We start from the raw sequence: 72,089 nt of genomic DNA, 5'->3' as shown, positions 1-72,089 counted from the left end.
CTCTTAAGAATATGAGATGGAGCATGCAATTTTTAAACATGAGAAAGAGGCACGTGGTTTTCAATGATAAAGACAAGGTATACTACAATATCAAAGGACCTAAAAAGCGTGCCCATGTGCCAGGCTCTATCACTTCAAATGTGGATGATTTCAATATACTCAATTATAGAAGTGACATCTTATCTGGAGTGGATGAGTTCATTGGTTCCGAGAAACAAAATGATTTTAGAAGCGAAGCCTTATCTGGAGTGGATGAATTCTTGCACAGTGAGAAGGGCAAAGGTTTCAATAGCGATGTCTTGTCAAGTGTGGATGAGTTCATGCATATTAACAAACCTGGTGTCAATCAAGCTTGTGGATTTGTGAAAGCCATGCAAGATGTCCCAATGAGTGATGTTCTCTCAGAAGTCGAAGAGTTTCAAGGTTCTCAATACTCTCGTAGAATATTGAATTCATTGAATGGTCCTAAGAGTATGTTAAAAATGAGGATGAGATCACATAGGATTATTCAATATTTAACTTTGATTGTGATATGGACAAGGATGCAACGACCAATCATGGATGCTTGGTTACAAACAAATGTGAGGAGAAGAAGTGCATAAATACAGATAACAACGTGCACGAGGAACGAAAACGGTCATACATATGCATGAAGAGAAAGTGAATCCAGGCAGATCCACAAAAGCAACCAAAGAGGAAGAGAGTAATGAAGGAGGAGAACATGTTAAATGCATTGGGATATCTATGTTGCAAGTGAAGATGTATGCGCTTCATTGATCTTGCAGACATCAGGGAATGTAGAGGACACGTGTGGCAAAGAAGAGGAAGCGAAAGAAATGAATACCTTCTCACAAGTCTCTCTTGCTTTCTTCAGAATGGCAATAAAAGGCTAAGTTCAAGACAAAAGGTAAAACCTCTCGTAAATGGAAAAAGGATTTGTAATAAGGAATATCGCAATATTACTGGATTATCCCATGGTACATATTGGGATTTAGTCACCAAGGCAAAGGGCGGCAACAAATTTAGCATTCATGGTAATAGAGGAAGGTCCAAATCAAGAATCTCAACGGTCAGGGCAGCAGCAATTTTGCAAGACTTCATACATGAAAATGCTTTACCTCAACCCCATATATCTACCAAACTCCCTAACGGTGACACGATCACTGAAATGCACCTTCCAATGGGCTTGACAAAGCTCGAAGTATTTGACTCTATTGCAGAAAAGCAAAGGCAAAGAGGGGATGCTGTAGCTTCTTCTCATACTTTGTATACTCTTTGGAAGAAGAACTTTCGATATGTTAAAATCCCAAGGAGGAAAAAAATGTCAAAGTGCAATGTCTGTGATGATCTAAAGCGAGCGATTGAGAGTGCAACATGTCTAAATCAAAGGGAATTATACAAAAAAAACAAAAAGACCTTATTCGACATTCCAGACAAAAATATGCATTTTGGAAGGAGCAAGCTATTTCGCATCCCGATGACTACATGTGCCTTATTGTAGATGGCATGGATCAGAATACAACAACATTGCCTCGTTTTGTTGCCACTCCACGTTAATTACAAGGAAAGCACTTTCTAAAGACACATCTATGTGGAGTGTTAGTGCATGGAATTAAGTTCTTTGCAGATATATGGATTGATTCCTTGCATCTACATGATAGCAATCAAGTTGTAACATCTATTATGAAGGCAATTCGCAATCTACATGCAGAAAAAGGTCGCCTACCACCGACTTTGAGAATACAAGCTGATAATTGCTGGCAAGAAAATAAGAATGTACTCATGTTTGCATTCTGCTCCATGCTAGTTGCTCATCGAATCTTCAATGAGGTCGAATGTGGATTTTTGTATGTTGGGCATACACATGAGGATATCGATCAGGTTTTTGGATATCGATCAGGTTTTTAGCACAGTGTCAAGGGAGCTTAAATGCAAGGATGTGGAGACAATAGATGACTTGGTAAGAAGATGTGGCAGGCAAGTTGGTGGTCGTAAGGAAAGTACAGTATGTGAGAGGCTCGAAAGAATGTATGATTGGAAGAGCTTCATTCTACCTTTCATACAAACGGGTGGTGATGCATTGACAGGTCATACCAATCCACACTACTTTCATTTTTTTTTAAAAGATGAAAAACCTGTAATGCAATGGCAACAGTATTCTCATGATACAAAATGGGAACCTGAAGAACCTTACAGTTTCTTAACTTCAATTCCCAGCAAGGAAAGGTATCCAACATGGGCTCCTATACAAGAATTCAATGAGAGGTCTAACTGTGAAATAGAAGGATTAAAAGCATTTATTACATACAAAGAGGAAATGCTCCGGAGATATCCTGATTCTAAGCCTACTTGGAGAGAACACACTACCACTGTAATTAACAAGACATGAAATTTAATAAAGGACCTTGAGAGAATGCGAGGCTCAAAGGATGTCAAGGAAGAATGCAATATGTTTTGGCCAAATGTTCATAACGATTTGCGCCCAGCTCCACAGTCTTTGAAAATGAATTTGTATCATTACTCGAGCATTACTCCCATGTCCATATTGTGGACCGAAGAAGAGAGAGTTTATGCCACAAGTAGATATAGAGGTCGATTGTTTTGTTGTGGTTCGGCCATCGGATGATGAATATGAGAATGTGAAGTTTTGGGTTGCAAAAGTAGTTGATGTGCAAAGAGATGACCAAGGGAGAGCTACAACATTTACATCGGTATGGTATGAGCCAAAGGGCAGGAAGGAGAATATGGATAACAACACATTGTATACTAATTGTATAATGAAGGAGTGGGTCCCAAATGATGAAGCGGTCTCTCAAGTTTCGACGGAGACAATCATAGTGTCTTGGCATTCAAGGGCAAAGAAATCAAAGAAGCACATGGGATATGAGGTAGAAGGAAAAATAAAAATACCACAGCAAACTATTTTGCATATACACGAATTTTTAAGGATGCTCGCCATGGAGGAAGTAGAAGGAGACAGCGCAAATGAGGAATGTCCATGATTAAAGCTTTGTATTGAAGTCCATTGAAGGATTTTATTTGGGTACTAGGCAAGAAGCCAATCCAAGACAATTATAATCAGAGTCATCACCTCCTATGTCAAATGAGAGTCAAAATATGCACTGGATGTCACCCAAGGGTCAAGGCTTGCCAAGACAATAGGGAGTTAATGCAGATGGCACTTGGCAAGGGACTATCACATTGAGCAATAAGATAATGGGGAGTCAATGCACCCAAGGGGCAAGGCTTGGCAAGACAACTTGTGGGAGTTAATGCAGATGGCACCTGTATTTTGCACTGGATGTCACCCAAGGGTCAAGGCTTGGCATGACAATAGGGAGTTAATGTAGATGGCACCTGGCAAGGGACTACCGCATTGAGCAATAAGACAATGGGGAGTCAATGCACCCAAGGGGCAAGGCTTGGCAAGATAAGTGGGAGTCAAATTATGCAGATGGCACCTGGCAAGAGACTGTCGTGACATTGAGCAATAAGACAATGGGGAGTCAAATTATGCAGATGGCACGAATTGAGGCTCTTTAAGAGCAACAATTTAAATTGTAAACATATGTTCAATCTATATCATTTTGGATATAAAGACTCTAGCTGAGAACAACGTCTCTCAATGTAATCATATAATAATAGCTATAATTGCTATTATACCTCTTTGGTTCAATACAAAACTTGGGTCTTATGGCATCATGTCTTTTTTCTATTTATTAAAAGTTTTAAAAATTTTGTGCATATTGTGAGTGACAATGTTATCTTCATGAAATATTTAAGTCTCCTTTCATGAATTTATAAATTTATCATGTCAAGGAAAAACGTCAAGGAAAAATATTAAAAATAATTAAATTAACAAATAACTTAGATATAGCTAGAATTTCTAATATAGGATTATTTCAAATTCTTGCATGTTGGTGCAAAAGTATAGATTGAAAAAACAATATTTTTATGTGAATATGATAGTGCCACAAAGTGAACTTTTGATTTGGGAAGAATATTTTCAGAAAGTAAAATTTTGATTTGGGAAGGATATTTTTACAAAGTAAAGTTTTCATTTGGGAAGGATTTTTGGGCTTCGTCCAAAAACAACAGAAAAAGTCCAAAATTAAGAAATAGGTGTTATATATATCTCAAACACTTGAGCACCCATAGGTATCTCAATCAACGTCAATGTGTTAATACTTACCATGGATATGGTCGCATCCCATTCTGTGTACTTTAAGATGTGAGTGATTGTAATTCTACTTACAGGATACATTCATCCTCGACATTAATTGCACATACATTTGATTTTTTTCTCCAACCACATTTCTCTATTGTGGAGATGGAGGAATTCATACTCACTAGAGGTGCTTGTTGAAGATGAAGACAGCCAATAAATAATCATAGCTCAAAATGTTAGTCAAGCCCTTGAAACTTTCACCCAAAATTATGTGTAATGTGTCTATTATCACGTCTATTCTGTTTGAAAATGCTTCTATAGGCATGTCTATAATATAGTACAAATGTGCCTATAAATGCATTTTTAGATGTGCTACCTAGCTTTAAACCTAGATTAACAAACCTTTTCCTCACTTTTCTGACTGCTTCTCCTCTCTGCGCTTGATTTCCTTTCCTCTTGCTTTTCCATCTCCAAGATTAGCTCACCTTCAAGCATATATACCTCATCTCTAATCATATATTCCTCATCTGCAAGGATACTGGAAGAGAAGGGGGTGTAGAAGGAGGCCATAAGAGAAGAAGGAGAAGAAGCTTTTGAGAAGGAGAAGGAGATTTTCATACCTCTATTCAATGTAAGTATCTTGTTAGTTTCTCTTCTCTCTCAACATATGATGCTTCCTGTACTTGTGGTAAGATGTTTTCTATAGATTTGTCCTCTTTTGCATGCAAGAAAGAATGTTTTTGCAAAATTTTGGTTTATTTGGAGGCCGGTCTATTAGTTGTGGCTAGATTTTTGTCAAGATTGGGTGTTGGAGCACATCTAACAGCGCATCAAGTTGTTTCTAAACTGTGTACCCATGTGCCTATAGACGCATTGTTAGCCGCATGTATGGACGTGGTGTTAGCCATGTGTATAGATGCACTGAGACAGTTTGATCTATTTTTTGGCTTTGCTTATGGGAAGAGAGCATGGTATAAGATGAAAAATATCCCTCATGAGGGAAATTAGGGAGGCATGAGGGAAGTATAGGGGTAGAGAATGATTTTTTATGCTTGTGGAAATGGGCATGCATGATGGAAATAAGGGATTGCATGAGGGAAATAGGGGAAGCATGAGGGAAATTGGGATAAAGCATGAGGGCGAGATAGGGAAGGAGGGCAGAAAGTATAGGGGTAGAGCATGATGTATAATCTTGTGGAAAGAGGGCATGATGGAAATAAGGGAATGCATACTTTTCTTCCCATTATTCTCTTCCTCCCTTTTTTTCTTCTCTTCTTTCTTTCTTCTCTTTTCTTATCTGCTCTTCTTATCTTCTTCTCTGCTCTTCTTATCTTCTTCTGTTCTTCTCTTCTCTTCTCTTCTATTCTTCTTTTCTCTTTTCTTCTCCTATTCTCTTCCTTTATTTTCTTCTTTCTCCTCTTCTATTCTTTTATCTTCTTATTCTTTCTCTTATTACTCTTATTCTGTTCTCTTTTCTCTTCTTTTCTCTCTCCTTTTTTTTGTTATTACTCCTAGTCTAAATGCTACTTGTGTATATGCCTTTGTGTCATTGTGTATTTGTAGTTCATCATGTGGCCACGAAGCTCTTGAGGAGGTTTGCCTGATCCTCAAGATGCATTCTTGTAGTAATTATACAACAATTTGGGGCACCCTCCCACTCCACAAGAGTTATATACCTACATGACAAGCAATCAAAACACCTCGCAAGAGTTGAGAGTATAAACTCCAAACCACCCCACACCCACACCACTTGTGGTAACCCATGTGGAATTGAGACAACCGAGCATAAGACAAAGTCGCCAAACTACTCATATGTAGTTAGGAGACCCTTCCAGATCATAGAGCCACCAGCCTACTCCCGTACAATTAGGAGCCCCTTCTAGATCACAGAGCCACATGCCTACTCTCATGCAGTCGGGATCCTCTTCTCCAGAAGTGAGTGCTACCCCGGGAAATGCTCCGTCTACCCTCAGTGCGGTCAGTCAAGGGATGCCTTCCCGCACTTGCATGTAGCCTAGTTGGCGGTGTGCCAACTCTATTTGAAGCCGTCCAGCCATCAGGCCATACATGGCCCCCATCTGGCGTCCAAACCAGGACCTACTGGATAACCAAGCTACTCAGATGCATTCTCCTCATATGGGGGGCTCTTACAAGTAGAGTTAGCTGGTTCCCGCATAGTAGTTACATGAGAGTGGAGCATTGATATCTAACAATGATAAATAAAAATCAAAAGACAAAGTGCTCAGAAGGCATACTCTTTGTCTTCTACGACAAAGTTTGATTCTTCATTTCTTGATGGAGTCTTTCCTTCAGCAAGATTTTCTTTGTTGTTGATGCAGCTCTTCTTCACATGAAATGCTTCATTCTCTTGGGAGTCATTCCTCTCCTCTTCTTGGGCTTGTCTCTTGGGAAGCTGCTATAGAGAAAAACTTTTTAGGTGACAATACTCCATAGTATGATTGGTCACTCTGCAAAAGGCACACATCTTTTTCTTGGTGTTCACCTTGATGAAATATTCACCATTACAGGGCTTTACTCTCATTCTAGGATTCTTTTGGAATGCTTTCCTCTGAGATACATAATCAATGTTGGAGGAACAATATGATGAAGGCATATTGGGAAGGTCTTACCACTAATGTGGTAGTGTCTAGTCCCTTCCATAGCAAATGCCCCAAAACTCTTGGAAAATTAGCCCAGAAATCTGATAACTTCTTGTGGCCTTCTAGTAAAATGTGAGTAGCTTGTTTATGTCCTGCTCTTCCTCATCTACTGATTCCCTCGTCACTCAACTTCCATCCCTATTTTCGATGGATACCAAACACGATCTCTTTGAGTTTGAAACAGACCTAGGATTCCACCCTCGCCCTAACCTAGAGGCCACTGGTCCATCGGACTCCCAACACAGTCCAACTAACACGATCCACATGCTGGCCAAAATACCCATAGAAGACAAGGTGAAGAGACTTCCACTAGGTAGGCCACTCAAGAGGATCCAACTATGGTAGGCACCCCTCCCTCGAGGTCATGAAAGCGCACCCTGGCACCAACAGCAAGCAAATACAAGGTCGTGCACTCCCAAGCATACTCGCCACTTGGAGAAGCATGGCTCTAAGAACTAAATGCTTGCATGATACACTCGTGCTTTGCATACGAGGGCCACGATTACACCCTGCACTACCATACAACAGCACCATACACCGCTCTCTAGGACTCAATAGTCGTGGAGGCACTCAACTTTGTAGGCTTGGGTAGAATAGCCGCCCATCTCCCATGCCACCTGGACATTACACTACTAGCATAATTTCTCAAGGTGTACAATAGTAACACCAATGTTGGGAGGATTACCAGAATTCGAGCGACTGTGTTCGAGCGAGGTGACAGTTTGAGCGAGGCCTTTCATAAAATTGACATTCTAGTGTGATGATTTATGTTCAAAAAGTAGCATGCATTGCTTACTTTTACAGTTGTTGTACTACCCATGATATTGTGAGGAATCAATTGCCTTACATACAAACAACAATTTTTGAAAAATGTTTTGCAATGTTTTTGCAAGGGTCAAGGAAGAAGGAGGGGTTGAAGAAAGGGGTTAGAGTATGTGTTTTTCTTGTGAAATTTCCATTTTCAAGGCAAAAGATAATGGGAGGAGAAGCCTCCCAAGAGGCCACGATATCGCGGCCTCTTGGGAGGCTCCTTCTGCAAATTTTATTTGGGCCATAACTTGGTCAATCAAACTCCAAATATGGTCATGTTTGTAGTCAGAACGATCAAAATGATATGAATGAATCCATTTATCATGTTAGAGTCTAAATTATACAACTTTAAAAAGTTTGTACTTATCTTTGTTTCATCAGAGCTAAACCTTATCAAACTCTTATATTTTCTTAAATTTTTCTCATATAGAGTTCGGGTCCTTGGTTCTCTCCCTCCCTCCCATAGGTATATACATGGTCATGGACATATGAAGGTGATCCATATTTTGTTAGCATCATGGTCATAAGTGATCAATAATTTATTAGCTCCATAGTTTAAACATTTTATTCATGTTATCATTTTGTGTACAAAATGGATCATATCATATGGGTAGCATAAAAATAGATGAGCTACAAATCATGGATGATTTTTTCAAGTTAGTTTCGTTTTGAATCTAAAATTTTATATTGGCATCGAAAGTATGTATGCTCTAATAAAAATAAATGTTGGAAACATTCACAAGGATTTGAAACTTTTATGTAAAAAAAAGTAAAGTTTCACCAATAGGATTTACATTTTTTTCTTCAAAGTTTAAAAGAAAATATATTAAAAGGTACTAAATTCGATTAATATTGTGAAACAAAAGAAAAGGTACTTGAAAAGTTTTGCCAAGATTTTATATTAATATATGAGCAGAGCTTCAAGACGAAGAATAGTCTAGAGGGTGTTAGGAGGAAGTGGAGTAGTGAGGTCTAGGTGGAAGATGAGATTTTGTGTGTGAAGTGCATCAAAGTGCATTTGGAGAGTTTCGGGGATGGTGCATGGTGCAAGTGTGTATGTCGCTAATTGTGTGAACACCTCTGTGTACATCCAAAACTCCTGGTCTCGATCTTCCAATCCTGACTCCTCTGATTGGCTAGTGATGCGCTAGCGTTCGTTCTTTTCTTGGAGGGAGACCATTAGGTTCCTCTCTTGTGCTAGGAGATCTTGTAAAGATCAGATCTGTTGTTCATGGGACTCCTGTGATGGGGCATACTGCTCCTCTGCCTATGCTTGTTGTTCCAGCATTGTGCGTAGGTTCGACTCTACCTTGTCTACCTGGTCCATGAGCATTTGGACCAGGACCAGGGATTCACTAGTGGCAAGGACATCCTTGAGCCTTGTAAGAGTGAGCTTGAGCTCTTCAACTTTGGCCCCCAGTAATCTTCAGCTCTATGTATTGCGGCATGGCCTGTTGCTTGGGCGACGACCATTGTCGATTGTCTTCCATGTGTAGAGAGCTGGGAGACTGGCAAAGAGTTGTGATGCTTGTTCCTGCCTCCTCTGTAAAGTCACGCGAGCAACCTGTGGGAGTTGTGCCATGGCTGTGCATAGAGAGGGTGGTCAGTGTAGCTTGGACTAGTGTATGGAGGCCGATTTCGATTGTCTCATTGCCTTGGAGGTCTTCAATGAGAATGGGCTCTCCTTGAACCTATTTGCCCTTGCCTTGAGGATCCACCCATTCGAGATGCAGTTGTTGATGCATGAACTCATGCAACTGGCGGTCCTCATATTGGGCGAGCAACTGTCCGGTTGTGCAGGAATTGCCAGAGTGACACTGGGAGTTGTCCTTGCTCTCTTGGGCCTTACCTCCATTTCTTCTTGCTTGGTTTGTATTGAGCCGATGGTGGATTTCTCTGCTAGGCCGAAGTTGACTGGTGGATGCTGACTCCTTAAGTAATAGAGGACCAGCACATATAGCATGGATTGCCAATAACGTCCCCGTGGGTGTCGAGATTGCCTCACATTTGGTTGCAAAAGTAGTCAATCTAGTTTGTTTCTTGGAACTCCACCATCCACAGCAAGATATTGGGCACAATGGACTGATGATGGTTCGTGTGCTTAACTTGAGTGAGCCATTGCAAGGCTCTTGCTGGTCGCTCCACTTCGGGCTTGTGGATGGCTGTGAACTAAAGGCTTGTGGATGGCTGTGAACTAGACGTTGCCCTTGCACTTGTGGTAGTCGTAGTGACAGAACATTTTGAGGGCATCGAGAGTTTTCTTCTTCTTTGAGTATTTCTCCCCGACCACTAGCAGGTTGAAGGCAACAAGCACCATGTCTTGATTGTGTCTTGATTGATATGGTAGTGGTGGGGATTGCCTGTTGCATCTCACAAGATGCCAACATTGGAGTAAGTCAAAACATTGAGCGATTGCATTCGAGCGAGCCCAAAGTTCGAGCGATGCTTGTGATGAACTTTTTCTGAACCTATAGTAGCAATAGTTTTTTACTAAAAATGGTTGAATCTACATGACCATATTAGAGATTGTTCTTACTTATTTTTCGTATGATTCTTGGCAACATACAAAGATAAAACCTACTATTGGGGATAACTAATAAGTCCATACAAGTTGGCAATGATTCAATGAAAACCAAATGAAAACTTATTGGCAACATACAAAGAGAAAACCTATTATTTGATAAATAATAAATCCATGCAAGTCAGAAATCATTCAATAGATACAAAAGGGGAAATGTTGTAATGTCTACACCTCAAGGTAGTCACTAAAATTATGTAAGGTAGCACATGAGTTGAACGGGTTTCTTTATTTTGTGGACTTACATACAAAAAAAAATAGTCCCATCCATGATATAGAAGCTCCTCCTATAAAAATCCTTCACAAAAAACTATTTGTAGCAGCGATGTTTTTATCTAACCCCGACCACTGCCGCCCCATCTTAGCCATGTCATACTTCTCCCTTGATCTTCAACCCACTTATTTCTCTTCTCCACCCCTCCGATCTCCAAACAGTATCTGCCCATCCCATCCTTCCCAATTTTCAAGCCAGGTGCTGCATCATCTCATTGAGTCCCTTAATTATCCTACAGATGATGAAGTGATGCAACTCGCAAAGCCCAAGGAACTCACGCCATGGGGCTGCACTCCCGCAAGTCTGCATGCAGACATCAATTGGATGTAGACCTACAGCCGAGCCTCAGCCATCCAATATCAAGGGCACCTTGCGGCCTACCAGTCCACAACCTACCACCCTCTTGGAATAATAATCCTCTTCAATAGGGTGCTACAAGCTCTCCAAGACTCACTTGAGTCCTTGGTGAGAAATTTTGAAACAATTCATGTAGCCTACCTAGAGGAAGTCATCGAGGAAGAGGGAAATAATGTAATCACCCTTTTTAATACCACCACCCCCCCTACAGAAATTCTGCTACCACCTCCTCTAGATCCTGCCCTACCGACCCAACAAGCTGCCCACCATCCCCTCCCTTGGACAACACTACCCGAGTACTCATCTAATGCATCTAACACCACCACCACATAGCACGGACCCTCCCCATCCATCTCCTTCAATGCTCTAGTTGACCTTTTGGATGAGGCCTTCAACACACTACCCAAAGTAGCAAATTTTGTACAAAGAGCTGATGCATCAACTTCTGCAGGCATAGCAGAGCTGGAGCCCTGCCACTTGCAAATGATGATGCTCTGCCATCCTGCCAGTTTCTCCCCCTGAAGATGTCCACTGGCCCCCAGACTTATAGTCCTTTCAGGAGCTACCAGATAGCACTCTCATGCACCATTGGAAGCATCAGCTTGAGACCTCACACCTCCACCTGTATGAAATTATTGAGTTGCGCCCCCTCACACAATCATTAGGAAAAAAGGGAGCTCATTTTGGGGCCTTTTAGGGTTTCAGAAAAATGTCTCTCAACCAATGAGGAGAAGGCCAATGTAACGAAATTCCACAAAAAAAGGCAAAAATATGAAAAAGAAAATAGTACTTTATTTTGTTACAAGCGTGTGGCATTAATGAGAAGAATTTTTTTAAAATTCTTTTACAGTTTGCCTATCGTATCAAGAGACGTGGACCCAAAATCGAAAGAGAGCTCCATTTTGAAACCTTCCCACATGGTGACCCAAAACAACCATCCATTTTCTCTTGTTCTCTGGAGCCATTCTCTCTTCAACAAGCATTCCTCTACTTTCACCATGACAAGCCATTCCATTCTCTCTTCGACAAGCATTCCTCGTTGCATCACTGTTGTTGTGATGTCTCTTAAACTTTCAAGAAAATAAGCTCCTTTCACCTTTTATTCGCTTGTTCTCAGTTTTGTTCATTTTTCTGTTAATGTCTTACTATTTTGGTGTGTGTTTCTTTGACTTTGCAGGTATTAGAGTGAGGATTTTAGATGGCAACCAAAAACGTTGGTTGCACCACTAGGAAACGGTCTGTCGCTCTACTTGGCGAAGATGTGAATGTACAAAGTATCTCTTTGCCCCATGAAGGCCTACCTTAGTAATCTCATGTGTAGAAGTTTCCAATACTATGAATGTGGATGGTAGCTAGAAAAGGATAGCAGTGGCAAAAGGAGATTGGGTTCTAATGCAACCCAACAAGGAGAGAAAGCAGCAATCAACTAACACTTTTTTGGCTTCTTGGAAGGGTAGAGTGAAATATTTTAGAGTAAAAAAGGAAGGCACAAGATGCGTTAGAGAGGTTTGGATACAACATGTCTACATGCACCGAGAACTTGTATTACGAGATTATCTTGCTTATCTTCCACACCATAGACCCAACTGTAAGTGTATTTGTGTAATGAAATACTTGAAATGAAATAACTGTTTCTTTCCATGACAATTGGTATCTTTGTTTTAGTTCAGATATATATCCCTCATCATACAAAGAGTGGCAACCAATGGAGTGCATACTGGGATTCTTTGATGCTTTACATGGTGCTATTGGGGAGCTATACTATAGAGGTAGAAAATCAACAACGTTGGTTGAATCAGGTATATTTTTTTATGATCACTTTTATCAATTGATGGAAAATGCTCACTCACACGGTTTATTAAAAAAGCAAGATTTTCTGACGTGGAATACAGTTGATTGGCCAGTCCCTGATGGCAGCATCACAAAATCATATAGAGCAAACTATTTTAAGAAGTATAGCATTCCATGAAACCAAATATTGCTACCAAGATAGTTAAAATCAACATTTTCATGCCAGTTACACTTTTTGTAGAACTTTTGTTGACTTCAGAGCAAAAGGGTATGATGAAGTTCCAATTCGAAAATTTTTGGATAATGGTTGGGATAGAATGGTGGCCAACAATGTGTATTATGAGGTTGCTCATAACTCCATCAACATTGAGTACATGATTGCCTCGCAAAACTTTATTTTTTCTTTTTACTATAAATGCAGTAGGATGATAGGCAGAAAACTTGTGGCAATCGACCAAGACAAGAGGTCATCAGGTCCAATAATTGAAATCAATGTTATTAAGAATGACATGCTTCTAACATCCATCTCAGTGGGACAATGCTACACTCTCTATCAGTTATGCATTGACATTATTATGGAGACTGAGAATAATATCCGTAAATAATTTTCATTCATTTTGAACAACAGGAAAGTAAATTGGTTTCCACCCTGTGTTTCTCCTAATTTGACCACCCTATGTTTCTTCTAATTACATTTGCATAATACATTTACATATTGCTAAAAATTTATTTTTGCAGCTACTTCAAAGGAGCGAAAGAAAAATTCAATGCAAGGACATTGTAAATTAATACAAAGCTATTGACTCCAGGTATTACTTGTAACCAAAAAACAAAAAGTTGACATTTGATGTATTAATACAAAATGATTACAAGTATAATCTATTTTTCTATTATTGCTCAGAATCTCTCTCTTGACTTTTTTACAGTGGAGACTCCTTCTAAGAATCTTCCACATGCTACTCAAGTTGCTGCAGTTGTGGATTTTGCTGTTGTAGTTGTACATCATAATGTGGATCTTGCTACTACATATCCTCCGTCGGTACTTCCTCCTCATGCATCGACTCCTCCTACTTCTTTGGTGTCCTTGCCTCCTCCTCCATGGGCTCGAGCTCGTGACCTCATGTTGCTTTGATGTCCCTGCCTCCTTGTGCATAGGCTTGAGCTTTTGGAAAAGATCAATTGTAGGCTCTCCTTCCACATCCTTCGAGAATTGTTCAAGCAGCTCATCAACACTAACACCTTCTAGAATATCTTCTAGATTGCTAGTACCAGGGATATTCTGAGCCTCTTGTTCAACCCGGAGATCCTCAGGGCCTTTTGAGCTCTAGCAGCTTCAAAATTGTCTTTTCTCTGAAGCTATGTACATATTGAGAGCCAAAACTATCCTCTTTCATCTATAATAAAAACAAATAATGTTTTGAATCTTTTTTGTATCAATGCATTGAATTTAGAACTTCTCAAATAATATGCAATGAACGTACTCACAAATTAGGTTGTTTCTCTGAAAAGTATGTGTCCATCATATATTTTGCACTCATGAGAGTCCTGCATCCACAAGAGAAAGGATCCTCTTGTTGTGGTGTCCGTTTTATCAAAATAGAAAGCTAAGATGTATATTAGACTATGAAGAGTGCAAAAATAAGAGGGAGATAAAGATAAGTGACAATGATTATTGTACTTGCAATGGCATTGGTTGAGTTGAATCTAACATCCTTAACTTCGGATCATGGAGGTCCAGTGCATCCATTAGTCTTTTGAGACAATTGCAATAAGAATGAAGGGTAACAAATTATAAAATTCATACTTCTGCAAGTAAATGCGATAAGGCTAACTTTTTAGGAGAAAACCTAAAAATCACATTTTAGAGCAAAAGTATAGGCAATGACTAACTTATAATTCTAAATCTTGGTGGGTACCCTTTAAGGAGTTGAAGGTATAGCATAACTTTTGCTATACATCTATATGCACCAAACTCCAGTGATTGTTGCAAGAGAAATAAATAACATGAGGGTGTAAATTTAATTTGAACATATCAAGATTTTGTCAATAGAGGGTAGTAGTGGAAAAGGTCAGGGAACATACTCTGAGCAATATGGGAGGAGAATCATATCAACCACATCCAAATTACAAAAACAAAACCACTTGGAAATGCTTTTGGTTGATGGCTTGCTATCTTTAAGCTTGAAAGATATAGCTGGATCAACTATATACATACAGTGCTGAAGGCTCCGGTGGATATGACTCTTCAAAAAAATACAAAAAATAACTTCAATTAGCTTATGAAAAAGTGAATGCTACAAAGACATAAACACAATTAACATAGAAAGATATACTTACTATAGAGCTACAAACATGATTGTGCAAGTGACATGTTTTTCTTTCTGTGCTAAAGCCATGATGCAGTCTTTTGTCAAGTCCCAGGTCAGGTCATCATTCACAGTCTCGATAGCTACTCTGATTCTTAGTCCAAGTTGTAGGAGCTTTTGCTGAATTTGCACCATCCTCACTAATATCTAGGATTGAAAGACAGACACTATTTATTTGACTCTTTTCCTGAGGGACTCTTCATAGAGGCAATGTTGCCTCTGGTCTCATGTTGGTGAAAGACCTCTATCATCTTGACTCCATCATCTTTAGGTTTCCTGGCTGGAGGTATCAACAAGATATCTCTCATTTTGAGATCATCCCAATCCTTTGCATTAAGGATCTTGTCATATCGATACTTGACCCTTACAAGTGTTTGGATGTCTTTCTTCATGATAGTGAGCTTGTGCACATGCATGTGCTACTACCATCATGGTGTCCATAAAAAGATCTATAAGCCATTCTTCAGCAGCTTCTTGGAGAGCAAGTAGTGCAGTCCTTTGCTATCTAAAGTCCACATGCCAGTTGATGCATATTGCCCTCACAAGCCTCTGGAATGGTGCCATGGGTACTGCATATCCTATGGCTTTCTGAGCCTTCCTGATCTCCATTAGGATAGATTTATTTGGCTCAATCTTTTCTTCCTGTTCCTTGCTAGCATGTGCACAGGCTTCCCCTTCTTTGAAGATTTTGATCTAGATGGAGCTGTGGTGGCATCCCCTACAATGTCAGGTCCTTTTTCTTTCCTTCTAGCTGTTGCTTTGGTTCTTTCCATAGTTTATTGTGTTCTTCTTCTGGGAAAAAATCCAAACATAACAAGGAAATTAGCCACCCAAGAGTTTGCTCGAAAACATGATATGGTGCAAAAATATAGAGAAAAGGTTAAAATCATGCCATTTTTCAGCAAATATTTTTTTACATACCTCATCAACACATAGCATGCCAAAAATTTGCTAGAAAAGGCGATATGGAGGAGAAAAAAAAAGAAAAAGCTCAAATCACATTTTTGAGCAAATTTTGTTGAAGCCTAGTCTAATCAATCAGTTGGACTCCACCATCCTCCTAAACCCTAGAATGCAGATGCGATGGGCTAAACAAAACAACTCATAGAGCAGTCAGTTGCTAAGAGAAAGGAGAATGAGGAAAAGAAGTCACCCCAACTGTAGCTCTTTGAATTTCTACAGAAGTCAGAGTGCCAAATGCACTATCACAAATACCATGAGATGTTAAATAAGGATATGGATTTGCAGTCTCTTCTGACACAGCACAAGGATTCTCTTCCAGAGGTGTATGAATCCCTCCACAAGCTGATAGTTGAAGGATCAAAAGTTGTCAACAGTAAGACTTTTGTACATGTCAAGGACATTACTGCAAACAATAGGATGAGGTATCAAATGCACAAGCTGTTTGACAGTTTTGAAGACTACCACAAGGGAATCTGCACTGTACACAAAGGCAATTGCAGGATACCTGAAGAGTCACTTGCATTTTCCATGTACGTACACTATGTTGATGGATCAGTTGAGGATCCAAAGGATAGCGATGAGGAAGAGGAAGCAGAGGAAAAGTTAGACCTACTAGAAGTGGAAGAGAAGATCAACCCAACAGAGGAGGAGCTTGTAGTTGTAGCATTGGACCTAGTGGCCTTAAAAAATGAGACCCTAAGAGTTGGTGTCATAGTGGATGACGTTGAGGCTGAGAGCTCCGACCTCACTATAACCCTCATTCAATATTGAGGGAAAAGAGTATGTCTTGTTGTATGACATACAGTGCCTGTTTAATTTGAGAGAAGATTATGAAATTGCCCTTATTGCACAATCTTGTAGAGTTGACAAAGAAGTAAGGATTGATGACAATTCTTTGCTACAGTTGGAGGATAAATTCGATGCTTCGGAAGCATTGTCCATCTGTTTTGAGCAAGCCAAAATGTATGAAGAGGTGGATGAGACAATCTTCTAGGAAACCCAAGCATGAATGAATCTCACAACAAGCTTGGATATCAGTTGACATACTCAAAGGGAAAGGAGGAGATGGGTATCTCCTTGTTTAATGATGATATACTAGAGAAAGATGACAATATTGAGGTAAGGAACCTACCTTTCTTGCATTTGGAGTTTAGATATGCAATTTGATGGTATGTTTTAAATCCAAGTGTGTTTTGCATATGGTAGTTGTTCGTTGAAGATGACACATTCCTCTTGAGGGCGGCTGGAAGTAGAATTCTTGGGCTTGGTAAACTATGAAGCCTTTCTCATTATATTAAAAACCTATGTGCTGTGAAGATACTGATTTTTAGCAAATTTCTTAGCAACGATGGAGTTGCTCTTACTTATATTTTCAAGTGTTTGTCAAAAGTTTTGGGTGGTCATCCTATATTATGGCAAACAGATAAGATCATTCTGATAGAGAAGCGGTCTGCTTTAGTTATTTTTGGGTGTTATGCTCCTTGGAAGATTATGGAAATCATAAGCTCATTAGGAATTGAGAGCCTTCTTTGGTGGCCCTTCTCGAAAAAATTGTTGAAGAGCAAACTGCAACCACAACAACTCTTGCACAAGATGAGAAGAGTTTGGTTGCTCCTCAGCTCAAGAAAAAAAGGTCTCCAATCAAAGTCACAAGAAGGATTCCAAGCAAAGTTGGCAAACCATTGGAAGGATAGCCTATATGGCATTGTATATTTTACGTTGAGAACACTATCATTTTAGAATGTCCTAGTTAAGTTTATGTGTATTTGTGACAAAAACAATGTACATTTTGAAATAGAAATATATGTAGTACATTTCAAATATTTCAATGGTTGCATACAATTACTTCTTATGAATGAAAGATCCAATTCTTGTTCATTGCAAAAAACATTTGTTACATTTGATGACACCAATTGATGAACAAGGTTTAGCACTTAGCTTTTATCTACCCATTTGTGGTTTACAAATATCTTTGAGTGTCTCCATTGAGCATGTCTTTGTGCTGCATTTGAGTTCTCCAAAATATGCCTCCTTCTTTCCTTTTGAGCTAATCTGAAAGCTAGCTTAACCTATGATGTATTGTAGTATTCCTCGATAGAACCACTGGAAGACTTCTTTTAAACTATTGGCTTTCTTTTTTCCTCCAAAATGTTGTGTATGTCTAAAGAATGCATTTCATGCTAGACGTAGTGTGATTTCTCCATTCCCTATGTGGAACAAATTGTAGGCAATCCATATTTTTTTACAAAGAAAGGAATGTGATTGTAGATTATATGCTGTTTTGATACATGTATAGGCAAGTGGGCATTAGAATATATAAAACTAATATTGTCTGCTTTAAAAAAAAACATGCGCAAAAATAGGATATTGTTCTTACCATGTAATGAGTGATGTTACATGTTGTCCAAGCCTCTTTCATTGCCTTTCCAAAACTCTTTACTGCTTCTTCAAATGCCTGTTGGTCATTTTTGCTAAAGGTGGCTTGGTCACAAAAAAGACAAAGCTTATCTAAGCATTTCCACACTTGTGCCTTGACATCTCTTGCCAATCCATCTGCCTGATGATCTTTGACAGCATTGTGTACTTTTCTCCACAAGTTATACTTTATCCTTGATACGTAAATTGTTTTACTGTCATTAGCATTGTCAGATTAAAAAATAGAGGGCTCAAATTTCTGAATGGACATTTTGGGTAAATCTGTCCATCACACCATAAGTCGATATGTTGGGAGCCTGCTCTTCTCATGTTTTCCTTTTGCTCAGCATTCACAAGCGAAACCTTTCCTCTTTTCTATAGTGGTGCGTATTTTTCTTCTAAATCAATGTGCAAATGGTGTAGTCGCTTCTTTTTGAGGTTCTTCTTCAACAGCATGGTTGCATGCGTCCATTTCATGAGGATTGGTTCTTCATCTTGTCTTCTTTTTATAAAACTCATCTAATCTTTTGTGCGGTAACCATTCAAATATTTGAAAAAAAACGGATTAGTGATGGCGTGATGGGGTTTTTATGAGAGGCTATCGTCGAAAGAGATGCGGAATCTATATGGAGAGTTTAATGCAGCGTCTTCTCAATTATTTGAAAGGAGTTTTTTATTCCTCCCTGGATTGACAAACCTGTGGTCCTGAACTGATAGATATCTATACTTTATTGCTTTTTCCACATTTAGGAAGAGAGATAAAAGAGAAAATAGCGAATTTCTTACAGGGCCCCAAAATGAGCTCCCTTTTTTCCTAATGTCATCATGCAATCCTTCGACGACTGGTGCCACATGCATCCAAAGCACACGAGAGGAGGATACAACCTTTTGCCCCCGATGCCCCAATACCCACGACTGATGCCGATGCTCGGTCTATAGCCACAAGGGCGGCTTCCCTTCTTAAAGTTGGAGAAATTTTGGCGCTACTACCATAGCCTGCCCATCGATCGTCAAGTCCACCCTCTCTACATGCCCATGGAATGACAATGGACTTGAGTCGCATTTAGAGAGCTCCAACAGAAGGACCCAAATGTGTTGTACAACTTCCCCAAAGAGATGACGTAGGAGGGATTTTGCTTCTACTTCCAGTCATTCAATGACACGTATGGCTTAGTGCCAGATCCTATCGTCGTTGGAGCGGTACATTTCAACTGCCTCCTCCTCTTACTCCTCCCCGATCTTCCCACCCACAGTCTCCCCATCGATGACTGCATCCACAATCTGAACAACCAGATTGTCTTCAACCTTAATGTTAGTATGGCTCAATTGCAGGATCTTCACATCTACCTCCACGTCCGCAATATCCATGAGTATCACCTCCACACGTATGAGGATATGCATGCCACCCATTTTTGGAAGTACTGCACGTACTTGACTCGCCTCACATCACAACAACTGGATCGCTATGCCATCCTATAGTCTGCCCTCACCACCAACCTCCTCCAGTGTGGCTAACCTGAGGATGGATCAGCAACAGAAAAGGGAGCATGTTAACATCCACAGAGTATAGCTGCTAAATATAGGGTAATCAATGAGTAAAGGTGACTAGGCTGCATGATCTATTTCAACAAACAAGCTTAGGGAGTTTGATCCCCAAATACCCCAAGGCCAATGATTACAAAGCAATGTGCACATGGAAGGGCTATAGCTCAAACTCAAGGAGTTTGATCCCCAAATACCCAAAGTCTGCTCCAAAGTCCAAGGATTCAAGGATTCCAAGCACATGTTGTATGTTCCAGCTAACACCAAGACCAAGAAGTGCAAGCAATGTGCACATTTCAGGTCCATGTCCACAAAAATAGCCACGCCAATGAAAATTATAGCCATGAAAGGAGTACATCTCAAACTCAGGGAGTTTGATCCCCAAATATCCCGAGGCAGGGTTATCATTGAGTGTCTTGTGAAAGTTAAGCCTCACTACTCTAGGTTTTGAGCCGCATTCATGGGGTTCGAACTGCAAATGTTTCAAGGTGTGAGGGCACTCACGGAGTTTGAGTCCCAAATCACCTAAGCCTAGGAGGCACGAGGCTAACACAAGCACTATTTAGGAGCCGGTTAGGAACACCTCCTAATGCCAAGCTTATCCCAAGTACTCTAATATGGCTAACAGAAGTGCTATTTTCGCTAGTAGGGAGAGATGGTAAGAATATCAATATGCCTTGGCACCCTACGAGCCCAAGAGCCCTTAGTTGTAAAGAGAGGGGGAGTGCTAAAAAGGAAAAGGGTTGGCCCTCCCTTCAAAAGGTGACTTGTATAAAAGATCAAATGGTTGACTTTGGTCTTCATCATTGTTTGCACAAGTTGAATACAAGCTCCCTCTTCTCTTGCAAGAGAGTGTTTTGGGTGTTCTCTTGTTTCCTTCATAGTGCCCTTGTGGTTGCCACTCTATCCCCCTTCACTCCCCTCTCCCCCTTCCCCTCTCCCTCTCTCCTTCTCCCTCCCTTCTCCCTCTCCACTCCCCTCTTCCCCTTCCCCCTCTCTCGCATGGAACCAAATATTGCAACAATCCGGAGGCTGCTTGCGTGACACTTGCAGATGACTTGTGCTATGCATTGCTCCCACAAGAAGTAGCTAGGAGTGGAGACTCCGTCGGATTATCTTCAACATCCCCATGACACGTGAGTCATCACCGAGACCCACAACATGGAAAGACATGATGATGTGGTAGTATATGATGATGTGGAAGTGTGATGATGTGGCAAAAAGCGATGATGTGGTAGGGTGATGACATAGTAAAAGGTGATGACATGAAAAAAGGTGATGATGTGTGGTAAAAAGTGATGACATGGCAAAAGGTGATGTGGCAAAAGGTGATGGCATGGAAAAAGGTAATGACATGGCAAAAAGTGATGTTATGGCAAAGATGATGATGTGGCAAAAGGTGATGACATGGCAAAAGGTGATGATGTGGTAGCATGATGATGTTGTAACAAGTGATGTCATGGTAAAGTTGATGAGATGGCAGTAGGGGAAGAGAGAGAAGGAGAGGCACGAGGTAGGGAGAGAAGGAGCTATGGGGAGGAGCAAGAAGGAGTGGCGCTCAAGGCAAAGGGCCGAGAGAGAACAGGGGGGAAGGGGTGTAGGAGAGAGGTGGAGATAGAGAGAGAGTGGGAGGAGAGAAAAGCATGGAAGGAGTGAGTTAAGAGAGGGGCTAGAGGAAGAGAGAGAAAAGCATGGAAGGAGTGAGAGTGAAGAGAGGGGAGATTTAGTGGAAGGAGAGAGAGGCATGAGGAGAGAGAAGTGGGATCTTAGAGGGGGAGAAATAGAGAGAGAGCAGGGGGGAGAAATAAAACAAAAAAAATACTTTTCACATGAAGAATAAAGCCAAGGGAAAGCTAGTTGTACAAATGTACAAAAGAGAATGATGGTCTAGAATAAATTGTCAGTGGCGAGGAAAACATGTCGATGGAGACCTCGAATCCCAGTAGCCACACCACGAGTGTTATGGGATTTGAAAACCTCCAACATGGCATGATCACGGGGGGCATTCGTGCATATTAACTTCACAATGGGAGCATAGGAGGGAGAATTGTAAGAAAACAATACAACGTCTGTGCTCAACAGATAACAGGATCTCGTATGCAAGAGAGAGAAGTAGATAGTATGGAGAATCAAAAATTTGATTACTGTAAAACTGATACAATAGATGGCGCTGCCTCCCAGTCGTGCGCTCCTGTGAGAGAAGCTTCGATGGCATGCTAGAAATAGTAGAGGACGGAGGCTGGATGCTGAGGAATCAGGGTTGCTATAGCCAGTGATGATAATGGGCTTCATGAGCTTGCTCTTATATAGCCACCAGTCATAGTCAGTTAGACCCAATTGGGAGACTGACCCAATCCGCCCAAACCGGCCGACTGGATGTTCTTCCTGAAATAGGCCACCGACCACACGATAGAACCGTGGTGCAGAATAGAGCAACAGCCATTCGAGATCATCCAGGGCTCCAAACGACCACATGATAGAACCGTTCGGCCCACAGCCATCCGGGATCATCTGGGGCTCCAAACAGTGGGCCCCACAACCTGAGAGTGGGCTGCCCCGGGAAATGCTCCATCTAGGCTCAGTGCAGTCAGCCATGGGATGCCTTCCTGCACTTGCATGTAGCCTAGTTGTCAGTGTGCCAACTTTATCTGAAGCTATCCAGCCATTAGGCTACAGATGGCCCCCATTTGGTGTCCAAACCAAGACCTACCGAATAACCGAGCTAATCAAATGCCTTCTCCTCATATGGGAGGGCTTACAAGTAGAGTTAGCTGGTTCCCACGTAGTTACATGAGAGTGGAGCATTGATATCTAACACCCCCCCTCAATGTCCACCCGCAAGTGAACTTACTTTTTTGGCCCAATGCCAAGTCGATGAAGATGCCTCTCCAGCAAGTCTCTTCTAAGAGCCTTCGTGAAGATGTCTGCAGCATTCTCTGTAGTCGGACAGTACACCAAGTCAACCTCCTCAACCACACTACCTCACAAGAAGCAAAACATGCTGATTTGTACTCAGCCTCGGTAGAAGAAAGAGCAACTGTAGGTTGCTTCTTGTTGACCCATGACACAGCTCCAGATCCAAGTGAGAAATAGTAACCTATCACTAATCTCCTGGTGTCCACGTCTCCTGCCCAATACGAGTCACAGAATCTGATCAAGATGTTGCCCTTGGTATAGGTGATGCGATAATCAAGTGTGCCTTTGATGTATTTCAGCACCCGCATCCCTGCCCTCCAATGGTTCTCCCGAGGCTTATTGGAAAACTTGCTTAGTACACCAATTGCAAAGCTGATGTCCGGCCGCGTGTTGCACAAGTAAATCAAGCTGCCCACAAGCCTTCTATACTTTGCTGCATCCAGCAGTGGTGATGAATCCTCATTTGAGAGCTTCACGTCAACCTCCATAGGGGTGCCAATTGTCTTGGACTCAGCCATGCCAAATGCCTTCAGTACCTCTCCAGCATACTTCAGCTATGAGATGAAGATCTGTTTTGGCTCTTGCCAAACTTCAATCCCCAAATAGAAATGCATGAGTCCGAGGTCTCTCATTTCAAACTCTCTTCCTAGCAAATGCTTTGTTTACGAGATCTTCTCTTCATGGTTTCCTGTTATGACAAGGTCATCCACGTAAAGGACCACGATCATACACCTGACTCCTTCTCTAAAGTTATACAAAATTTGCATCAGATGGGCTCCTTCTAAATTCGTTTTGTAGAAAGTAGGCATCAATCCACTGGTACTAGGCTCGTGGGGCCTGTTTCAAGCCGTAAAGTGCCTTCTTTAGTTTACAGACTTTACCTTCTGAACTGGGGATCACAAAACCTGGTGGTTGTTCCACGTATATCTCCTCCTTGAGATCTCCATTCAGAAAGGCAGATTTTACATCCATTTGAAACATGGGCCAAATTTATCTATGCTACTATAGCCAAAACATTGTGAGTTGTGGTTAGTTGAGCTGTGGGAGCAAAAGTATCCTGATAATCAAAACCATGTACCTATGCGAATCCTTTTGCCACGAGCTGAGCCTTGTACTTATCCAACGTGCCGTCGGACTTGTACTTGGTCTTGTACACCCACTTGGTGCCGATTACCTTACGTTTTGGTGGTTGATTCACATGGTCCCAAGTGTTGTTCTTCATTATGGAGCAATACTCCGACTGCATAGCCTCTATCCACCTATCATCACCTTGTGCCTCTTCAAGACACTTGGGTTCATCAACACGGATCACCTCTGTCATCAAAGCATAGTTGACCAAGTGTTCGTGCGCCCTTCTTTGCTCCTCTAATCTCTTGGACCGGCGGTGTTTGGATGGTTCCTCCTCAATGGCTGGAGGTTCTCTGCCGTCCAAAAGCTGCTTTACCCACTTTGGGAATGGCCGTTGCCATTGTGGTTCCACAGGTTCTTCTTCCTCTTCTTTATCTTGAATCCTCCCAAGCACCATTGGGGGAGTTCGGTCTACTATTGGTGGTTGTACTAGATGGATATCCTGGTCCTGGTTGTCTGGGAAGGAAGCACCCTCCATCAATTGCACCCTCCTCCAATTGATGCAGCTGTTTTGAGAAGACCACATCACAACTTACTATTACCTTCTTGGTAACAGGGTTATAGAGACGGTAACCCTTCGCCTCTTCACTATAGCCCAAGAAAATACACTTTCGGCTCTTCGGTTCCCATTTGGTCCTGTTAGCATCAGGGACATGCACAAAACAGTCACATCCAAAAACTCTAAAATGTGCAGTTGAAGGTCTCTTACAAAAAAAGGCATGCAGTGGAGTCATCCCATTCACAGCCTTCGTGTAGCTACAATTCAGAATGTAAACTACCGTGTTACATGCTTCAGCCCAGAAAGTCTTTGGCAAATCTTTCCCTTTCATCACACTCCTACCCATTTTGCAGATGACACGCATCTTGCATTCTGTTACTCCATTTTGCTGTGATCTATGTGGTGGTGGTTTTTGCCTCTTGATCCCATGACTTTTGCAGTAACTTTCGAATTCACTTGATGTGAACTCTCCACCTGTGTTTGATCTCAACTTCTTCACCTTCCTCCTCGTTTCTTTCTCGACCATTATATGCCATTCTTTGAACTTACTAAAAGCCTCATATTTAGTCTTCAGGAAGTATATCCATATCCTTCTACTGTAGTCGTCAATCAGCGTCATGAAGTAGTAGGAACCACCCAAAGCTTCCATCTCCATGTTTCCACAGAGGTCCGTGTGAATGAGCTCTAGAGGAGCCTTTGCCCTGCTAGCCTCTTTAGGAAAGGGCTGCCGATGCTGCTTGCCCATCATGCAAGCTTCACATACAGCGGGCAGATCTATAATTTCTGGTAGGTTTGCAATCATTCCACTTTTATGCATCTCCTTTAAAGAACTAAGGTTTAGATGACCAAACCTCTCATGCCAGAGCTTCGTGTTCTTCACATCCACTCGAGCACTGAAAGCTGAGAGTTCGTAAATGTTGTTGCACTATGTATCTTTACCAACGACCTTCCCTTGAAGATCCAGAATCTGTGCACCATTCTTATCGAATTGAACTTTGAGGTCCCGATCCGTGATCGTGGAAATAGACAACAAGTTCCTCTTGATATCTGGCACATAAATAACATCGGACAACTGTTTTACAACTCAATCTAACTTGAGAGCAATCGTACCTTTTCCTTTTGCTGGACATTTTGCATCATTGCCGACGGCTACCAGGATGTCATTCCCTATCGAATTAGAGAGGTATACCAATCCTTTTGATTGGTCATGTGACACGATGCACCACTGTCAATCTGATGGGCTAGCAATGGAAGGAAGGACATCCAAGGAAACACCAAATTACCCCCACTTATCCCTGAGATGAGATAATGTTTGGTGTGGGGTATGCAATGGCAATCACCTCAAATGAGTGGCTGTTGGCTCTTTCCTATGGCTTCCATAGGAAGAGCAAGGTATTCTCAATATGTAGGGTTCTAAGGCTTTTTGTCACCTACAGAGATATCAGGGTTGTCGTTTGTAGTATATGTGTAGGAGTATATGTGTAGTTTAGGACCTCGAGTTGTGTTCCGGTGAGGGACGTAGGCTTAAGTGTGGTGAGAAAACATAATGCATGCATGTGTAAAAGGAACGTGTATCATCATGGTTGAGGTAATAAAGGCTTTCATCTTCATTGGGGGACGTTGCAGGGTTTAGGAGGAGTTTAAGGGTTAGGAGGAGGTTCTAGGGTTTAGAAGAGGTTCCAGGGTTAGAAGGAGTTCCAAGGTTTAGAAGGACGTCCAAGGTTTAGAAGGAGGTTCCAAGGTTTAGAGAGAGGTTCCAGAGTTTAGGAGGTTCTAGAGTTTAGAAGAGTTCCAAGGTTAAGAGTAGAGTACATGGTGGAGAACTTGTCTCCCTTGTAGATCATGGAGATTAAGGGTTGAGGAACTAAGGGTTTAGGGGGAGCATAGGAGTGGGAGAGGAAGAAGGTGTAAGAGCATGAGGTAAAGAAGAGAGAGAAGGAGGAGGAGGAGGGAGGAGAAGGGTGGAGGAGAGAGGAGGAGGAGTTTGAAGAGGGAGGAGGAGAAAGGAGGAGGAGGAGGGAGGAGGAGAGGGAGAGGATGGGTTGCAAGGTTGGAGGAGAGGGGAGGAGGAGTTGCAAGGTTAGGACATGCTTTTGGACATGGAGTGCAAGGAAGCATGGGCACTTGAGACAATTGCTTGGAATACCAAAGTAGAACTCAACACAATGCCCCAAAGAGTGTGGGATTCATTCCATTATGGGGTATTTATACAAGTTGGAGAGCTTCTCTCTCTACATGTAGGAATTGTAAGACATTCTCTCTCTACATGTAGAACTTCATATAGAAGTTGCATGTAGTACTCACATGTAGGAGTTGCATGTAGGAGTTGCATGTAGAACTCACATGTAGGAGTTGCATGTAGAACTTGCATGTAGAACTTGCATGTAGGAGTTGCATGTAGGAGTTGCATGTAGAACTCACATGTAGGAGTTGCATGTAGGAGTCGCATGTAGAACTCGCATGTAGGAGTTGCATGTAGAACTCACATGTAGGAGTTGCATGTAGAACTCGCATGGAGAACTTGCATGTAGAACATGCAAGTTGGATTTCTAAGAGGGATTATTTCTAGCCTTATGCAAGTACAAGCGGAGCTTTGCCGCTACTCTACACACACATTCTGTTCTACCTAAGTCCATGTTGGCACAAAGACAACATACTCCCGGATCCATTTCATTACCCATCCTCCGGTTATGGCTTATTGTGAGCACGTACCTAGATTGCCATACCTTTAGTCCAGTGGGGCTGTGGAACTTGTGTCGTGCCAGTCGATCCTACTACTGTAAAGCCTTGGCACCATACAATTTTTTCTCAGTTTCCATGTAGCTTGTATCCACCATTTGCTCGAATAGAGATATGTGGCGTGCTTCTAAGAAGATCACTCTTTGATAGAGTCGGCTTGTAATCTGAGCATCGAATCGTTCATTGGGATTGAAACTGAGTGGAGGCGAATGGGAATCGAGGTAACATGGGACCTCCAGAATGAATTCTAATGTTTTACAGAATATAGCACTCAAGAGAAGGAAGCGATCAATGTTGCCGCACATTATTTGCTCATGCTGCTGAAGTGCTCGGACCATTGTGCTTTGGATATTCCACTCTACACCAGAGTATGGTTCGATCATTGGCCAATAAATGGTTCGATCTTCATTCAAAGTGTGTATGTTGACTTCCCATGTTTTACGCCATGGAACTGCATAGAACTTCGGATGGGTTCTGAGACATGGAGGTGCACATAGGTACTATTTCAAGAAGATTACATCAAAGACCTTGGGGCGGCACCAATCAGGTTGTGAATCCAACTTGCTAATCCAACCTTCACTAATTTGACACTGATTGATGAAGGTTGGTAGGAAAGTTGTCCAGGGTCCACCATCCACCTCGAGCTTTCATATCACGATATTTTCTCCACAATTCCTTGATGGGGTTATTGGGAAGTGGTATCTCATCAAAATCATACCCATCATTGGAACTTGGCATGGGAGTACGAATTGGATTATCTTGATCTTGATATGCAAAATCAAATACTGTGTGATTTTCTGTTGATGGAAGCACAAGTAGTGTCGGAGGTGATGACGGGGTAGGGAGAGAATCTGGGGACATGGGGGATAAATATGGAAGAGTGTTAGTTGCAGAAGGGGGAGCAAAGAGGAGGGGGGGAAGAACTGGTCAAATGGTTTGAGCAGCTTGGTAATCCTCAAGGGTAGGATTAGCAAGGGAGGGGAAGAAACTAGCTGAGGGGCTCATAAGTTTGTGACTGTTGGGTTAGTTGAAAATGGTGAGAGGCATGAGCGAAGAGACGATGGAGGGAATAGATGTTAGGATGGAGCTTGGGGAAGGTTAAGAGGGTGGTAGCAGCAAGGTTAAGTGAGGTTATGATGTTGGCAGAAAGAGTGGTTAGATATGGGAAGTTGGATGTGAGATAGGTCCTGTCATCTTCTGACACTTCTTTTTGCTGGTGCGATGGGATCATCAGCTGCATGGGTGGGATGTTGGTTATGTCATGTCTTGCAAATAGTAGTGATGGCCTTTGTAGCAATGGCAACAAACCTACAATAACCTTGAGGGAGAGACTACCCATGAGGCATATATATGCAATGAAAGCATCCGTCCTGAGTGCTATAAACCCAGCATGTGTAGAAAGGCAGAAGATATTTTTCTCATCTTCGCACAAGTCTTGGCAAATTATACGTAGGGTTTTAGTCCCAATGGAATGTTCCCATTTAATTGTTGGATGAGTAGATATGATCCTTATTTGGAGTTGATTTCATTGGATAAGCACGTGTGCATTGAGGTGATCTTCCACTTGTAGAGCAGCCACAAGCTCTGTAAGAAAATAATACAACGTTTATGCTCAACAGATAATAGGATCTCGTATGCAAGAGAGAAAACAAGATAGTATGGAGAATCAAAAATTTGATTACTGTAGAACTGATACAATAGATGGCGCTGCCTCCCAACCATGCGCTCCTGTGAAAGAAGCTTCGATGGCATGCTGGAAACAGTAGAAGACGGAGGCTAGATGCTAAGGAATCAGGGTTGCTGTAGCTAGTGATGAAATGGGCTTCACGGGCTTGCTCTTATATAGCCACCAGTCGTAGTCGCGGTTAGGCTCAATTGGGTGACCGACCCAGCCCGCCCAAAATGGTTGACTGGGGGTCGGTCCCGAAATAGGCCACCGACCATACAATAGAACCGGTGCATAAAATAGAGCAACTGACCTACGGACACTGTTCGGCCCAGAGCGATCCAGGATCATCTAAGGCTCCAAACAGGCCTCGCGAGCTTGCGTACAAAGTGATATTGAATCTGAATGTGTTTTGTGTGAGTGTGGAACATCGGGTTCTTTGAAATTGCCATGCAACTCTGATTGTCACATTATAACTGTGTAGGCTTATTCTGCACTGCACCCATGTCTCCCAAAATCCTCCTCAACCACACTGCCTCGCAAGAAGCAAAGCATGCAGATTTGTACTCGGCCTCGGTAGAAGAAAGAGAAACTGTGCATTGCTTCTTGCTGACCCATGACACAACTCCAGATCCAAGTGAGAAAGAGTACCCTATCACTGATCTCCTGCTGTCCACGTCTTGCCCAATCCGAGTCACAAAATCCGGTCAAGATGTTGCCCTTGGTATAGGTGATGCCATAATCAAGTGTGCCTTTGATGTATTTCAGTACCTGCATCCCTGCCCTCCAATGGTTCTCCCGAGGCTTATTGGAAAAGCTGCTTAGTACACCAGTCGCAAAACTGATGTGTGGCCGTGTGTTGCACAGGTAAATCAAGCTGCCCACAAGCCTTCTGTACTTCGCTTCGTCCAATTGTGGTGATGAATCCTCATTTGAGAGCTTCGCATCAACCTCCATAGGGGTACCAACTGTCTTGCACTCAGCCATGCTAAATGCCTTCAGTATCTCTCCAGCATACTTCAGCTATGAAATGAAGATCTATCTCGACTCCTGCCAAACTTCAATCCCCAAACAAAAATGCATTAGTCCGAGATCTGTCATTTCAAACTCTCTTCCTAGCAAATGCTTCGTCTGCAAGATCTTCTTTTCATGGTTCCCTGTTATGACAAGGTCGTCCACATAAAGGACCACAATCATACACCTGCCTCCTTCTCTAAAGATATACAAATTTGCATCAGATGGGCTCCTCCTAAACCCATTTTACAAAAAGTAGGCATCAAATCGGTGGTATCATGCTTGTGGGGCCTGTTTCATCCCGTAAAGTGCCTTCTTCAGAACCGGGGATCTCAAAACCTGGTGGTTGTTCCACGTATACCTCCTCCTTGAGATCTCCATTCAGAAAGGTGGATTTCACATCCATCTGAAACACGGGCCAACTTCCCTGGGTAGCTAAAGCCAAAACACTGCGAATTGTGGTTAGTCGAGCTGTGCGAGCAAAAGTATCTTGATAATCAAAACCATGTACCTGTGCAAATCCTTTTGCCACGAGCCCAGCCTTGTACTTATCCAACATGCCGTCGAACTTGTACTTGGTCTTGTACACCCACTTGGTTCCGATTACCTTGCGTTTTGGTGGTCGATCCACAAGGTCCCAAGTGTTGTTCTTGATTATGGAGCCATACTCTGACTGCAAGCCTCCATCCACCTATCATCACCTTGTGCCTCTTGAAATCTCATGATTGGCACAACATGCTCGAAGTAAGTATGACTTAGCATAATCTCTTTTTCCTTCCAAATCCAAGTGTTCCTGCGCCCTTCTTTGCTCCTCTAATCTCTTGGACCGGCGGTGTTCGGATGGTTCCTCCTCAATGGCTGGAGGTTCTCTGCTGTCCAAAAGCTGCTTTACCCACTTTGAGAATGGCCGTTGCTGTTGTGGTTCTGCAGGTTCTTCTTCCTCTTCTTTATCTTGAATCCTCCCAGGCACCATTGGGGGAGTTCGGTCTACTGTTGGTGGTTGTATTGGATGGATATCCTAGTCCTGGTTGTCTGGGAAGGAAGCACCCTCCTCCAATTGATGCGGATGTTCTGAGAAGACCACATCGCGACTTACAATTACCTTCTTGGTAACAGGGTTATAGAGACGGTAACCCTTTGCCTCTTCACTGTAGCCCAAGAAAATACACTTCCGGCTCTTCGGTTCCCATTTGGTCTTGGTAGCATCAGGGACATGCACAAAACAGTCACATCCAAAAACTCTGAAATGTGTAGCTGAAGGTTTCTTACCAGAAAAGGCTTGTAGTGGAGTCATCCCGTTCACAGCCTTCGTGTAGCTATGATTCAGGATGTAAAGTGTAGTGTTACATGCTTCAGCCCAGAAAGTCTTTGGCAAATCTTTCCTGTGCCCTACCTTGTTGCAATAGAAGCACTTGATCTTCTTCTAAGAAAATGGGTCACCAGAGTCCTTACCCTTACCTTTCTTTGATCTGGTCCAGAAAGCTGAATCTTCTTCAGTCCTCGTCTTTTGACACATCTCCTCCTGTAGAAGCATTACGCTAAAATCCTCAAAGTTGAGGGGCGGATTTCTATTCTGCGTATTTAGCGCCGTAATGTCACGCACCGTTCTTTCACAATCACGATCAAAATTGTAGCAAGATAATAATCACGAATGAACAAGAAGAGAGATTGCAGTATGAATCAAACTCATGAGTCTTTACAATAATTTTGGAGAAGAATCACTCCGTGAAGGAGCTCGATACCACCCGTCCACCCCCGAGCTATCTCACTCTCACTCTCACTCTCACTCGCATGAAGATGTTCAAATCAGATGATCAAACGATCAAATCTCAATCACACTCTCACTCTCAAAATATCTTGATCTTGTCTTCTTCTTTGCGCTGCCTCGATTCGCGTGCTCGCAACACCTCGATATGCATGCCTTCTCTTCGCTCGAGCAACCTCGAGATGCGTGCCTTCTCTTCTCTTTCGCTAAGCCTCGATATGCGTGCGTTGGATAGTGTGTTCTTCTCATGATCTCGTCTTCTTTTATAGCCTTTCACGACTCCAAAATAAGCCGCCAAAAACCTCCAAAATCGGCCAAAAACAGCTTTTCTCGAAAAGCATGCATGTGCTTTTCACCTTCTTTTAGCATGCGCTTATGATAGCAAACACGTACAGAATTTCGACGTCTCTCTTTTAGCGTGCGCTTATGATAGCAAATGCGTATGCATGAAAATGGCCCTGTTCGGAGCATCACCACACCTGCCTCGTAGATCCAATGGACAAGCTCAATAGCTCATCTCGAAGATCGGACCCTCTTCTTTCCCCTTGCATTTGACCTTTCATGGCTAATTCTTCCATCTCGACCTCCGTCTAATGCCTGCAACTCTTGACATGAAAATCTAGATGCACTTTTAGCTCAAAACCACTTTGTTAGCAACTTCTGACCTCCATACAGGCATGCAAATAAGTGAACCAAAAATTTTTCACTAGGAGAAAGTTTTTCTACTCAACAAGATCTAAAACTCTCTCATATAGAGTTTCTTCAAATTATTTCTCTAACCAGCTCAAAATCAAGCCGCAAAATCTAGCCGACACCATAATGGACAAAAACCAAAAATTTTCGACCAACACCAAACTTTCCCAAAACCTTCAAAACATCAAAACCATCCTTTTTTAACACTATTTGTGATATATATTCCAAAATATTTCATATACAAAATTGGAGCGTCACAGTCATTCCCTCTTCAGGAACTCTGTCCTCAGAGTTTAAATGAAGGAAACTCAGTAAGTAAAGCATCTAAGTCTACCCATGAAGCATGTTCTACAGGATAAGCATCCCACTTAACCAAAACTTCTTCTATTGTTCTATTCCTAAGCTGCTTCGTGTTCCTATCCAATATATATTTAGGTTCGACTTTCAAAGTCCCATCCTCCATGATCCTAGACTTGTCCTGCAAAATATGAGTTGGGTTGGCAACATAAGATTTCAATAGACAGACATGGAAAACAGGATGCACTTTTATGTTCTCAGGCAGTTCAAGTTGATATGCAAGCGTTCCCACCCTCTTTAAGATTTTAAAAGGTCCTGCGAAACGAGGTGAGAGTCTTCTATCCTTCCCAAGGATTAGATTACTACGTTTAGGTATTACTTTCAGAAATACCATCTCCCCAATCCGAAATACATGGAAAGACCGCTTCTTATCAAAGTAATGCTTTTGCCTGTCTTGTGCTCTTTGAATGCTCTTCCGAATCAGTTTCACTTCCTCATCCATCCTCTCAAGCATTTGTCTAGACACTTCGACTCTATTTTGAGGATCTGCAAAATTCACAGGAGTGTGGCAATTCTGACCATACATGGCTTCAAATGGAGTCATTTGAATGGAGCTATGCCATGAACTATTATAAGCAAACTCGGCTAAGGATAGGAATTCAGTCCAATTTGTTTGCTTCTCATTAACATACATTCGAAGCATATCCTCAAGTACGTGATTAACCCTTTCAGTTTCTCCATCTGTTTGTGGGTGAAAAGCTGTACTCATCTTAAGCTCCGTCCCAATTGCTTTGAATGTGGCCTTCCAAAAATTAGAAGTAAATTTGGAATCCCTATCTGACACAATACTTTTAGGCATCCCATGCAATCGGAAAATTTCTTTCACAAACAACTTAGCTACCTCAAGAGCACCATCAGTCTTTTTCATAGGAAAGAAATGTGCCATTTTGGTAAGACGATCCACGATGACAAAAATGGTATCGTATCCCCCTCGAGCTGTAGGTAGTTTAGTAATAAAATCCATGGATATTGATTCCCACTTCCTGAAAGGTATATCCAAAGGTTGCATCTTACCAGGCATCTTATGTTGTTCCACCTTCACTTGTTGACATTGTAAGCATTCTTGGACATAATGATGAACATCACGCTTTAGTGCAGGCCAATAAAATGATTTTTGAACCTTGCTGTATGTTTTGTTATATCCAACATGTCCCAAAAATGGAGCATTGTGACAATCATACAAGATTTTCCATCTCAAAGGTGAATCACATGGTACACAAAGTCTATCATGGCAATATAATTACCATTCACCAAATGAAACTTTCCTTCAATCTTTTCACAAGGTGTTTGAGCAATCTTTTGAAGAATAGGTGCATAAAAAACATCATGTTCAAGTTCATTTCTAATGTTTTCTGCAAGATCGGAACGAATAAGGGTTATGGCATTCACGAAAGATCTTCTACTTAAAGCATCAGCCACCCTATTCTCCTTTCCCTCAATGTACTTAATCTCAAAGTCATACTTGGAAAGAAGATTCATCCATCCTCTTTGCCTATTATTCAATAATGGTTGAGTGAAGAGGTACTTCAAACTTTCATGATCCGTTCGAAGTTCGAACTTTACACCAAGTAGGAAGTGTCTCCAATGTTTCAATGCATGAACAACGGCAGCTAATTCGAGATCATGCGTGGGATAGTTCTCTTCATGCTTCCTTAATTTTTGAGACTCATATTCCATTACACGACCATCTTGAGAAAGTACACATCCAAGTTGGGTACCACTAGCATCACGTGTCACTACAAAAGGTTTACCCATCTCGGGTATCTTGAGAATACAATTTTCAGCCACTTTGTCTTTTATAGTATCAAAAGCTTGTTGACACTTCTCCGTCCATATAAACTGCTTGTCAAGTTTTGTCAAATCAGTAAGTGGAGAGGCTATTTTTGAGAAATCTTTGATATGTTTTATCTCATATTGTGATAAGCCAATAAAGCCTCTTACCTCCCTTACATTTTTCAGTCTAGGACACTCTGAAATAAGCCTTGCTTTGTCAGGATCAATATGAATACCATCTTTTGAAATCAAACGACCCAAATACACAAGCTTGTCTTTAGCGAAGAAACATTTGCTCTTTTTCCCATAAAGTTTATGCTCCCGTAACTTTTCAAGTGTTTTCCTTAGATGTTGTTCATGTTGTTCCCCATTCTTGGAATATACAAAAATGTCGTCCAAGAAAACCAGAATGAAGTCATCTAAATACTCACGGAATACATCATTCATTAGACACATGAAGGTAGCGGGTGCATTGGTCAAGCCAAAAGCAAGCACAGTAAATTCATAATGGCCATAGCGAGTTCTAAAAGTAGTTTTAGGAATGTCCTCCTCCTTAATACGAATCTAATGGTAACCAGATCGCAAATCAATTTTAGAGAACACTGTGGCACCATTCAATTGAGTCAACAATTCATCAATGTGAGGTAGAGGGTACTTATTCTTTATAGTATGCTGATTCAATCCTCTATAGTCAATGCAAAGCCTATAAGTTCCATCCTTTTTCTTTTGAAATAAGACTGGAGAACCCAAGGAGAAACGGTAGGCTTTATAAACCCTTTCTTTAACAAGTCATCTAGTTGAAGCTTTAACTCCTTTAGTTCATCCACATTAAATCTATAGGGAGCCTGACAATAAGGACTTGTGCCTAGTTCTAACTCTATAGCATGGTCAAGATGTCTAGGCAGTGGCCTCCTAGGTAAATCATCAGGAAACACATCGGAATATTCTTTAAGGAGTTTTGTAACATAGTGTGGTACTATCTCATCTTCACTTCCCTCCTTTAACTTATCAGCAAAGACGAGGAATGTGTCACAGCCCTGTCTTACTCCTCGCAGCAATTTCATGGCTGATATGAGAGAAGCTTTACTATCTCTTTCTTCTCCTTGAATAATTTTATCTTTGCCATATTCATTAAGAAAACTAACGGTCCTTTCTCCACAATCAATAATTGCTTTGTTTACATTTAACCAATCCATTCCAATAATAGCGTCACACTTCCCCATCTCAATAACATAAAAATCTCCCTTACTCTTCCTCTATGCTAAACTGAAGGAAAGATTTTCTAGAAGCCCTTGAGTATAATGTAATTTTCCATTAGTAAGTTGGACTGGTCTTCTGACTTGATCCCTAATTTCTACATTTAGAGTCTTGAGGAATTTTGGGGATATAAAACAATGAGTGCTACCGGAGTCAATAAGAAAACTTATGTTTTGATTCCCAATTTTCCCCATCACTTTCATCACAGACGCATGCATATGAGTTGTGGAAGATACCATACATCTCATACGTTCCAAGCACATACCTTTGTCCCCTGCTTCGTCGATGGTTGGATTCGTCTGATTCGTCTTTGCTCCCATCATTGGTCCTTTCATAAAATTAAATTTTGCTTTATTTGGGCACTCAAATGTTCGATGACCTTGCTCACCACATCGGAAACATAATCCCAATCTTCTTGCCCGTTCAATAAACTTTGGATCACTTTTCCAAGGTGCGTTTTCTTGGGTTTTTTTATTTGAAACTCCTTTATTTCTTTGATTTTGACTTTGATTCTGATTCTGATTCTGATTTCGGTTATTAAAGTTTGGCCTTCCCACTTGGTTGTACCCAGGTTGGCTACTTCTCTCTTGAAATCTAGGCATATTCGAATAATCAGGTTTTCGTTGTGGCATACTTGAACCTTGTGACCCTTGAAAATGATGACCTGTTGGAATGAACTTTGATTTTGCTATCTTTCTTAGGTTATATTCTTCCATCTTTTCAAAGTTTTCGGCCTTAGCCACAGCATCCAAGAAATCACTTGATCCTGTTCCTTTCATCATATATAAAAGATCTTCCTTAAGCCCTTCCACAAATTTGTGAGTAAGAGCTTCACCTGTGACCTCAGGTGCGTACTTATGTAATCGCAGGAACTTCTCTTTATACTCATCCACAGAAAGATTATGTTTTCCCTCTTGTACTTGCTTAAAATTATAGAACTCCATCTTCTTTTCCATATAATAATGTGGAGAACAATACCTCTTTTCAGCTGCAGTTCTGAATTCAGCCCATGTGATGGGTTGATCTTGACGTTGTCGGATTTGCACATGCGACTTCCACCATAGTTTTGCAACTCCATGTAACTATAGTGCCGCGATCTTAGCCTTTCTCGCTTCATCAAACTCTCGTAGAGCAAAGAAATCTTCAAGTTCTTCGAGCCACGCTTCCAAATCTTCCCCGGTCTTCTCACCATCAAATTCAGAGAGTTTCGCTTTCTTAAAAACTTGCAAAAGAGCAGATTCGGCAACATCTTCCTCACCTCTTTGTCTCCTTCGGCTCGGTACCCCGGCACCAAGCTCAACATAGACCTCTTCATCTTCTAAATTTCTGCCAGCAGCACCACCACTAGCTCCATCATCCGCTATGCCTTTTCCTTTAGACAATCTATTTAATTCCATGGTTAGCCTTCGAATCAATGAATCTTGTTCTTCTAGTTTCTTCATAATTGCCTCATTGTCTGCCATCAAAACCGCGCTCTGATACCACTTGTCACGCACCGTTCTTTCACAATCACGATCAAAATTGTAGCAAGATAATAATCATGAATGAACAAGAAGAGAGATTGCAGTATGAATCAAACTGATGAGTCTTTACAATAATTTTAGAGAAGAATCACTCCGTGAAGGAGCTCGATACCACCCGTCCACCCCCGACCTATCTCACTCTCACTCTCTCTCACTCTCACTCTCACTCTCACTCGCATGAAGATGTTCAAATCAGATGATCAAACGATCAAATCTCAATCACACTCTCACTCTCAAAATATCTTGAGATTCTTGTCTTCTTCTTTGCGCTGCCTCAATTCGCGTGCTCGCAGCGCCTCGATATGCATGCCTTCTCTTCTCTTTCGCTCAGCCTCGATATGCGTGCATTGGATTGTGTGTTCTCCTTCTCACGATCTCCTCTTCTTTTATAGCCTTTCATGACTCCAAAATAAGCCGCCAGAAACCTCCAAAATCGGCCAAAAATAGCTTTTCTCGAAAAGCATGCGTGTGCTTTTCACCTTCTTTAAGCGTGCGCTTATGATAGCAAACGCGTACGGAATTTCAATGTCTCTCTTTGAGCGTGCACTTATGATAGCAAACGCGTACACATGAAAATGGCCCTATTCAGAGCATCACCACACCTGCCTCATAGATCCAATGGACAAGCTCAATAGCTCATCTCGAAGATCGGACCCTCTTCTTTCCCTTTGCATTTGACCTTTCATGGCTAATTCTTCCATCTCAACCTCCATCTAATGCCTACAACTCTTGACACGGAAATCTAGATGCACTTTTAGCTCAAAACCACTTTGTTAGCAACTTTTGACCTCCATACAGGCATGCAAACGAGTGAACCAAAAATTTTTCAGTAGGACAAAGTTTTTCTACTCAACAAGATCTAAAACTCTCTCATACAGAGTTTCTTTAAATTATTTCTCTAACCAACTCAAAATCAAGCCGACACCATAATGGACAAAAACCAAAATTTTTCGACCAACACCAAACTTTCCCAAAACCTTCAAAACATCAAAACCATCCTTTTTGAACACTTTCTGTGATATATATTCCAAAATATTTCATATACAAAATTGGAGCGTCACACGTAACAAGATCGTCGTACTTTGGTGGGAGAATCCGTATGCACCTTCGTGCTGGATTCTCATTGGTGATGGTGATGCCAATCGTAGTCATCTGATCGCATAGATTCTTCACCCTGATGATGAACTTCTTTGCCGCTTGAGACTCAGACAAGTTCTCGTTCACGAGTTGAGTCTCTAGATTTTGAATTTGCATCTGATTCATGGTCTCGTACTAAATTTTCAAGACCGTCCATGCCTCCTTCGCTGTGGTGACATGTTGAATTAATGCCATGACGGAATCACTAACACTGCAGAAAATAGAACACAATGCATCTGCATTTCTTCTTGTCCACGCGAGAATCTCATCCGCAGTTGGTACTATCTATTGTCCTGCATTGGCTAGATCCGGTCTCGCAACTAGCCTCACGTCCACCCCAATAGCAGTGTCCCAAAGCTCATATGCGCATAGGATGGTCTTCATCTTAAAATTCCAAAGTGGATAGTTAGAGCTGTCCAACTTTCTGCTTTTGCCGAACGGTGGGATTCGTAGTCTTGCGGATTGGGCCATCTCTCACAATCTGCTCGCAAACAGAAACACACTACCAAATCTTCTTGCTAGAGTCCAGGATCTGATACCATGTAAGAAAATAATGTCTGTGCTCAACAGATAACAGGATCTGGTACGCAAGAGAGAAAACAAGATAGTATGGAGAATCAAAATTTGATTACTGTAGAACTGATACAATAGATGGCGCTGCCTCCCAACCGTGCGCTCCTGTGAAAGAAGGTTCCATGCTGGAAATAGTAGAAGACAGAGACTGGATGCTAAGGAATCAGGGTTGCTGTAGCCAGTGATGAAATGTGCTTCATGGGCTTGCTCTTATATAGCCACCAGTCGTAGTCGGTTAGGCTCAATTGGGTGACCGACCCAGTCTGCCCAAAACGGTTGACTGGGGGTCGGTCCTGAAATAGGTCACCGACCATATGATAGAACCGGTGCGCAAAACAGAGCAACAAGCCTACGGTCACCGTTCGGCCCAGAGCCATTTGGGATCATCTGAGGCTCCAAACGGGCCCCGCAACCAGAGAGTGGGCTACCTCGGGAAATGCTCCATCTACCCTCAGTGCAGTCAGTCAAGGGATGCCTTCCCGCACTTGCATGTAGCCTAGTTGGTGGTGTGCCAACTCTATCTGAAGCCGTCTAGCCATCAGGCCACACATAGCCCCCATCTGGTGTCCAAACCAGGACCTACCGGGTAACCGAGCTACTCAAATGCCTTCTCTTGATATGGAGGGCTTACAAGTAGAGTTAGCTGGTTCCCGCATAGTTACATGAGAACTGTGGAGCATTGATATCTAACAAGCTCTTGGTACACCACAGTTCTGCATTGTAGTGGGGCTTCATTGGTGTTGTCTTCCAATGCCTCATTGTTGTGCACTAGCAATTGGAGTTCAAAGCTTGGAGATGATTATCTTTTGGGAGTGCATCTCATTCATTTTTTCTTTGTATTGATGGTAGATGGTTGTATATGCCTCCTTAAGCTTTCTCATTTGCAAGGTGACCTTTGCTTGTTGAGGAATGTCTTCAGTGGTATTGGACCATTGGTCCAAGACTTGTGCTTGTGAAGTGCTGGCCTCTTGAGCGGTAGCAAGTTGGTCTTTTAAGATTCTGCATTCCCTTGTAAGCTCATCAATGCTGAAGGCACGCACTGCCAAAGATTGTTTCATGTCTTCAAGCTTGTCTTTCCAATCCTGGAGCTCTTCTTCTTTGTGAATTAGAGTGAGTCGAGCTTGTGCCACTACCTCCGTCTGTTGAGCATGTGCAGATGTGAAGGAGTTATAGTAGGTCTGTAGGATTGCTGTTGCTTGTACTACTACTGTCAGCTATGTTTGAATTTGGTGGATGTTGGAGGTCACATCCCTCATTGCCTTCTCTTGAGCTTGGAGAGCTTGGTTCATGCGCACTTCTTCTACGTCCTTCTCATCTATCTGCACCCGAAGTGCCTTGACCTCTATGGTGATTTTCTGGAATTGGTCTTTGATTTCTGTTGCAGTCTACCTGTCCAATTCTCTTGCATATTCTTCCTTGTGTTGAATTAGATTCCCTCTAATGTTTCTCGCAGCATAGCTTGGATGGGATTCATCTTTCGTACTCGGTAGGGTCCTTGACCTAGATACTTCAGTTTTCCCTTGTGTACTTTGGCATTGTATAATAGGACTAAGTTGCCTTCCTTGATGTCTTTAGCTTAAAGATTTCTATCAAACCATGCCTTTCTTCTGCGTTTTTATGTTGTCATGGCATGGTAGGTGACTAGTCTTGTCTCTGTATGCTTCTCCAACTAATAGAGTTTTTCTTTCAAGTATTCATGGTCTCCCATGCATTCCTGTACTGCTATGCGTAGACTTGGTATTACAAATTCTAGTGGGACCACAGCTTCAAGGCCGTACACCAATTGAAAATGTGTGTTCCCTGTACTAACCTTGAGTGTGGTTCTATATGCCCATAAGGCTGCATTTAGCTTCTCTGCCCAATCAAAATGCTATGGTTCTACTACCTTGATGAGGATAATGCATATTATTTTGTTGGTGGATTCGGCCTGTCCATTCCCTTGGGGGTAGTAGGATGTGCTTTTTCTATGGATTACCATGAAGCCAGACAAGAGTTCTTGGATTACCTCATTGACAAAATGTGTGCCTCTATCCGACACAATTTCAATGGGGCATCTGAATCGGGTGATCACATTTTCGTATAAGAATCTTGCTGTGCTTCTGGCATTTGCCTTTCTAACTGCTTTAGCTTCAGCCCATTTTGTAAAGTAATCAGTGGCCACAATGATGTAGCGTGCTTGTGTTCCTTTTGCTGTGTGGATGTATGGGACCCACATAGTCGATCCCCCATTTTTCAAATGGTTTTTGTGCAACAACTATTGTTAGGGGATTGAAGTCTTTATGTTGTGGTTTAGTAGTCCATTGGCATACATGATCACAACCTTTTACATATTCATAGGCATCTGCCCACAGTGTTGGCCACCAGTAGCTTGCGAGGAGAACTTCTCTTACTGTGGCTTTCCCTTGGAAGTGTCCTCATGCAATGCCTTCATGGACTTTACTCAGGATTTTCATGATCTCATGAGGCATTACACATCTTGTTAATATCTGGTCCTTGCCCATCTTGTACAGTTGCCTTGCAATAAGTTGATAGGGTGCAGCCTTTAGAATCAATTTTTTGGCATCTACTGCTTTCATTTCAAGGGGTGGTCTTCCTGCCATCAAGTACCCAATGATATCTCCACACCACTCTAGAGCAGCATCTATTTGAAATAGTGTGGCATCTAGTAAGTCGTCTTCCACTCCAGTGGCTTCTTCTCCCGACTTCACACGAGACATGTGATCGATGATGTAGTGTTGGGCACCTTTTCGGACCACTATTTTGAAGTTGAATTCTTCAAGCAAGAGGAGCCATCTGGTTATTCTTCATGTTGTACACGGAGGGTTTATAAGATAAAGCAATGCTTGATGGTCGGTGTAGAAGACAAAATCATTTGCCAGTAGATAGTGCCGAAATTTCTTTACACTATACACCATTGCTAGGGCTTCTCTTTTTGTGGTGGTATAGTTGATCTCTGCATCATTGAGTTGTTGACTGGGTGAAGTAGAATGGGTAGTCTTTCTTATGTTCACCAGGTTGACAAAGCACACTCCCAATTGCATACTTGGATCCATCAGTAAGAACATGAAAATCAATATCCCAATTGGGAGATATAAGGATGGGTGCTGTGATTAGGCACCACTTTAAAAGCTCAAAGGCTTGGTCGCACTCTTTGGTCCATAAGAATTCCACTAATAATTTGTAAAGTGGTCTAGCTATCATGGCATACCACAATATAAATCTTCTATAATAGTTGGCATGTCCCATAAAGACTTGTACACCTTCGGAATATGTAGAAGGAGGCAATTCCATGATGATTCTGATTTTGTCCATGTCAATTTGCAATCCCATGTTGAGAGACGATGTGTCCCAAAACAACTCCATGGGTGACCGTGAACTGGCATTTTGTTGGATTTAGGGAGATGCCATACTCCTTGCATTTGATTAGTACTGCTTCAAGACATTTGAAGTGGTCTTTTTTGTTTGAATGGATGCACAAATCATGCAAGAACACCTATAAAAACTTATTCAAAAATGACTTGAAATCTACGAACATGGCTCACTGGAATGTATCTGGGACATTACAAAGGCCGAATGGCATGACTCTATATGCAAAAATACCCCATTTTGTAGCAAATGCTATTTTTGATTGGTTTTTAGGAGCAATTTGCACTTGGTTATAGCCACTGAAGCCATCCAAGAAGCTATATATTTTGGAGCCTGCCACTTTTTCCAACACTGTTTTTGTTAAGGGTAGGGGATAGTGATCCCTAATTGTGGCGGCATTCACATTTTTTAAGTTTACGCATATTCTAAGCTTCTTGTTGCATTTAGGCACAATGATGATGGGTGAAACCCAATTAGTGTGCTCTATCTCATAGATGAATCTGGCATCTAGGAGTTTTCCCAGCTCGTCATAAACCATGGCGCCATATTTAGGATTTGTGTGATAAGGTCCACATACCTTAGGGTGAGCACTGTGTACTGCCACGTCTAGTGAAATTCCTTTCATCTCTTTGTATGACCATGCTAGGCAGTCACGATATTCCATTAGGAGTGCTTTGAGTTTGGTTTCATCTTCTTGTCGAAGCTATTTTGCGATGAAAACTAGTTTTTCTTCCTCCCCTTCAAGGGCAAGGTTTATTGTGCGTGTTTTTGCCGGTCCCTCATAGATTGGAGTTTCTCCAATGCTATCTATTTCTTGAACTTCAAATTCTCTTAGTGGTCTTGGAATTGCTATTGGCACATTGCCACTTGTGTAATTCCTCAAGTATTTCGGCACTTCTCGAAGATCAGCCTCTGATGGTATTGAACTAGCCTAACATGTGCCATGTGTACTGGGCGGCATAGTTTCATTTACCAATTTGTTAGGCTCTTTTTGACTTTATTTTTTTGAAGTCTCCTAATCGAGCTTCATTTGCACATGTGGCTTATATTTTTGAAACTTTTTACATTGGGAACTGTGGGGTAACTTTCCACTGGTAAGGTGTTTCCAAGTAAGGGTTCATTTGCTGAGCATACTCCTTCCACTCCCTCAGGGGACCATTCAAGAGGTGGTGGCTCTAATTTTGAGGGAGTTGGCTTTGCAAGGTATAATTCGACGATCCTTGTTTCGACTCGTTCAAATTCATTGAAGTGTTCGGCTTTGGCTTTTATGTGATTTCCTCCTCCAGCTTTCTTGCAGGATCTTCTGATGTTATTCAACTTTGGAGATTCAACTTTTGGGAGTTCGACTGCCATTAGGGCATGCAGAATGGATAAGTCATTATCAAAGATTTGATCTTCAATTTTAGCATTCTCAGCCTCTGTTTCAAAGTCCCAAGGAAAATCTGAGTCATCATTGGTGTGGGTACCTTCTTCAGGTTCATTATCCCACTCGAGGTCAGCCATAAAGAATGGCATCTCTAGATCGATTGGTTCTTCATGTGTGAATGGAGGATCTACCTGTAGTGCCTTAGCATCTATTTGTGAGAAGATGGGGTCTAATGAATGGCAATTGTCGATGGTTACCAATGTTTGTATCTAGTTATTGACATTGCTTTGTGAATCGCCCGCTATGGCATGCTATTGCAAGGGAGCTGATTTGCTTGAGGTTGTCGTTAAAGATGTGTCATCCAATGCTCTAGGCACAATTGGTTTTATAGCTCATGTCCCCACATTCACCCTGACTGTGGTGTTGCGATTCTGAATTGTCAGTTTATCAGTTCCCCAGTCATGGAGGACTAATGCTTCCCATAACCAAGGATGTCCCAGTAAGATTTGATAGGATTTTTTGGGGAGATCCAAGATTGTGAATTGAAGGGAAAAGCGGACTCCTGTGATCTTTGTGGACATGCCATTTACTATTCCCAATGGTTTAGCCCATGAAATATTGGCAAGGCGTATGTTGAAATTAGCCTTTTGCATTCGTGGGAGACCCCATTCTTCATAGAGCTCCTTTGATAGGACATTTACACCTGCTCCACCATCCACTATGGCTTGGACTTCATTATATGCCTTGTGGATAAAAGGCATAGTAATGTTGCATATGTCATCTCTCTCACCCATCCGCATAGGGATATCTTCCATGTCGTTCATAGGTGGAGGGGAATTTGCAAAATCAATCCATCCTTTGAAACTCTCCCAGAGATTGGGACAATTCTGTTGGTAAGCTGAAAGGAAAGCAAAGAGTGGACACAAACTCAGAATACTTGCATTATGGAATGAAGAAGAGTGAGGTCCTTAAGTAGGCAACTCATACATGCTCACTGACATCACTGATGACTTCAGAGTTCCACAATCATCTCCTCAATCTGCTCCTAGATTCTCTCAATCATCCTATGTGGCTCTCCACCACCTAACTGTGCTTGTGGGCACCTAACTGTGCCTCTAGCACTCACACATAGAAACATAAGGTGTGCCTGAGGCATACACCTTGAGATATCCCAACAAACCCCCCCTCAAGGGAATGCCTTAGGCTATGTCAAGGATACATCTAGTCTCATAGTTTCTCATGCCATCTCATGGTGGTCAAGGATAATTCTATGGCTAGGTTCTCATGCTAGCAAGGGTTCCCATGGGTGTAAGGTAAACAAAAGGGATACAAAAAGACCTTCCAATGGTTATTTCCCCTGCATGTACATGCACACAATGTCTGCAGGAGGTACCATGGAGCAAAACATACACATGGCGTACATCATAAGGTGACCAGAGGTGTTTACAAAACACACAAAACACAATAGTTTATTTCATTCATTTTGGAGGACTATCCAGGCTGAGTACCTTGACATAAAAAGAGAGATCTGGAGCATACATAGAGATGTTTAAAATGCATAATCTTCAAAGGATGCCTCATCTTGTGGAGGCTCATTAACTGAAAGTAGATTTGCATTTTCTGTCTTTGCTTTGGCTGCGCAAAACTTCTCATTATGGTTGTTCTTGCCACAGTGCTTGCATGGATTAATTTTGAAGCAGTCCTTTGAAAGGTGATTTGTCTTTCCACAGTGATTGCAAGGAGTATACTTGCCCTTTTGGACTTTTACAGCATAAACAATGTCATTGCCTTTCCCGAGCTCCATATGCCTTTCTTCTTCTTGGAGAGCAGAGATAATACCTTCAAGATTAGGATTAGGAAGATTTTTCAAAGTGCTAACTATGTGATCATAATCTTCAGGCATACTCTTAAGTAACACTGCCATAGCATCATCTGGAGTAATAGGAGAGTTGATAGAAGCTAATTGAGTCATAAGACTCCGCATATAGTTGACATGAGCTGCCAAAGTAGTGCCACTAACCATCTTCAATTCAAAGAAAGAGATTTTAAGTGATATTTTAGAAATGTGAGAGCTAGCACCAAAAATCATGTCAAGCTTCTGCCAAGCTTCTGAAGGAGACTCTAAGTCAGAGATATGGTGAATATAATCATCTCCTAAAGCAAGAGCAATGATACCATATGCTTTCTCCTCTCTAGTAGGATCCCTTGCCGGTCGTGTCGGAGTTGAGGATTCTTCAACATTGGAGGCTGTAGAAGAAGCGGTTGGAGTCAGTTTGACAAGTCCCCATAGGTTCTCCCTCATCAATGCAAATTTCACCTTCATCTGCCATGTGTGGAAGCCCTTTCCATTGAACTTCTCTAGATTCAATAGGGTAGCCATGAGAGGGTCTAACCCAGATATTGGGCAGTGTCTATCTCTCTTACAAGGCAAAAAATAACTGAAAGACTTCCAAAATATAAGCACTTGATGTAGCAAAGACTAGTGACCAATATTCAATCAATGATGCTTCTTCTTACATGCTTCATAGAAGTGGCTAAAATGAATACTTTCCAATCAAAACCAGGTCTAGCAATTCAAAACAAAACTGAAGCCACACTTGTACTGAAGTTATTGAAAGTTTCAAAAAACCAGAAATGCTAGAGTAGCATTTTATGTAGCATCATCTTCAAAAACTTGTCCAAAACTGTCAAAACCAAAAGGCTGATCTTGGAGGGCTTGTAGCTCACTCTTCAAAGCAAGGAAAAGAGGGCTTTCTAAAGCAAAAGAAAGCTCATATACCAGAGAGGGTCCAGCACAGAGGTTGGACGAAATGGTGCGCGCTTTTGCCCGGGGGAGTTGCTATAGGCTGAACCTGAGTTTTGACGATTTCTCCTTTGTTACTGAACCAAATGAGCTGGAAAATGAACAAAATCTTTGTCTTGAGGTCGCCCATCCACTCCTAAGAGGGCTCAAGCAATGGCGGAGCAGGCAGGGAGTATTGAGCAATAGAAGAAATGGCGAAAAAATCCGTTGTTTGGAGAATGTCAGCCAACAGAGAAGTTTTTTTTTCAATTGCTTGTAGGTGGAAGTTTGCCCATACTAGAGGAGTTTACAACTCAGAGGGTTTGGGCAATGGTCGTTTGTAGGCAGAGAACCAAGCTCTCAAAGATTTTGAGAAGAAGGAGGAAAATGGAGAAGAAGATGAAGAAGAAGATGATGATGTGGCAGAAATGGGCTCAAGGGGGATCAAAGGGCTCTGATACCATGTTGGTAAGCTGAAAGGAAAGCAAAGAGTGGACACAAACTCAGAATACTTGCATTATGGAATGAAGAAGAGTGAGGTCCTTAAGTAGGCACCTCATACATGCTCACTGACATCACTGATGACTTCAGAGTTCCACAATCATCTCCTCAATCTGCTCCTAGATTCTCTCAATCATCCTATGTGGCTCTCCACCACCTAACTGTGCTTGTGGGCACCTAATTGTGCCTCTAGCACTCACACATAGAAACATAAGGTGTGCCTGAGGCATACACCTTGAGATATCCCAACAAATTCCGTAGGAGGATTTTAATGGGAATTGAAACAGGGCAACTCAGGATGCTAGAGAGTGTAGCTCCTTCAAGTTGACATGGTGGTACATTATGTTGTGGAGTCTGTTGTTGGAACAGAGGCTCGAGTACAGTATCAATACTTTGTGGGGCTAAGTCATGGATTGGGTCTTGAGCTTGTTTCTCAGCCTCAAATTGAGCTTGTTTCTCAGTCTCAAATTGAGCTTATTCCTTTTGTACCCATTTTTGAAATGCCTGAAAGTGAGCCTTATCCACCTCTGCATTTAGGTATGGAGCTTCCTTTATTTGAGGCTTGGGAGTTGATGTGGATGAGCTTAGCTGCTCATTGTTTGGTGGAGGTGGAGGCACTTGTGCTTTCTTTTTAAGAAGTTGCTTTGGTTGGGTTGGAATGTTAGGGTCCTTGGTGGCCTCTTTCTATTGGTGTGTAATTACATTTACAAGTTGTGATATTACACTTGTCGGACCCAGACTTTGATGGTCCACCCCAATGATGCCGATTGGGACATCAAGCTTAACCTGTGTTTGTTCTAGGCCTTTATTTTTCATGGGACAATCCATACAGGCATGTCCTATGCCACAATCTCTATAGAGGGGTTGGAAAGTAGCTGGGCTACCACGATGAGGTTACTCTACGATCAAGTGATTTTTGCCACAACTGTAGCACTTGATTGGTGCTCGATATGTGTTGGGATGTACTTGATTTGCATAAACTAGTATTAGACCCTCTGCACCTTCTACATAGTACACTCGGTACTTTGTTTCATACTAAAATGACGAGTCTACTTCCTCGGCTTGTAATTGATGTATTGGAACTACCTAAGGAGCTAGATTTGGTGCTCTTGGATATGGTCGTGGATTCAGATTCCTGAGTAGTTGTGGGACTTATGTTCGAATGGGAACAGGATTTAGCCTCAAAGCTGGGGGCGCTTGTGCAAGTGCCGGTTGCCTATACACTGGCATGGGTGCCACTGGGTATTGTTGAGGTCGAGGTGGGTTGTTGCACATGTTGAAGATGCAACTATTTTCATCATGGCCGCCGACGATGTAGATACGGCACCACAACCTTGGTGGTGGATTTGCTTGTGTAGTGATCCTAGCTCTTAGGACCGGGCACTCATTTGCTGTATGATTGGCAATGCAATGTGGACACCAGACATTTTCTCATTGTGGATATGTCTGAGTTGGTGGCTGAGACAAGTGAATTTTTTGTTCCATGGCCTGCATCATGTCTTCTTTCAGCTTCATGGTCATGGCCTCTAGGCGATCTTCATTTGATGTTTTGGCAGTGGACTTTGATTTGCCCTTTTTCGAGCGCTTATCTCATGTACTAGATCTGCCTTCGTCACTGCTAGTGTCTAAGTCATTCATGCCATCCTTGATGTCTGCTGCATGAGCAGCACTGAACATTTCATAGCTGCTCTAATCTTTTCATATCCTTTTGGATTTTCTTTCTTAGTCTTGCAATGAACCATGCTGTGAGGTACTTTGCATCTGGGCATGGGTCACATTTGGCGATTAATCTTTTCATCTTACCCAGGTACGTGCATACATCTTCTCGCTGGTCTTGTTCGATCTTACTTAGTTGGAGAGTGCGATCATCTTGTAGCCTCTCTGTTTGAAAGCATCGTTTAAATTCTGTTTGAAGTAGGTCCCATGTGGCGCACGCTTCCACTAGAAAGTCTAGGTACCATTTAGATGCTTCATCAGTTAAGGCCAGGGGAAACCAAGCCACCTTGGTTTCATGGGATTGATCTCCACCTGCTCAGCATGTGGCATCAAAATGCTGGAGTTCCAGTTTTTCCAAGGGGCGTCTGCCTTGATTGTTATTGTTTCTTCCATTAAAGAAATTGTTAGCCTCTACATCGAGGTCGATATCCCCATCATTGTCACGATGGCGTCCAGCCATGTTGGGGTGTGGAGGAGTTAAAGGGAGTGATTGAATCTCAGGGGGGATTCCGAGTAGAGGATTGTCAGGGGCGGTGGTTGCAGTGGAGTTGTATGCAGATTTGGCAAGCGTTGGAGTCAGAGGCATTTGCCGAAACATAGTTGCATGCAGATTGGGCGAGATATGCAAAGGGTGTATCTACCACAAGTGCAGGTGTGGATGTAGTTTTGTTGGGAGGGTTAAAGTGGTGTTAGTTTGTGTAGGGACCGTCATGTTAATAATGTGCCTAAGATTGTCCTACGTGTGTAGGGCACTGTGCCAGTGTTGACGGATTGTTAATCGGAGGTCACGGCATGAAGATATAAGCAAATTTGTGCGAAATGAGGCCCACACAGGGGTGCAAATGAGCGATGGTAGGGATGCCGAAAGGGTGTGCAATGGGCTAGAAAAATACCCCATAGTGTGGTGTTTCCATGTGTGAAATATTAGTTCAACGGGGTCCAGTTTGGGTCCCAAACGGATGAGTTACGAGGGGTTAAAGTAGGAGTAAAATTTGCTTTTTGGGGTCCTTCAAGGGCAGGGGGTGTTCTATGTCCTAAGAGTGGGCTTCAAGCTTGGGTCACGCCGTAGCTACTTCGCCAGAGCCATGTCCTTGTCCATGATCGTGACACGCTTTGCGTGGATCACACATAAGTTGGCATCCTCAAATAGAGCGATGGTCTGTAGCCTCCTGGAGTGCCCCCATAGCTCCTGTGTTGAATTGCACATCGTCCTTGTATCCCTGTGCTATCTCCTGTACCACACGTTGGAAGGGAGCACGTGGGATCCGGCTATCAGTGGTCTTCTACATTTGTCTGATCTCCCTTAGGGCCTGCGCTCCTGGCTTTGCTCTATATGGATTCATGACTCTTGGTGGAGGCTTTATAGGTACCCAAACACGATCCCACAGTCTCCTATCTGCCTTGAATTTCTTTTGATGCTCTTGTTTGCATTGATCCTCCTCTGAATCCTCCTCTCGCAAACGTCCTGAGCTTTGTCCTTCTTTGGGATGGGGCTTCCTCGGCGTCTGCGTTACCCTCTTCATGGGCACAGGTACCATTTCTATGATGGGCTGTATCACTAGGAGAGGGAAGATTGTGCTCTCCCTATAGCAGTCTGTTGGCCCTCAGGAAGCCTCTCTATGTTTGGGAGGTTATCGAATACATTTTGTTCTTGTGGGGGAGTCCTCTCATGGGGAGGGGAAGGCTGAGGGGAAGGGCAGTTCTAAAAGATATGTTGCTCGATCAAGGGAGTGCTCTCATGGGGAGGGGAAGGCTGAGGGGAAGGTTATAACGGAAGGTTGAGGGGAAGGTTGAGGCTGAGGCTGAGGGGAAGGTTGAGGGCAAGGTAGAGGGGAAGGTTGAGGGGAAGGATCATGCTCTTGGGGCTTGGGAGTGGGCTCACGAGATTGGGGAGTGGGCTCACGAGACTTGGGAGGAGGAGAAGGCTCATGAGACTCGAGAGTGGGCTCACAGGACTTGGGGGAGGGCTCACGAGAGTCTTGGGAAACCTCACAAGAGTGCACGAGAGTCGAGGGAGGCACCACCAAACCCGGATAGGTTCGTGTGCATAGATGCCATGGAGGTGGTGGAGCTAGAGGAGGAAGGGTGGAGACCATCTGAACCTTTCATAATACATCTCATCAATTTGAACCTGGTGAAGCAATTTTATCAATCCATCTACCTTTTTCCATACTTTAGCTCTCAAAGTTGCTACTTGAGGATGAGAAGCCTTATTGGTCGTGCATTCACACAATGCTTTCTAGTATCCCCAACCCAAACTTCTTTGAGACAATGTATGTTTGTCTTTGTCGAGATTGTGGTTCGATAGGAATCTCCTTGCCTTCCCTCCACCCATGGACACTTTTGCAGGAAGATTCTGTGTTGCCCCAGACATTTTCTTATCCTCCTTAAGTTTGACATGTCCTCCATGGAATCCCATCTCTGACAGCAACTTCTTAGCTTCTACAATGCAACGTGTAGATACTTCTTGCGGAATTAAATTCCAAGCATAAACAAGATGCAAATACAACAACTTATCAAGTATGCGTAGTTCTATGTGTAAAGTACATATGTGTACTCTCTCAAGTGGGATGGGCAAGATGGGATCCCACTTTGGATCCTTCTTATCGCGATTGGGAGCTTGCATTTGGTTGCAAGATAAAATGCTATTGTCCCATTGTAAGCCAGCCTTTTACTTACATTGTGAACACATGCAATAAAGGCATGTGTTCATTGCATTTGCCCCTATATCACAACCATGAAAGCACTTGAGGGTTTTCAAATCACTGGCAAGATGCCATTCAACTCGAAATGTTCCATGGCCATCGAGTGTCAATGTTTGCCCTTCCTCTTGTCTTTGGATCGATGGGATTCCTATTCTATCTAGAACCCACTTCAATGTCTCATGGCACTCTTTTGGAGTCTCAAATGCTGCAAGCCACCATATATCTTTCTTTGATTGCACTGGTAAACCTTGCTCTACTTCTTCATTCCCTTGAACAAAGGCTAAGGCTTTATTCATAATGCAGATGCTCACTCTCTCTAACTTGTGTTCTTTCACCAATTGAGCTTCATCCATTTTGATGACAAATATGAGCTTTCCATTGCAATTTGTACAACAAAAGAGAGAAATCGTTAGGATAAACGTGATATAGGAAATGAACTAAGTAAAGTGCAATGCTAAAATGGATTTCCTCTTACCATCTTCTCTCATGCCATAGAATTTGACCATTGCTTGTTGCAGTTTCTTAACATCTAAGTAGAAATTGTTGAAAGCATTTATATGAAAGGTTTGCAAGCTAGATTTCCTTTTATTCTTCCAAGTCATTGTGCCCCTTACGCAATGGTACCATCCAAGCATTTCTCTTGCACATTGGTTTGTTTCTCGCTGTGCACGTCTCACAGACCAAGGTATGCGTAGGGGCACTGTAGACTTCTTATACTTTCCCAAAATAGTAGACTTGAAAATTTTGAAAATAGATGTGTAAGCTTCACAACTTACACTGGCAATATCACAAGCTGCAAAACAAGCATCTCCTTTGCATCCACAATATCCTTGAAGTCCTTCATCACCTCTTCGGCAACTTGCACACGTAGGCACTTGTGTCTTTGGTCCCTTAGTATCCCAATGGCATCGCTTGAATTCAATAAACTAGCTAGAGCATATGAACAGTCAATATCATCCCCGTCCATTCTTCCCATCACATCTTCCATGAAGTTCCTAAAGAAGAGCACAATAAAAACTTACTCACAAATAATGTAGCACAAAAGAGTGTAATTTCATTGGAACATTTAATAACCAGCCTTGTAGCCCGGAGTCTTCTCTTTCTAGCACCACCAGTGGGTGCCAATGCATCCATGTTATGTAAGTACCTTCTTTTTCTCTCCTTCAATCCCAAAGGTGTTTCTTTCATCTTTTGCACTTATTTTTCTGCCTTCTCTTGTTCCTTCTCTTACGACTCATAGAACTTGATTGTATAGAGATATTTCCAAGCCTTTTTGGGACTTAGCTAGCTTACAGAGTGACTCTTCTAATTTATGTCGCTCCAAGTCCAATGCTTTGGCTTTATCATTAAGATCCTGGTACTTCCTTTGAAGATCCTACATAGAGTTATGCATTACAACAATGGTGCTATTTCCTAAATGTGCTAGCATCTCTGCTTGGGCTTTGTGCATCTCGCTCGCTTGCATAGCCATTAACTGAGCATTGTTTAATCGATTGCAATAACCAACAACCCCGCATGTCCATTTCCAACAAACTGAACTAGCTCATGCATTGTATGGAAAGGAGGGCTCTTTTGGTTAGTAGGATCTAAAGGATACAAGAATTATTCTATGCAAAGGTTGAGATGCTTCTTTCCTTGCAAACAAAGACTGTGGATTTTGGAAGCGCCCCTCAATCCCAGACGACATATGGTTGCATATTCAGCCTCCAACTCTAAGTGAACTTGGTACTTGTTGGAGATGTCCTCGAATGGTGCCATGAGTAAAGGAGTCTAGATAAGGAGAAGGTGTGGAGATGCAAGCTTGAAGGAGCAGCAAGCAGGAAGAGGGAGCGCAAGGAGGAGGAGGGATGGGGGAGGGAGGACCAGTAGCTGAAGAGGAGGAAAGGGGGGAAGACCAGCAAGTGTTGAGGGTGAGGAGTAGGCGCGGCATGGAGGAGGGAGGGAGGATGAAGGAGCAAGAGGGACAGGGGAGGAGGATTAGTGGTGGAGGAGGAGGGAGGGGGAGGGGAGGAGGAGCAGGCATGGAGGAGGGAGGGAGGGGGAGGAGTAGGAGGAAGGGGGGAGGAGGAGCAGCGGTGGAGGAGGAGGGAGGGGGAGGGGAGGAGGAGCAGGTGTGGAGGAGGGAGGGGGAGGAGGAGGAAAGGGGAGGAGGGAGTGAGGAAGGGAAGGGGAGTCAGGAGGGGGAGGGAGGGAGGGAGGAGAGAGAAGGAGGGAGGGAATTCAAAATTAAAATTTTAAATTTTGAATTTTTTGGCTCCCACCTAGGAGTAAGAGTTGTGTAAGAGGTGTAAGAGGTGGGGTCACTTTTGGGCTTAACCCACCTAGGTAAGGGGGGGTTAGAAATTTTTGGGACCTACCTTGGCCTTTTCATTAGGACTAATCCATATCTTAATCCATTCCTTGTAATTCTCCTCTAATGGATGCAAAATTCATCCATGACATAGAGCATACAGATTGGGTGTCACCCATTGTAATAGTCTTGAATAAGAATGGAAAGATTTGAGTATGTGTAGACTTGAGAAAGGTCAATGCTACCAGAAGGTTCAACCACTACCCATTGCCTTTCACGGAACATGTTATAGAAATAGTAGAGCCGGGAAGGAGGCTTACAACTTCTTAGATGGGTTTTTTGGATACAATCTGCAGGTTTCCATTGCCCCACAAGATCAACATAAAATTTGATTTGCAACCAAGTGGGGTGTGTATGCAGCCAAAGTGATGATATTTAGACTTATGCTTGCCACATTTCAATGGTGGCGACTGATGATCACCACCTTTAAGGAGTACGTAAGAGACTTTGAAGAAGTCTTCTTGGACAGCTTGTGTGTGAATTTGATATGGGATGATCATCTAAAATACTAGGAGATAGTCCTTGAGAGGTGCAAGTTGTACCGAATATCCCTAAATCTTCTCAAGTGTCAATTTTGGGTCAAACACAGTGTGATATAGTGTCCAAGAATGGCAGCTCCCACTACAAGACATAGGCCATTTTCCGACGGAAATACCGACGCTTTTTACATTAAATTTTTTTTTTCACGGGCGCAAAGGTCGCTATAAAAGTCGTTAAAATCGTCGGAAAAGGAGCGTCGCTATATAGCGACGCTGTGAATCGTCGCTATATAGCGATGATGCAAACGTCGCTATATAGCGTCTCTGTTAATCGTCGCTATATAGCGACACTAGTAAACGTCGCTATATAGCGACGATTAACAGAAGTAAAAAAAAAGGGTTAGTGGGGCTAAACAGGGCTTCCTTTTGGCCCTGTTTAGCCCCACTAATCCTTTTTTTTTTTGGTTAATTACAAAAGAAAGTTTTTTATAACAAAATTTCCCTTGCTTGCAGGGTGATACAAAATTGTTCTTGTGAACGATGAGGAAGAAATTCATATACATATACAACTGTGTTTGTAACAAAATTACCCTGTGAAAGGGCGATACAAAATTGCTCTAACGAGTGGATATACAAAATGCTACTACCACTACTAATCCAAATCCGAATCCGAATCGTCTTGTTGGCCTGTTCCTTGGTCCTCGGCACCTGCGTCTTCTCCCTCGTCCCCGACACCTGCGTCTTCTCCCTCGTCCCCAGCACCTGCGTCCGATCCTTGCCCCTGTTGATCGCTTGTCTCTGATGATGGGACGCTTGAGCTTTGACCCTAAGAGTCAACCATATAAATCAAAAATTAGATTGGAACTTAAATTAAAAAGTGAGATTACAAGTAGGAGTAAACTTATACCGTGCGAGCAGCCACCTCAGCCCAATCGACTGTCGCTCCCATTGCCTCTTGCTCAATGAACCACGGCTTTGTTCCTATCCGAAATGCGCGCCGCGTCTCTGCATCCGTAGGAAGACGACCCATCGCAGCTTGCTGTCGATCCAATTTATGAGAGTTAGAGTTAGCTAAATTGCATGTAATATGTAAGTAAAACAAATAGAACAATACATTAAATGGGAAGAAGTAGACTTACCACGGTTGCCTCGAACGCATACCGTCCGCCTGCACCAAAGTGCGAAGTACCTACGACGTCCAGCCGTCTCTTCGCAGCCCTCCTCTGACCCTCAAACATTTCGGGATGGTCCCTATGTTGCTTCTTGAAGTACTTCCAATCAGCTTTGTCTGCCCAGCTGGAGCTCATGCGAAAAAAGAGAAGGAGCTTATGCTCATGCGGAAATAGAGAAGGAGCTTATGCAGAAAGACAAAAGGAGCTTATGCGGAAAAAGAGAATGAGAGAAGCATAAGCTTCTCTCATTCTCTATTTCCGCATAAGCTTATGCAGAAACTTACGCATAAGCATAAGCATAAGCATAAGCTCATGCTTATGGTCATGCGGAAATAGAGAATGAGCTTATGCTCATGTGGAAATAGAGAAGGAGCTTATGCGGAAAAAGAGAAGGAGCTTATGCGGAAAAAGAGAATGAGAGAAGCATAAGCTTCTCTCATTCTCTATTTCTGCATAAGCTTATGGGAAAACTTGCGCATAAGCTCATGCTTATGCTCATGCGGAAATAGAGAAGGAGCTTTTGCGGAAAAAGAGAAGGAGCTTATGCTCATGCGGAAATAGAGAAGGAGCTTATGCGGAAAGAGAGAAGGAGCTCATGCGGAAAAAGAGAATGAGAGAAGCATAAGCTTCTCTCATTCTCTATTTCCACATAAGCTTATGCGGAAACTTGCGCATAAGCTCATGCTCATGCATGAGCATAAGCTCATGCTTATGCTCATGCGGAAATAGAGAAGGAGCTTATGCGGAAAAAGAGAAGGAGCTTATGCGGAAAAAGAGAATGAGAGAAGCATAAGCTTCTCTCATTCTGTATTTCCACATAAGCTTATGCGGAAACTTATGCATAAGCTCATGCTCATGCATAAGCATAAGCATGAGCTTATGCTTATGCTTATGCTTAAGCATAAGCATAAGCATAAGCTCATGCTTATGCTCATGCGGAAATAGAGAAGGAGCTTATGCGGAAAGAGAGAAGGAGCTCATGCGGAAAAAGAGAAGGAGCTTATGCTCATGCGGAAATAGAGAAGGAGCTTATGCGGAAAGAGAGAAGGAGCTCATGCGGAAAAAGAGAATGAGAGAAGCATAAGCTTCTCTCATTCTCTATTTCCGCATAAGCTTATGCGGAAACTTGCGCATAAGCTCATGCTCATGCATGAGCATAAGCTCATGCTTATGCTCATGCGGAAATAGAGAAGGAGCTTATGCGGAAAAAGAGAAGGAGCTTATGCGGAAAAAGAGAATGAGAGAAGCATAAGCTTCTCTCATTCTCTATTTCCGCATAAGCTTATGCGGAAACTTACGCATAAGCTCATGCTCATGCATGAGCATAAGCATGAGCTTATGCTCATGCGGAAATAGAGAAGGAGCTTATGCGGAAAGAGAGAAGGAGCTTATGCGGAAACTTACGCATAAGCTCATGCTCATGCATGAGCATAAGCATGAGCTTATGCTTATGCTTATGCATAAGCATAAGCATAAGCTCATGCTTATGCTCATGCGGAAAAAGAGAACATGCTTATGCTCATGCGGAAATAGAGAAGGAGCTTATGCGGGAAAAGAGAAGGAGCTTATGCGGAAACTTACGCATAAGCTCATGCTCATGCATGAGCATAAGCATGAGCTTATGCTTATGCTTATGCGGATAAGCTTATGCGGAAATAGAGAATGAGAGAAGCTTATGCTTCTCTCATTCTCTATTTCTGCATGAGAATCCTTTCGGGTTACGCTCGACATCTTGGTCGACATGGCCCATAGTCGTGGTGAATTACAATATCCCACCATGGCTAACAATAAAAAAGGGACACCTCATGCTTGCACTACTTGTGCCAAGAAAGTACAAGGCAAAAAACATGGACGTGTACATGGCACCTTTAATAGAGGAGTTACAGATATTATGGAGAGGAGTGCAGGTCTTTGATATTTCCAGAGCTCCTAGGCATACCAATGATATTTTGGTCAGGGGTATCTTGATGTGGACCATGCATGACTACCCAGGATATGGAGAGTGCGCAGGTACGTGGTTATGTCTTTACATGTACAATGAGGGATTATGCTTTTTTTACTCTCTTTTGCATGCATGTCTTGTACTAACATATTCATGCACGCATGCAGGACTTGTTACAAGTGGGTACCATGCTTGTCCTGTTTGTGGACCCGCTCTGAAATCGCTTGCACGCTACTCCAAACACATGAGGAAAAATGTTTATGAAGGTCATGCTCGATACCTTCCGCTCGACCATCTCGCACGTGGAGGTCAGGTTGATCCACCACCATCATATTTGAAAGCAAGTGATTGGATTCAAGCTTGGAGGGAGAATGGAGAGGAACCTCCTCCTGGTATGAAGAGGCTATCGATCTTTCACGAGCTTCCTTATTGGGGTCAGTTACAAACTCTTGGATCCCATGCATATCTTTAAGAATGTGGGGGCTACCATTTGGGCACACTTGGTTGGTTCCAAGGACTCGAGAGGAGTGCGAGAAGACTTGCGTGCTATGAATAGGATGTCTCGTTTGTGGCCCCAAGTGCATGCTTCAGGAAAAGTTGTCCTCCCAAAAGCAACGTGGATCCTCTCTACGAGGGAGGGGGAGGAGGCAGCGATCAAGGCAGACATTGCCTCTTTTCAAACACCGACAGGGTACATGCGTTGCTTGAAAGGAGCATTTTCAAAGGACAATAAGCTTAGTGGCCTCAAGTCCCATGATTGGCACAAGGTCTTACAGGTATTCTAAGTAGAATTAGTGTACCGATAATAGTGATGCATTAGCGTAATTATTATTATGTTATATTGTTGACATGATTTCATTGTTGCTTTGATAGTTCATCCTTCCAATTACAATAAAAGGGTGCTTACAAGAAGATGTTAGAAATGCTATATTCAAGATCTGTGGTATTGTGAGGTATGCTTACTATCAATTCGCATTATGTATTTTCTTCATGGACATGTGAAATAGGTGGATATCTCAAATATCTTACATATGCATGGACATGTGAAATAGGTGGATATCTCAAAAAGAGATCTCTATATCGAGCATCGAGAAGGCTAGGGTGGAATCCATCGAAGCCGTATGCTTGCTTGAGAAGCACTTTCCCTCAAGCATTATGACAACTCAAGTCCACTTGCTTGTGCACATAGTTGATGAGGTGGCTATAGCAGGTACCGTTCATAATCGATGGATGTTTTTTCTCGAGCGGTTTATGAAAACTTTAAAGGGGTTTGTAAGACAAAGAGCAAGACCAGAAGCAAGCATGGCAGAGGGATGGCTTGTGCAAGAGTCATTAGTATATATCACAGAGTTTCTCGCATCCACGGATCCTGATATGCCGCAAGCTTGGCACAACAAGGATGATGATCGCATCATTGGCGAGGTCCCCCAAGGAAAAGGGATTGAAAGAAAGATGAGCGAAGAGCAAATGGAGAAATTCAATAAGTTTTGTATCCTCAATAGCCCTGAGATGCAGAAGTGGATTGAGAGATATGAAGTGGCCAAAGCAGAAAGAATAAATGCAAGGATGAGATTCAGAGTAATGTACAGGCGATCATAACCTTATCCACGAGATCTGGCTCTTCTCCCTACTCACATGTCACTTGATTGGCTACAACTAGCTATACGTAAAGCCGAACGTGATGGAGAGACAATAAACGAGCGCGAGCGGGAGTTATCATCTGGATGTATGGTGCATGTAAGTTTCTTATCTCTTGACGTAATTAAGTAATTATTTGTGGCAATATATGCTATAAAATAGGTGCATCTTCATTGTTTTAATGATGCTCTTTTACAGTACAAAAAGTACAGTGCATTATGGTCATATGGATGACATTTTCGCGTGGAACGCATCGATTCAAAGAGAGTCACGTATGATTGTGGAGTCATGGCTAACTTCACACAAGATAGCCGAGCAAGTGCTTCGGATACCAATCTTCTCTCCTCACAGTTGGATTATTGTGGAACCATACGCGACATCTATGAAATTGATTTCAGACGATTTACTATTTTCATTCTTGATGTAAAATGGTTTAGAACTACTTACAACGGTCCCCATGCGACTGTGAGAAAAGATAGTAGCGGTCTCTTTGCAATAGACTCCACCAAACATTGGACCGATGAAAGTGATACTTTTGTTCTTCCCGGGCACTGTGAGCAGGTGCATACTAATGATTTAATTAGTCGAAGCTTTCGTTTTTTAAGTCCATTGATATATATATAATTGACGACATTTGGCACGTGATTTTTCATCTTCAATATAGGTGGTTTTTCATCCGGATCGTTCTGATCCAAGATGGTGGTACGTGATCCAAGTTGCACCACGGAGTAAGCATCGAGATGTGGATATGGAGATGCCACTACCAATGCCGGATCCAATTGATGAATCTAGCGAAGAAGATGTAGATCACCATATGAGGCAAGAGGAAGATGCGCATAATGACATCGCACGGGAGGAGGATGGAGATCACGATATTGACGAGGAAGACAACAATCATCAAGATCAATCACCACACTTAAGCTTAATTGAAGAAGATGATCAAATACTTTTAGGTGAACGTACGATACTAGAGTACGATGATGATATAGGAGATCAACTCAGTATAGAGTTGGAGATAGACTTGCTTGGCGCCTTAGACTTGGCTCAAGATGAAACAGTTGATGTAAATGCTCTTATTTAATTTGATTTTTCTCATCTCAAACTTGGACATGAATATATGAGCTTCAAAGGCTTGATGTACATGCTCTCATTTTTTAATTCTCTATGAGCTCAAACATGTATGAAAATTTAAAAAATTTTGTCATTGGAAGAAAATAATTTTTAAGGCAAAAAAAAAAAAAAAAACCTCTGTGTAAAACGTCGCTATAATATATCGTCTCAGTGTCGCTATATAGCGACCTTTAAAAGTCGCTATATAGCGACGATTTACGACACCCGATTTTTATACCGACGATTAACGCTAAGAGAGCGCTAATTGTCGGTACGTAAACGTCACAATAGGATGCATGTGTAGTAATGTCCATGTATTACAAAATAAGATCAATATCATTCTAGAGTTCCCTCCCCCACAAACGCCAATGGAGTGCAGTAGTTTACAGGCTATACGAGTTTCCATCAAAGATTCATCATGTTCTATGTAGACATAGCCCGACCATTATACAAGTTGTTAGTAGTCTTTGATTGGGGGTGTCAAATGAGGATACCCTAATCCTCATTGTTGTCATTTGACTATCATCATTGTCTTACAATCGACACTCCTTCTTCAAAGCTTCTTCTCTTTCTTCTCTTCCTTGTTCACCCTCTTCTCTTGTGTGCTTGGGGATGATTGTGTAAGCCTGGAGATGAGTGTGGGTGCTTGGAGATAAGTGTGGATGCCCGGAGTTGTGTCTGTTAATAGGAAAGCAAGACGCACGATGCTAAAAGTATGTGAAGGAAAGCAAGCACACTAAAAGTAGGTTCAAAAATCAGCTCACAGTATGCGCATCTAAAAGCGCATCTATCAGCGCGTCTAAAAGTGCATCTAAACGTGCGTTTATCAATGCATCTACACTACATTTTAGATGCGTGTATAGACGCGTTCCACAGTACAAACGCGGTGTTAGATGTGCTTTTAGATGCTCCACAGAGTTTTGACATTTACAACTCATGCAAGAACAAATTTTTTGGATTGTTTATCTATAGGATGTCTTCATCTTCAACAAGTAGCTCCAGTGAGGATGAATCCCTTTGTATCCACCATCGCAAATGTGGTTGGAGCAAAAAATCAAATGTATGTGTGATCAATGTCAAGGAAACATGTATTGTGCACACAGAATTACACTCAATCATGTCTCAAAGTACAGAGAATGGGATGTGACCGTAAACATGGTAAGTGTTAGAGTTAAGGTTGATTGAGATACCTATGGGTGTTCATATGTTTGAGTTATGATCCCATTTTAATTTGATACAGGATGCAGTGCCACACCCGCATATGTTTCCCTATGCTCATCGTAAGGAGGCGAAGCATCAGTGATATGAGGTGGTATCTTCATTAGGAGGGACCGTTATGGACGCATGGAGTGATGGTGATAGTAGCCCTCCACCATTACCTCATGAGGCCGTGGAGGAGGTGTTTGATGATATGGTGCAGGATTTATATGTCCATCAATCCTCAGGTAGGGATGATAGCATGGAGCTAGACGATCTTTTTACCATAGCATCAACTCCACTGTTTGAGGGGTGCACATTCTATATTCTACATGCCTCCCTTGAGTTACTAAACTTGCAAACCATCTATGGATGGAGCAAGGCAAGTTTGAATGCATTACTCAAGTAAGCTTTAAAGTCTATTTTGCAAACATGGTGAATTATGCTAGTGGGTCAATTACTTGAATGCTTTTTCTCATTTATGGTCTTCATGTGCAGGCTATTGTTGTGTAAAATGCTTCCAAGGGAGGATAAATTACCGACCTCAACAGATATGGCAAGGCAACATGTGACCTCTCTTGAGGATTAGATTACAAGCGCATCCATGCATGCATCACAACGATTGCATTCTGGTTCATGGACCACATAAGGATGCAAGAGAGTGTCCTACTTGTGGAGAGGCAAGATATAGAGTAGATCTCAAAACTTTGGATGTGCCTCGTAAGGTTCTGCGACATTTTCCCATAATCCCTTGCATCCAACATATGTTCAAGTGCAAATCCATTGTAGAGCTCATGTCATGGCATTCCTCCCATTGATCAACCGATGGCAAGTGGAGAACTCCTGCAGACACTCTTGCGTGGAAGCATACACTACAAGGCATATTCTGATGGAAATACCGACCTTTTTTACACTGAAGTTTTTTTTTAACGGGCGTAAAGGTCGTTATTTATGTCACGATAAGTGTCAGAAAAGAACGGTCGCTATATGAGCGTCGTTATATAGCGACACTAACAAACATCGCTATATAGTGGCACTGATAAATGTCGCTATATAGCAACACTAGTAAACGTCGCTATGTAGCGACACTGGTAAACGTCGCTATATAGTGGCACTGATAAATGTCGCTATATAGCGACACTAGTAAACATCACTATGTAGCAACACTGGCAAACATCGCTATATAGCGACGATTAACAAAAGCTTTAAAAAAACATTATGGTACTAAACAGGGCCACATCAAGCTTTGTTTTGCCCCACTAATGTTTTTTATTTAGTAATTACAAAAGAATATTTTTTATTACAAAATTTCCCTTGTGGAAAAAGTGATACAAAATCGCTCAAATGAATTGAGCGACAGAAGCATATATAGGTCGAAGATATACAACATTGTTTGTTACAAAATTACCCTTTCGAAAAGGGTGATACAAAACTACTCAAATGAGCCGATATACAAAAGCATATATATGGTGAAGTATATGCAAACTACTACTACTGCTCATCCGAATCATTGTCGTCTTGCTGGCCTGATCCTTGGCTCTCGTGAGCTGCGTGTGACCCCTGGACCTCGTTAGTTGCACCTGATCCCTAGTCCTCGTCGAAGCCATGTAAGCCTAATCCCTCATCATCACTGCTCACCTGTGCTGATGGGATGTTTGAGCTTCGATTCTAAGAGTGAAACCATATTAATTGGAAATTAGATTTGGAACTTAAAGAATAAAACAGTTTAAAAAGTGAGATTACAAGTAGGAGTAGACTTATACCGTGCGAGCAGCCACCTTAGCCCAACCAACCATTGCTCCCAATGCCTCCTGCTCAATAAACCACGGCTTTGTTCCTACGCGAAACGCACATCTCATCTCTGTGTCTATAGGAAGGCGACCCATCACAGCTTGCTGGTGGGCCCAATTTATGAGTGTTAGATAAAGTGCATGCAATATGTAGTAAAACAAATAGAACAATACATTAAATGAGAAGAAGTAGACTTACCACGGTTGCCTCGAACACCAACCCTCCGCCTACACCAAAGTACGAAGTACGTACGGAGTCTAGCCGTCTCCTCGTAGCCCTCCTCTGACCCTTGAACATTTCAGGATTGGTCCCTGTTTTGCTTCTTGAAAATTTTCCAATCAGCTTTGTTTGCCCAGCTGGGTTTAGCCTTCCCCTTTGCAATGGAAGTATGCAAGGTTGACCTACGATGCTTCAAGACCAAACCCATGCGCTCTTGCATGTAATTCTCATTGAACTCCTAATTTGGGGGGTTAGGGTATTTTGTTTTCAATTCATCGATGGCTGCCTGCTTCTTTTGGTCATCTTGGTACCGCCAGTCAGTAGCTATGCCACTTCTAAAGTGGTGGCTCATCAATCGCCTCATGGTGGCCATCACTACTATGCCCTTTTTATCTTCTTTTATCTCTCCAGCAGCCATGATTTGATAGGACAGGTCCTCGACCGGGTAAGGAGGACTCATGGTAGTGGCAGAGTGAGAGTGAGTGGTGTTTGTGCGAGTGCTTCCGGAGCGAGGAGTAGCAATGGGAGTAAGAGAGGGCAAGGGACCTGATTGGTACTAGGTCTCGGGACCAAGTGGAGACCTGTAGGGATGTGAGTGTGCTGACTCGTCTACATCTCCCAAGTCAACACAAAATAAGTGACCCCTCCTACTCTTCCTTTCCTTATGATGGGCACGCCCAAGTGATGACCCCTCAGTCGAAGGGCCTGCTAGCAAAGGAGTTCCCCGAGGGGTAGTCACACTGCTACATCTAAGAGGAGTCAGGCTAGGGGTAGTTGTAAGGGTAGGCCCCTGAGGTGAGGCCCCTGAGGTGTTGCCTGAGTGGAATCAAAGTCCTTTGGAGAATAGAGATCATAATGTCTCCTCCTAAGAGGGTTTCTGTACTCATCGGCGGACGTGCGACGTGATCCCATGTCTAATTTGGGGGGACTGGACAAACGTAGACACAAACACGAAAATAAATAATTAAAAAAAAGAGCAAGTAAGAAGCGGAAAGCATATTCATAAGAGAAGGAGAAGCATAAGAGAAGGAGAGGGGAAAATAAGAGAAAGAAAAGGGGAAAAGAGATTGAAAGAGGGGAAAAGAACCAAATATGCATAAGAGAAAAAAGAGAGGAAGCAATTTGCATAAGAGAAAAAGAGAGAAAGCATATGCTTATGCTTATGCGTAAGCATATGCGCATATGCACATGCATAAGCATAAGCATAAACATGAGCATAAGCATAGGCATACGCATAGGCATAGGCATATATTTATGAAAAGAAGAGAAAAAGAGAGGGAAAAACAAGAGAAGGAAAGGAGAAGGAGACATATGCTCATGCATAAGCATAAGCATAAGAGAAAAAGAAACATATGCATAAGAGAAAAAGAGAGAAAGCATATGTTTGAAAGAGGGGAAAAGAGATTGAAAGAGGAGAAAAAGAGATTGAAAGAGGGGAAAAGAAGAGAAGGAAGAAGGGAAAAGAGATTGAAAGAGGGGAAAAAGAAGAGGGGAAAAGAGCATAAGCATAAGAGAAGGAAGAGGGGAAACGAGATTGATAGAGGGAAAAAAGAGATTGAAAGAGGGGAAAAGAGATTGAAATAGGGGAAAAAGAAAGAGGGGAAAAAAGATTGAAAGAGGGAAAAAGAAGAGAAGAAAGAGGCGAAAAAGAAGAGAAGAAAGAGGCGAAAAAGAATAGATGCATCTTCATTGTTGTAATGATGCTCTTTTGCAGTACAAAAAGTACAGTGCATTATGATCATATGGACGACATTTTCGCGTGGAACGCATCGATTCAAAGAGAGTCACATATAATTGTGGAGTCATGGCTAACTGCACACAAGATAGCGGAGTAAGTGCTTCGAATACTAATCTTCTCTCCTCACAGTTGGATTATTGTGGAACCATATGCAAAATCTATGAAATTGATATCAGACGATTTAGTATTTTCATTTTTGATGTAAAATGGTTTAGAACTATTTACAATGGTCCCCATGCGACCGTGAGGAAAGACAGTAGCTGTTTCTTTGCAATAGACTCCACCAAACTTTGGACTGATGAAAGTGATACTTTTGTTCTTCTCGAGCATTGTGAGCAGGTGCATACTAATGATTTAATTAATCGAAGCTTTCGTATTTAAAGATCCATTGATACATGTACTTAAGCATAATTTCATATATATAATTGATGGCATTTGGCACCCATCTTCAATATAGGTGGTTTTTCATCGGGATCAAGATGGTGATACATGATCCAAGTTGCACCACGAAGTAAGCAAATTTTTGAAGATAGAGATGTGAAGATGCCACTACCAATGCCGGATCCAATTGATCCAGATGGATCTAGTGAAGAAGATCAGGATCACAACATAAGCCAAGAGGAAGATGTGCATAATGACGTCGTATGGGAGGAAGATGGAGATCATGATATTGAGGAACAAGATGATGATCATCAAGAATCACCACACTTTATTGAAGAAGATGATCAAGTACTCTTAGGTGAACTTACGATGCTAGAGTATGATGATGATATAGGAGATCAACTCGGTATACAGTTAAAGATAGACTTGTTTAGCACGCTAGACTTGGCCTAAGATGAAGCCGTTGATGTAAATGCTCTTCATTATTTTTTCTCATCTCAAACTTGGACATGGATATATGAGCTTCAAAGGCTTGATTTACATGCTCTTGTACTTTTATTCTCTCAAAGGTTCAAACATGTATGAAAAGGAAAAAAAATTTGTCATTGGGAAAAACTATCTTTTAAGGTTGGTATGGGAAAAAATACTCTCTGTAAAATGTCGCTATAGGAAACTGTCTCAGTGTAACTATATAGCGACCATTCACAAGGTGAAGATGCCACTACCAATGCCGGATCCAATTGATCCAGGTGGATCTAGTGAAGAAGATCAAGATCACAATATGAGCCAAGAGGAAGATGTGCATAATGACGTCGTACGGGAGGAAGATGGAGATCATGATATTGAGGAACAAGATGACAATCATCAAGAATCACCACACTTTATTGAAGAAGATGATGCATCTAAGAGCACTTCCAAAGGATATTCATGTGGATTGGCTACTTGATGAAATGGAGAGAGCAGAGAGAGACGAGGGGATGCATATCACAATGGAAGAATGGGAGTATGCTAGGGGATGGATGAGCAAGGTTGGTATATAGAATGTTATGCATAAGTTAGGAGGTTTCAACAATTTAGATTGCTTATTTAATTGATTTTGTCTTGGTGTAGTGTACAATGTTCAATGCTATATGGTGTGAGGGCAAGCATTTTTGAACACAACGGATTGATAATAAGAGAAACACACAAGATTGCGGCATCATTTTTAGCTTTGAGGGAGCCAATGGAGCCATGGAGGATTATTGTGGCGTAATCCAAGATATTATTAAGCTTGACTTTTGACGCTTCTTTGTGTATGTTTTGGATGTAAATGGTTTAAGGACGTGGTAAAAAGAGGCCCTAATGCAACAATCAAATGCCATGCAAGTGGCTTTGTAACTATTGACTCCACAAAGTTTTGGCAAAGTAAGAAGGGCACACTAGTACTACCGTAACAATGTGAACAGGTATTGTATACACATATAAAAATACTCACTTTTAAATATTTGATACCTTTGATGCAAGGAAAATAACATGATTATATTTGTGTTTGAATTAGGTTGTCTATCAACTAATGGTGGACAATAATAGGTGGTGGCATGTCATACCTATTATACCACGTTCCAAAGTGATGTATAGTACATTTACTAATATGGAGCGTATGGAGGATGATCATGGCCATGGAGGTAATGATGACCGTGATACGAGAGAGGAGGATCATGAGATAGGAGATACAAATATTGAGGCCATTACCCATGAGGACGAGACTACCATATGGGTGATGCTGATTTCGATAAGCACATGAGTAGCACAGGTAGTAGTGGGCTGAATGTATTTCTAGATCTCAACACTAGTTTGGATTTTGAAGTAGATAGTTTGGCAAGGGTTGATCTCATTGAGGATGAGATTGAACCGTAGCCCATCATTGATATTGGCAAAACTATTTTACATATTGTCTCATTCTCCTCACCTCACTTAATTTTTGTATATGTGGGTTTGCCAAAAAGCATTGATATTTTTGTTAAAATTATGTGCTTTGGTAATCATGGGCAATGTTTGGAAAGCAGTGATGCACATTTATCAGCCTACACCAAAATATCACTTTTTGTATTCTCTGTTTTGCATCTAAATCCACGTCTAATTCGCAGTGCAGACGCGCTAATAGACGCGCTATTAGATGCACAAATAGACACGCTCTTAGATGCGCCTGTATTTTCACTATTCTAGCAATGCTTGTAGATGTGCTCGCTATTTTGCGCATCTATCAAGCATGTCTATACTTGCTTTGTCTTGTTGTGCATATATATTTTATCTAATCCAACGATCATATTCATTCCAATCGTCCTCCCCCTGCAAACCTCTCCTTAAGAGAGAAAGATAAAGCTACTACTCTCGACACTGAGAGTGATTTGTGACTAGAAAAAGTCTTCCATGATAGCCATTGCCTCGACTCCTAAACTGCAAAGATTATATTAACTTTAATAAAGGGCCTAGGAAATAGAAAGATGCCTTAAAATGCTAGCAACCACCCCATTGGGGGTAAGCGCCACACAATGTTGTGCATGTTATTATGCAGTTCTCGTCCCCAGGGAGGCCACATGTAAAAACCCCACATAGCATGTGTGATCAAGGGGTATTTTAGAAAACCCCCACCTGTAGAGTTTTATAATCTATTTACCCCCCTTCTGTCAATTTTGAGATGATTAAAGTATCCCTTATGTATGAAAATTTTCACTTTTTGAATTAAAAAACCCCTACTGTATGTATATTTTCTGTAACTCCATAAAAATATAAAACCCCTTCTATTGATCGCACATGCTATCTTACATGTTTGTAGTGGCCCCCCCAGGTACTTGTGTCATAAAGAAAGAGGACATGTCAAGCTCTCCTTTCACCATTTTTTGGATGAACAATGCCTTAGTATTGGCCCTCACCTAACCTAAAGCATTGTCTCTCATAGTTTTCTATGTTTCACAAACTTTTCTAAAATTAACAAAATAAAAATTAGCTCCCTATTCCCACCTGATGACTATGATAGATTTGGATCTGAATTCATGAAGGCCATTTTAAATCATGGATTAGTAATTAAAAGCTAAACCTCCTAATACCGTCCCCCTTACCCATTAGTGCTAAAAAGTTAGCCCTCCATAGCATGTGTGTCGATCGTTATGAAGCCTTCTAAAGGGCATGCATAATCATGAAACTGACAGAGACACGTCAAAATGATTTCATTCTAGAGTCTTAGATTCAAAATCATGTAAGAAAAGTTGGTACATACTACAAAACCAAAGAGTCTACAATGACCTACAGCTTATGACCAACCCAGTACTCATTGAAACTTGGTTGAGCTTGTAAAATTCCCAGAAAATTACGACTCAAAATCAAAGGTGCCTTTTTTTAAAGAAGAGAATTTACATATTTTTCGGCAATGGTATAATTTTTCGAGATATTTATAATGAAATCGTGACTAAATCTTAATGTTACCCTTGTGCAATAAAGATGTGCATTATAATGTGAGACTCACCTAAATAATCTAAATCTTGATCAGACTGATATGCCCGAAAGGACTTTTACATAGGCTTATGTACGCCTAAAAATTATTATTGTAGTGCATACGCGAGTTTAAATCATTCCTTAGCCCATAGAAGCAGCAAAATCAAACCACTAAACATTAGTACCAGTTGGAAAATGCGTGGAGAGGATGTTCCCGAATTTTCTTCAGTGATCATAGGTTCGCTTTGTCAATATTCGCCTCGGCTCTGAATATCTTCCGGCAGCTCTGAACAGCCGTTTCTCGTCGATGTGTGTGTTGAAAGGGATGATTCATCATCTTCTCCAAACAACAGCTCGTGTAAATCAGTGAAAACATGACAGCCACTGTCCGAGACGACTAACTCACCTCCCTTAATACTTTGTGGAGGCTTTTCCAGCACAAATGGCTGTTCAAGTTCAGGTTTGGCAACTTGATTAAGGTTAGATTGAGGTCGCTTGTTAAATAGGAGAAAGTTTGTGCTTGAGTCACCGCTGCTTGAGGGCTCATGGGGATGCCATGAAATTCTTCCGTTAAGAGCAAGCGTTTGCGGAGGCAAGAAGTTGTGAGAAGAACACAGACTAGAACTCCTAGAGACCAATTCAATCCTGTCACAGCTTGAGGACGATATGGAATTCACCCTTGAAAAACTGGTCGTCAAGAGCTGATTCATCTTTTCTTGAAGCGTTGGTTCTATGCATGAGGCGGAACTCGAGCTGGTACGCATGCCAATAGTTGACTCCTTACAGGTTTGCTGCGGCCCATACAAGGGCTGCGGCCTATACAAGGGATCTAAAAGAACTTTCAAACTGGGCTTTGGACACAAGCCTTGAACTCTTATCTGAGACTCTTTGCCAAGGCGAGCCTCCGCTTCGAGTCTTACGCTCTCCCATTGAGCAAGGTGATTGAGAGTGGACGATTTAGACTTACTGTCTGAACCAAAATTGGACTCGGATGCTCTATGTTGGGAACCGGTGTCGGGACCCGTTCTTTGCACCCTCTTCTTCAACACTGTGTTCCAATAGTTCTTAATCTCATTGTCCGTTCTCTTAGGAAGCTGCGACGCAATAAAGGCCCACCTGAATCGAACAAATCCGTCAGAGTTCATGCGCCATGTGAAAACGCCACTGATAGCAAGTTGCTTCATGCTAGCTTCCAATTAACATTAGTATCTTTCGTGAAAAAAAAAGGGGCACTGCTTACTTGTTCCCTACCAACGCGTGCAACTGGATGATCTTTTGTTCTTCAGCGTTCGAGAATCGCCCTCGTTTGATATCAGGGCTGAGGTAGTTTGTCCAGCGGAGGCGACAGCTTTTACCACATCGAAGAAGGCCTGCAACCAGAACGTGTGTCATTAAGCGCTCTCGCTCGCTCTCTCTCTCTCTCTCTCACACACACACACACACACTCTCACTCACTCACACACATTAACAGTTCAGAGACGCAGATCCATCCATATATAACATTTGCGGACCAAATATGTAGCAAATGAAGATGTCCACTCATGATGTTCACAGATCCTTTCGCGGGATGTGGACAAAAACTGATTCGATGAATTGCTAGCTGCCTCGATTCATCTCTGTTTCTCTCTGTCGATTGCTAGCTCGTCTTGCGCTTCACCCCTCTCCCTCTCTCTCTTTTCCCTCCACGTCGCTTATTCTCTGTTACACACTCGCTTAGCGCGCGGGTATACTTGGTAGGAAAATTGTTAAGCTACAATTGTTATTATGGAAGGACTAGTGCAACCTCATACACAGACATAGAAACCGTCACAAACAACGAAATTGCCACACTTCCAACAGGCAAGCCCGTGTAACTGTCCCCGCTGCCTGCCAGCGCTCCCCAAGCAGGAGTATCTCTCCACCAGGGGCTAGATACTCATGGAGGGGCTGCCCAACCAGAAGCATTTCTCCAATGCTCATGGAGTGGCTGATGGGCATGCAGGGAAGGCCGAGGCCGGAGACCGGATCAGCAGAGAAGACCTACCGCATTTCTTAGGAAGAGCGCGCCAGTTACTGTGGCCATTCTGGGCGATGAAGGAGATGAGTATGTGGTCTTCCTCTGGCGTCCAGGGGCCTTTTTTGAGGCCTTCCTTTTGGCAAGAAGGGGAGCGACTCATGGGGAGGGGAAGGGCGGGAAGGGAGGAGGGGAGGAAAGGAGAGAGGTGGAAGCTATGTAAGGCGAGAGAGAGGAGAGAGAGCTGTGGAAGCTATGTAAGGCGAGGCGAGAGAAACTATGAAAGCTGTGGAAGCAATGAAAGGGGAGGCGTGCATGGGGCAACGTAGCCATGCACGTAATTTATCAAACGGAGATTTTTATACTCTCCCATGCACGTAATTATTCATTTAAGAGGAACCCTAAAAAAATATATGTAGATCACGTTGTGAATGTTTTCCCAAAACATATAAGGACACTTAAACTTTTATGTATTATGTCCTCTAGTGCCACCTAACTACTTTTAAGGCCACCTTCTTTCATCTTCCCCTTCCTTCTTTTCAATCAGCTACCCCATTGTCTCCTTCAACTACCCCCAAGTCCGTTTGCTCCATCAAGCATAGTACCACAAAACAATGTCAATTTCAACGTTACTTTTCCTAGCGTCTTATTTAGAAAATACAAAACATCAAAATACTTTTTGAAATTGATAGGCATCGAAATAAACATTTTGACATCTTTGACAACATAAGCATCAACATAAACAATGAAATAAATATCAAAATAAACACAAACCTAGGTTAGAGAAAGACTTTGTAAACATTAATGAAAACGTGGAAAAAAATATTATAGCCCGGTTGAAATTGATAACTTTGAACTCTGAAAGATATATCCTAGACCATGTGTATACTATGGGTCATTTGAAATGTTCGGATGCCATTCACTCAGGGGGGTCACTATGTATAAACCCTCTATATCATGTGCGTTCAAGGCCCATTTTACAAATCCCTTATCTCTATTGTAAAATTCATGAATTAAAAATAGCCTTCTGTTGAACTCATGTGATAGGGTTACATATGATGAGTGAACCCCCCAAGGCCATTCACCATTTAATCCAAAGAAGCATTAGATGATCATCTCCTGTCTCTAATCAAGTCCCATTTTTTGTGACTTCAAATCTATCTATCATCATTTAGTCTAAAAAACAGTCAAATGATCATATATCATTT

General features: G+C 42.1%; 2 protein-coding genes across 2 annotated transcripts; both read right to left on the bottom strand.

Annotated features, from left to right (window-relative positions):
* Window positions 1-33,895: 33,895 nt before the first annotated feature.
* LOC147900323 (uncharacterized) lies at window positions 33,896-36,809 on the bottom strand. The gene is made up of 4 exons (XM_087376620.1): window positions 36,710-36,809; window positions 35,997-36,566; window positions 35,221-35,645; window positions 33,896-35,038 (listed from the first exon to the last, which is right to left on the bottom strand). Exons 1-4 carry the CDS (start codon window positions 36,807-36,809, stop codon window positions 33,896-33,898), a joined length of 2,238 nt encoding a protein of 745 aa, XP_087232746.1.
* Window positions 36,810-36,813: 4 nt separating this feature from the next.
* On the bottom strand, window positions 36,814-71,044 carry LOC147900322 (transcription factor MYB106-like). Its single transcript, XM_087376619.1, has 5 exons — window positions 70,912-71,044; window positions 70,129-70,258; window positions 69,761-70,004; window positions 67,498-67,591; window positions 36,814-37,187 (listed from the first exon to the last, which is right to left on the bottom strand). Exons 1-5 carry the CDS (start codon window positions 71,042-71,044, stop codon window positions 36,814-36,816), a joined length of 975 nt encoding a protein of 324 aa, XP_087232745.1.
* Between the last annotated feature and the right edge of the window lie 1,045 nt (window positions 71,045-72,089).

The sequence above is a fragment of the Dipteris shenzhenensis genome, chromosome 7 (assembly GCF_047967505.1).
Source record: "Dipteris shenzhenensis isolate YYH24624 ecotype China chromosome 7, Dip_SZ_1.0, whole genome shotgun sequence".
Lineage (NCBI taxonomy): Eukaryota > Viridiplantae > Streptophyta > Polypodiopsida > Gleicheniales > Dipteridaceae > Dipteris > Dipteris shenzhenensis.
Note: the sequence above shows the minus strand (reverse complement) of the source record. Positions and strands in the feature narration are given on the sequence as shown.

What these genes read in the sequence shown, in the direction of transcription:
- LOC147900322 (XM_087376619.1), bottom strand. Translation starts at nt 71,044, where the DNA reads ATGAGTCGCTCCCCTTCTTGCCAAAAGGAAGGCCTCAAAAAAGGCCCC. An exon ending in CGCTCTTCCTAAGAAATGCG is followed by an intron (nt 70,259 to 70,911) that starts GTAGGTCTTCTC and finishes TTCTGGTTGCAG; the next exon opens with GCCTTCTTCGATGTGGTAAA. An exon ending in CACGCGTTGGTAGGGAACAA is followed by an intron (nt 70,005 to 70,128) that starts GTAAGCAGTGCC and finishes TGTTCGATTCAG; the next exon opens with GTGGGCCTTTATTGCGTCGC.
- LOC147900323 (XM_087376620.1), bottom strand. Translation starts at nt 36,809, where the DNA reads ATGGAGTTGCAAAACTATGGTGGAAGTCGCATGTGCAAATCCGACAAC. An exon ending in AGAACTGCAGCTGAAAAGAG is followed by an intron (nt 36,567 to 36,709) that starts GTATTGTTCTCC and finishes CTGAGGTCACAG; the next exon opens with GTGAAGCTCTTACTCACAAA. An exon ending in CGACGAAGCAGGGGACAAAG is followed by an intron (nt 35,646 to 35,996) that starts GTATGTGCTTGG and finishes ATGTAAACAAAG; the next exon opens with CAATTATTGATTGTGGAGAA.